Genomic DNA, 72,089 nt, shown 5'->3' on the forward strand with positions numbered 1-72,089 from the left:
ATACGTCGTTAAGTATATACTATCAATTTGAGGTTAGACGTCCATCGCGACATATTTGTAAAAAAGGAAAAATGCAATGCAATGCAAATAGCAGTTGTGTCCTTGTGATCTGACTGGACAATGTAATTTCCGGTCGTGGGATTCACGAATTCAAATAAATAATAAATAACAAATAATAATAATAATTTAAAAAAGGAAAAAAAAAATAGAAAAAAAAAAAAACTTGCGTATGCCATCGGGCGGCAGTTTATGAAATTGCCCGCCACCAATTCCATTCTTCTTTCTCCTTCCTTCCTCCATTCCTTCCTTCCTTCCATGGCTATGGCTTCCTCTTCCAAACACTAGCTCCGGCTACTTCCACTTCACACACACACACACACACACGCATTCCTTCCAATATCACCCATCATTCTGACTTTCTCTATATGTTCTTTCTTTTCCCCTTATCGATCATCGCTATTTGATGTTTCGCCCCACTTTTGAACCGAATGTCCGCAGGTTTTTCTCGCGGACAGCGGAGAGATTCGAGGTGATAGAATGTTGTAGAAATATTTATTGTTTGTTGTTCTGTTTTGGTTGCGTGTTTCTGTGAAGAACAAAAAGAAAATTCCTGCTTCATTCGTCGTTTATCATAAGAGAGAAACGGGCGAGCGACGTTCAATATCCATGGAGAAAGAGATGGAGACGGATGAAGAAATGGAAGAGGTTACTGACAAGCCATTTGTTTGGGAGGAGATTGATTTGGATTACGAGTTTGATGTGGCTATGTATTATGATTTCACTCGTCCCGAGACAGAGAAGGAGATTAGGGAAGCCGAGGATTGGTTTAAATTTGCTGGAACCTATCCACCTTCTCGTAAGTATTTCGTTTTCTTATTCATCATTTGTCTCTTCATGATTTCGATGTTATTTTGATATCTGTTATAAATGTTCATGTTATGGAATGATTCTGTTCTGCGGTATTTGATTTTTGGATTTTTTAGGACGCCGTTTTCTCTTGGAATAGTTTTTAGTGCATTGTGGTGATCGTGGGAATAGAATCAAATGATTTTGCAGATTAGATCAAAATTTAATTGGTCGTTCATGTTAAATCTGATAGTATGTTTTTTGTTTTTTGTTTTTGTTTTTTTTTTTGTTTTTTCTCTATTAGCATTCGTCGTAAAACTGAATGGGGAAGAAGAGGTTGGAGCGGAGTGCACCTCTATGGAACTCAAGGATGTCCAGAATAACTGGGATGACCATGAAAATTCTGAGATTAATGAGAATGATCCAGGTATAATGTGCATGTCTTCTTTTATTATTCGTTCAGTTGGATTCAACCTCGTCAATATGTTGTGCTGGAAGTACTATTTTAATACTTAACGATTAATATGATGGTGGAAAAATGTCGATCTTAAATCTTTTGGTGTGGTTGAGAAAACCCCTGCAAGCCATACCACCATTATGAAAGTTTGGATCCTTTTTCCTTTTTCTGTTAAGACAGTTTGTATGAATCGTATAAGGTGTATAAGGCCCATGTATTTATGTTTTGTATAGTTCACCTGTGGTGGGATTTTGTATATTTTGTCACCTAGGTGGCTAAGGTTTTTTGGTTTGGAGCAAGGAGTGGAGTTGTGAATTTTAAGGAGTTATAAAGTCTGGGAAGTTGTGAACTCTTGGGGCCCACCGTATAAGGATTTACTAATACTAAGGTATAAAATTGATTTTTTTTAGTAGCGGGACCCACAAACTTCTTAGGCCAAACAAGAACTCCACTCCCCTCAACTCCTACTCCCCCAACTCCTCAAGCCAAACACCCTCTAAAGGAGTTGCAGATTATTCTTGTATTGTATTTCATTCAGTTAGAAACTTAGAATTATTCTCCTGTTTGGAAGTTTCTCCAAATATTTTCAAACCTCTAACTCCCATCCTTACTGGCTCACGATATTCTAGGAGTTAATTTGAAGTCTACTGTCAAGGTAAATCTACCAAGGTGTTCAACTTTTATGAAACCAACTGCAAGCTATTTGGCCAAGCAAAATCAACCCCGAGGAGTACATTCCAACACGGTTCTGCGAAGGTGATGGTCATATTTTAAATACTATTTTGATTGGCATTAATGATGTCTGCAGTATCTTCAAGACTTTCTCTTGAGATATGATGGGATCATTTCCCATTCCACTCATGAAGGTAGGTTATATCAGGATAGTTAGTAGTTGTTGCTCATTCATTATTGTGGAACGTGTTCTGGTGAAAGAAGGGCTCTGTGAGCTCTCCAAATGACCTTCTGCATAAGCATTAGTTATTTTTACCGTTCATTTTATGTTCTTTTCAATTTTATACTCACTCATCATTTTTTAATGTTTCCTAGATTTCAGTTCAGCTTGAGCAATAGTATAGAGACCAGTTCTCAGCGCTCTTCATTGAATGTTAGTCATGCTACCAAAAGGCAAAAGTTGGAGGCTGGTTATTTTTCCAATGTGTGTGGAAGTTTCTATTTCTACATTTATTGTTATTATTATTTTGATTTGGTATTCTACAAGTCTCCTACATATATGGTTGTCTTTATAGAGGGAAAGGGAAGGAAACATTAGTTTTTGTTCCAGAGAGAAGAAGCCAGTATTAAAACTTCAAACCAAATATTCTTTCTAATAATGTGGCGATCTTTCCTGTGTTAGCTTGAGAGGTTTTGAGACCCATTCATTTAGATGGTTTAATTACCCCCTTAGTAATTATTGTTATCTGTTTCTCTTGCATTCATATCTATTACTGACAACATTTTAAACAAGATTTGAAGATGTTGGTAAGGATACTAAGACTTAACTGATGGGATTCTAGAGTGCTGTCCAATTTCCAAGACTTGTATTTTCTGATTGGCATATTGTTTCCATCTAATCATTGTTATTCTTTCTTCGTTTCCTCTCCCACTTTGTAACATCATAAATCAAGCATATTTGAGTGGTTTGATTACATTCATCTTGGAATTTCCTTTTTTATTATCAACTTTTTGAGTAATTTTTTCCTAAAATATTAAATGAGGTCTATAGAGATAGATAGATAGAGAGAGAGAGAGAGAGAGAGAGAGAGAGAGAGAGAGAGAGAGAGACAAAAAGGAGAGGGATTCCGTGGAAATTATTTATCTTTAATCTGCTTTTGCAGAACTGGCAGTTATGATGTTCCAGCCTATCAAACCTGCAGAGTGAGTCTATTGATATCACAAGTTTTTAAGTAATTTTTAACCTTTTGCTGCAGATCCCATGTTTGATACGTCAAACAAGTTTACTACGCAAGGTATCTAAAAAGGTACGTGCTGTCTACCTGGAAACTGGAATTGATAGTAATAGTTCATTTAAATTAGTTTTCAATGCATCTTCATTCAATATATCATACTTGTGCTCATGAAAACTTATCATTACGGTAATATGGTGCTGGTAAAGTTAGAATATTATTAAATAATTCCTTACTTTCTTGTTTTACAATAATACAATGGTCAATCTTAAATAGAAGAAAGACCTAGAACTAAAAAGGAAAATATCCTATCCAAATAAATACAATGTACAAATAATTAAGGCATAAAGTCAACAATTGAGGCCTGAATCAACATATAATCTCTGTTCTTAGTTCGTTCATACACTAGAATTTAACCCTTATAGCTACTGCAGGTTGCTTCAGAAGTTAATCTACCTGTTACTAGAATTAGACCTACCATACCTAAAGAGCCCAACCTGGAGACAGCAAGTAGGGCACAAAGATGCAGGTAGTTAGCTTTGAACGGAAATAAAGCATTTTTTTCTTTGTGTTTTCTTAAACACATTCAGCATACAGTAACTTGTGCTTCAAGCTGATGGCATCATCTTGCAAGTTCTGAATTTCAGGTCTAAAATCAACGCAACAGCAATTGAAAATGATAAACTGAATGCTTCTAACTTTAAAGCACGCCCGCTGAACCGAAAAGTTAGTATTGTTGTAGTGTTTGGCACAATTTCTTTTACCTTAAATGCTATTTATTCATATAAGATGTACTTCATTGTTTATATGATATTATAACAACTTTTTTTTTTTTTTTTTTTAACTCAACTTGGTTAAAATCTTCCTCGTGGTGCTAAAGAAGTTTGAAGGGTTTTCAATCCAAGATATCTCTTGCAACTGGGCTGCTTTTATTATACCTTCGTAGATTTGTTTCTTTAAGTTTCTCTTGTTTCTCCTATTTTGTTGTAGCTTGACTTTTGATTATGTTTGTAATGATGTCAGTTGTTTTATTTTTTTTATTTATTTACTTTTATCTTAGAGATTAGTCTCTTTCACTCTCTTACCGACAAGTTTTGTGTACTTTTTTTAAAAAAAAAAAAAAAAAAAAAAAAAATTATTGGACTTTTTTGGTTTTACAGATCCTTGAGGCTCCTACTTTGCTCCCACCAAAGAAGAGCATTCCACAAATGCCTGAATTTCAAGTAATTTGTTTGAGCATGTATTGTTTTCATTTATTGAGCTAATGTTTGTACCAGCACCTTGATGGAAATTTTTATTTTACTCCAATAGGCGAGTATTCTGTACCATAATTTTATTGATTGATTTTATTTGATTGTTTTAGGTGTTTCATCTGAAGACATCAGAGAGGGCCGCCCAGCACACATATGATGTAAGCTATCAGACTGTTTTACTGATGGTATTGGTAACCATTTATGTTTGTACGCATTTCAGCCTATGATGTTTAAGCTGGTATGTTAGTGGTAAATAAGCGGTCTTGGTTGAGTCTGTTGTAAACAATTTGAAAATGTTATGTTTCTCCTTTAAATGTTACTAAAATTTCCTGTAGCACTGACACTCCAACTATTGCAGGTAAGTAATCCTTATGTATCTAATTCACGAAGTGAAAACAACTGCACAAGAAGGTAATTGAGGTAGATCTTTCAGCAATTGTAAATTTATAATGTAAAAGGCCTTTACTCTGAAGATTTAATTAATAATTATAGTTTTAGTAACTATGAAGCATATTTATACTGCTTAGAGTTTGTATAAATTATTGGTGATCGTATTAGTGATCTTGGAATCTAGAGGTTAATCGTATTTGACTATAATGTAAGTTTTCCTTTTTAGACTCTTGTTCGACATTTTAAGGATTATCATATATATTCTAGTTTTTGTTAGCTCAGCTTGACTAACCATCATTTGCATTATCTGAAACTGGCCACCGGGTAGCTTATAATATGGCTCCGATCCATTTCAACCAATTAATAAAGATTTCCTTAATTCTTTCTGCACCACCCCTTTGAGCCTGGGAATGACTTAGGCCTACTTAAGGCCTATAGGATCAACTTGTGGTCGTAGACTATACATTAAAAAATTCTAGGGGTAAGATTGTTGTTAACTCTTCTATATGGAAAACTTAATCGGCATCACTGTCTTAAAAAGTCCTAAAAAGTGTGGGCATGCCTCGCTTAGGCTCGTATGAGGCATATTGCACTTATTCAGCATGCACCACTCTCTTAAAGATTCCATTTCTATTATAAGATAAGGATTGGAAATAATGATTATTAAAACTGAAAACTTAGATCAGAAGTCACTGGTTCATGACGAGAACTTGGTCCTCTGGTCTGTTACATTTATACGAAGACAGTAGGCGGTAAGGGAGACCTATATGTCCATATCTTAATCCCCAACCCTTTTTCCTTTTCATTCACGTGAGGTTAGCATTTAAAATTTTCTGAAAAAAAGCAAACCTTATAATGGCCTATATCTCTTCCCATTCTCCCAAGTCTCCTACTGACTCTTCTCTTCCCATTCTCCCAAGTGTCTCTTCTCATTCACCCATACTCCCTATCTCTCTATTATTTTTTCAAACTTCAGATTTCCAACCTCCCTCTCTTCTTCATCTTCTTTCAAGACTCAAACCTAAGATCCAACCTAGCATCCACCCATGTCACCGTTGTGTCAATTTAAATCCTAAGATCTAACTAACCCACGTTGTCACCACGCCATGCAGCCACCACCAATCCACCAGGTCCACACTTGTCACACGCTAGCGTAGGCATTACCTGACGTTGTTTAAAGCTTTTTCCGCTACACAAGCTTCGCCGACACCTCCACATCTTTTTTCTCCCTCTCATTTTGCTCTCCTGACAAAAAATTAATCAGTTGTTATAGAACTGAACCGATTTAAACTAATCTAGGACGGCTCAGTTTTAGAATTGAAACTGTGGTACCTTAAGACTAGAAAATCAAGTTTTTCAGCTCGGTCTACGGTTTCGCCCAAAACCAGACCATGAACACCCCTAGTAGTAGCATTTATTAGTGAGATTAATTAAGTTTTAACTTTTTCTATTACGCTACATAGTTTGCTCATTTGAGAATGTATTATTTAACAATGGTTTTGTGATTCTCAGTTAGTTGCAAGTGAATGCCTGTAGAGTTGTAAATCTACCAGTATTTTCATTTTTATTTGTTATCTTTTAATTGGCGGGAAGGTGTTACTCATGTCTATCATTTATTCTTTAATATTGTTGTTATCTTACAAAAGCTATTCTCACATGCAACAGACCAAATCCTCTCCATGATATGAAACAAGAGAAATGTGTAAAAGCTGAAAAATTTAAAGCTCGGCCACTTGATAAGGTTGTAAAACTCATAGCATTTGAACCCTTTATTTTCTGAAAAATTTGCATGATTTGAGTTCTAAGTTCCTTCATACAGATACAGATACTCTCAAATAATGAAGAATGTGATGTCTTTGTGGATTGTAAGAATGGAACAACTGACTCCAGGGTGAGCCTCATTTTGTCCCATATAATTGCAATAGCATATTTAAAATATTTCATATTTTGATACTTTTAACTTTCATGTTTATTCTATTTTTGGTCTCTGAACTTTCAAATATTCTGTATTCTATTTCGTTTATCGGAGTATTATAGGAATTCAACAGTCTAGATCAAAAGAGATGTTCAGATGAGCTACCAACTAAGTTCCTTAGCCAGGTACCAAAAATTGTGTATCTCAAATTTTCTTCTTTATCTTATATGATATGTGAATGTATTATAATATGAGATTCAAATCCTAACTTGTTCAATTTGTTTCAACAATTTTACATCATCCTCAGCTCACCCTTTCATCGGATTGTAATCAATGCAGTACAAAATTTCATTGCAAAATGCATTTGCCGAACAACGTACGTTAGCTTCTTTTATCCTCTTCACTTCATTATTACGGAAAAATCTTAGGACATGTTTGGGAGTGATTCGAAAATGGTTAAAATCACTTTTGTTATTTTTAAAATCACTAGGAAATATGATTTCTAGGAAATATGATTTTAATGATTCAGAAACCAAAATTGATTAGATGAAAATTACATTTAGAAGTGTAAAATTAAATATTAAATTAACTCTGAGTGATCAAAGGTGGGTTCGAAGTGATTTTAAACATAACAACAATGGTTTTAACAATTCCAAAATCACTCTCAAACATGCACTAATTCATTTATACTCAAAAGTTGTTTTTATTTCTTTTTTTGTTAGTGCTCAAAAGAGAATGTCTCGAGCTTCCTTGATCAAGAGCAATTAATTTATTACAGTTTAAGGGTCAATTAATTTTGTTCTCAGCATGTCATTGGATTCAAGTTGTAGGTCATTGATATACATTTGCCAAATTCACGGTGGCTTTTTGCAAAGTGAGACCAAAACCTTGAGATCACACTAACAGGTAATCTTACGTCTTCAATCTAAACGTAAGATTTTTTAACAAACTGTCCTGTCTATTCTGTTTTTGGTTTTATATATTTTTTTTTTATAAATTAAGCTTATTAGAGTTGTGTATTTCGACAGTATTTTTACGTTTAAAATAATTTTTTCATAGAAATAAATCTTATTCAAACTTTTGAAGTAGATAGTAGAGATAAAATTTGGCTAGAGTTTCCTTTTGAAAAGTAGATTAAAGAAAAGTATTAATAAATAGATGGCATTGTCTTAAGTTTTGAATGTTCCAAATTTGTTCTTATATGGAATGATTTAAGGAAAAATTTTACAAATAGAAAAAATATTAAACTATTTATAAAAATAACAAAAAAAAAAAAAAACTGATAGACATTGATAGTCGTCTATCAATAATAGACTTCTATAAGTTTTTATCACTGATAAACTTCTATTAGCCTCTATAAAAAAAAGATTAAAATTTTGTTATTTTATGTAAATAGTTTCTCTTATTTTTCTATTTTTAAAAATCTCCCCTGATTTAATAGTAAAGTGTTGTTATTTATTTTATTCATAGTATGATTATAAATTTAATTTTAAAATATAAAGAAGAGTTATTAATTATTAGAAAGTTGCAAAAGTTATTTTGTTCAATGGTATTACCTTCGTCCTTAGATGTCGGAGGTTCAATCCTCCACTCTGTAGTTGTTGTACTAAAAGAATATATTTATAAAGTTTTTGAAATACCAATGTTACGAATGCTTCAACTTATAATACAAACACATTTCTAAAATTTTTCCTTTGCAATTGATGATGCGAATGAAAAATGATTATTATACCGATTGATATAGAAATGTCAATTAAAGAATGTCATAGATGTACTTTAAAGAATCTTTGACACTTAAATGTGTTTCTATTATTTTTTTAATTTAGTTTAACTTTTACACTAGATAGTATGAGGAATAAAAAAGTACAAAAAGGAACTCTAAGAACATTACAATTCCAAGAGCGTATACTTATCTTTTTGCGGAGGGTTCATAGTTTGGGGTTAAAGACACAGAACAAGACATATTAAGCCAAAAATAGTTCCCAGCCTAAGCAAAGCAATTATAAAAATAGATGACAAGGGGAAAAAAGTCTAAAAGCATCACTGACTTAATAGCTTGAAGGATAACGGGGGATGAACCCGGATGTTATGTAACGACCCGACCCCCTAGGACTTAAGTTAGGCCATTACTAAATACATGCATGCATGGAACTCAAAACGACACTCGATTATGGTGAAATAAATGCTAATTAAATAAGGTAAGTTAAAAAATCTTTCATTAAATTTAAATACTAAAACAATAGTAGGGTACCCATAAATCATAAAGAACAATAAATAAGTCTGAAAAACAAATCTTTAAAAGTAAGTTTTAAGCATCAAAACTAAAAGTTAAGAGGAACATGAAAAGAACTTTAAATCTCATGAGCGGAAGCGTAAAAACTAATCCCAGTGGCTCGATCACGAATTCCGCTTGTCCATCGCCGGTGCATCTCTACCCTTACCTGAAACAACATGAGAAAGAATGAGTTAAAAATACTTAGTAAGTAACCCCACTACTGGGGTCAAGCTGGGTGTCACAATCGCTCTTTCGGAAGCTTCTCTTAGCGATTGTGCGGCACTTGTTCCCGCTCACGAACAAGCCAGCCAACTCGATTACGGACTGCCGATGGCACACCGAGTGCCTCTTGCAACCTCCACCCCCGTTTTAGGGAAAACGGTTTTAGAAAACGGGTTTGGAGAAAAGGTTTTCGTAAGAAGATTTGTGAGTGTGAATAAAGAAAGAAAGATTGTAGTAGACTAGAAAGCAATAAGCAACAACAACGGCTTTATAGAGTACTACTCCGGGTATGAGGAAATGATGGTTAGTCTTATCCCCATATAGTGCATTCTGAACAAAAAGCCAACTGGCGCCCTTGCATATGCAAAAGGGCGAGTGGTCACTTACAATGAAAATGTAAAGAAAGCAAGCTAACTAAACTAATACAATACAGGATATGAAAATATGCTAGAAGGGGGTTGGATTGGGCATGCGGCCATGGGCAACAGGCCCTGGACAAGCATGACCGTTACATTCTCCCCCACTTAATTGGTTGACGTCCCCGTCAACCGACCTTGTTCAAAACCTGCGATGGTCGGAGCCGCATTCTTCAAGTCTTCGGCCCGCTCCCAACTGATCTCTTCATCGGGGAGATCCTTCCATTAAAAGCCAACTGGCGCCCTTGCATATGCAAAAGGGCGAGTGGTCACTTACAATGAAAATGTAAAGAAAGCAAGCTAACTAAACTATTACAATACAGGACATGAAAATATGCTAGAAGGGGGTTGGATTGGGCATGCGGCCATGGGCAACAGGCCCTGGACAAGCATGACCGTTACATTCTCCCCCACTTAATTGGTTGACGTCCCCGTCAACCGACCTTGTTCAAAACCTGCGATGGCCGGAGCCGCATTCTTCAAGTCTTCGGCCCGCTCCCAACTGATCTTTTCATCGGGGAGATCCTTCCATTTCACCAAGAACTCTGTCAGTTCTCGTCTGGGTCTTCCACTACGGCGCGTACGTTTACCCAAGATTTGTGCAACTTCTTTCTCAGCAAAACTCTTCATCGTGACTGATGGGCGCCTTAGCATGTTCCGCTGTCCATCCTCGGGTTCGGGATGATAGGGCTTCAGGAGATTCACACCGATGACAGAATGAATCTTCATCCATGAGGGTAACTGAACCCTATATGAGGTTCTCCCGACCTTCTCAATTACCTCCACTGGACCTTCGTATTTTCTTACTAGCCGTTGGTCTCTCTGGCCTCGGAACTGAAACTGTCCCGGTCGTAGCTTGATCAGGACCTTGTCCCCAGCTTGAAACTCAAGGGCCCTCTGCTTCTTACCAGCCCATTTCTTCACTCTCCTTGATGCTCTTTCTAGGTAGGCGGCTTTGCCCCTGGCAACAACTCGACCTCATGGTCAATCCCCCTTCATGGGGGTAGGGACTTGGGCAAGCTTCTCAGCCTGACGTCCCGATACTCTTCCAAGACAAATAGATCGTCTTGGGGGATCTCCTCCTCAGCGGACTCAACCGATTCTACTGGGATGGTCATGAACGTGGGTTCGTCGTGGGCCGGGCCCCTCTTCAATTGGAGGGCTGAGATCATTCTCACTCCATTTGGCCGCTTGATACTTGCTTGGACTACGGTCGGTGTAGATCCGGTAATGACTAAGCATTTGGCGAGGGGCACTGGTATGACTTTATGTTCAAGTAGGAATTTCATCCCCAGTACCACATCAAAATCATCCATCTTGACAATCACGAAGTCGACGAGGCCCTTCCAGTCTCCTAACTTTACCGGAGTTCTCTTCGCTATCCCCGAAATTGGTAGGGCTGTGGAATTCACAGCTTTCATCTTTCCTGCATCTCTTTCCCAATTCAAGTTCAGGCGGCGAGCTTCCGTTTCCGCCATGAAGTTATGGGTAGCCCCAGAGTCAACCATAGTGGTTTTGGCCGATCTTTGGTTGACCCAAGCGTCCACATACATGAGACCTTTCTCTAGTGGCTCCGTCGCCTTTCCCATATTCTTCTGGAGTGCAGACAGAAATTTCAATGCCCCCATCCTGGGATTCTCAATTTTTGCTGTTGGCTCGGTTACCGTCTCCTCTAGTTCGGCCTCGTCTCCGGAGGTAGAGGCTAATGTGGCTTGAAAAGCACTGAACGCGGTTTGATTTGGACATTCACGCGCCCTGTGTGGCCCTCTACATATGAAACAAGACAGGGGGCGATTGTAATTGTTATGCTGTTGTGGCGGCCCCCGCCAGTTGTTTCCTGATCTCGGTTGGGATGATTTACGGTCCCCCCTGTGTTCTTGTCTCCTCCCTCAGACCTGGGAGGGCTGGAACGGCTGTTTCTATTTTCCTCATTTGAGGAAGTTGATTGCTTCCTCACATCTTGTGAGTCAGTGCTAAGGTCGTATAGTCGTTCAGCTGCCGCATAGGCAGAGGGGAGATTCTGTACTCTCTGTTCATATAGTTTTGCTTTTGCCCACGGTTTCAGCCCCTCCACAAAGCAAAAGACCTTGTCTTTTTCGGACATATCTCGTATGTCCAACATGAGTCCTGCAAACTGTTTTACGTAGTCCCTGATGTTACTTGTTTGCTTTAGCTCTCTGAGTTTTCGTCGAGCCAAGATCTCAACATTTTCAGGGAAGAACTGTGAACGAAGTTCTTGTTTCAATCTATCCCAAGTATCAATAGTGCAACGTCCTTCCTGTATGTCTGTAAATCGTGATCTCCACCACAGTTTTGCATCTTCAATTAGATGCATCGTTGCTATTGTGACTTTCGACTCTTCAGTCACTGTGTTCGTCGCCTTGAAGTATTGCTCAAGGTCGAAGATAAAATTTTCCAGGGCTTTCGCTTCTCGCACCCCACAGAAGGGTTTTGGTTCTGGGATTTTTATTCGGCTTACCGCCACTGCGCCCCCAGGTGGGGCTTGGTTCCCTACCGCTCGGATGGTGAGATTCACCCTCGCACTCACATCCGCTATCTCGGCTCTGACGACATCCAGGGCCGATCGAAAGTCTTCAGATAGGTCGGTTATCATCTGAAGTATTGCTTTTTGGGAGCTGTCCAGCTCTTCGACACGCTCCTCTATGTGGGCAACAGAACCCGAGGAGCTATTGCCTCGTTCAAAGTTGCCGGACCGTACTGTTTTGGTCTCGAGGGTCTCTACCCTCATCATTAATTCTCTGACGGGTAATCCGTCTAGGCGGCCTACCACCGCATCAATTCCATCGGCTTTCTCGGCAACTTCTTGTAGCCGAGTCTCAAGGAAACGAACATTATCTGGGACCTCTCTCAGGTAGAGCATTTGTTCTTCTATCTCTACCAATCTGTCCACATGGGACTTGTTCAAGTTCTTCGTCGCCGACATGATCACTGATCTTCCCTCTATAAGCCAACTTGGCTCTGATACCAACTGTCACAATCGCTCTTTCGGAAGCTTCTCTTAGCGATTGTGCGGCACTTGTTCCCGCTCACGAACAAGCCAGCCAACTCGATTACGGACTGCCGATGGCACACCGAGTGCCTCTTGCAACCTCCACCCCCGTTTTAGGGAAAACGGTTTTAGAAAACGGGTTTGGAGAAAAGGTTTTCGTAAGAAGATTTGTGAGTGTGAATAAAGAAAGAAAGATTGTAGTAGACTAGAAAGCAATAAGCAACAACAACGGCTTTATAGAGTACTACTCCGGGTATGAGGAAATGATGGTTAGTCTTATCCCCATATAGTGCATTCTGAACAAAAAGCCAACTGGCGCCCTTGCATATGCAAAAGGGCGAGTGGTCACTTACAATGAAAATGTAAAGAAAGCAAGCTAACTAAACTAATACAATACAGGACATGAAAATATGCTAGAAGGGGGTTGGATTGGGCATGCGGCCATGGGCAACAGGCCCTGGACAAGCATGACCGTTACACTGGGCATCTATGTCCTCTAGATACCTACCTCTGGTGAAACATATAAATTGCTCTAGTCCTCATGAGACACATATATACATGAAACAAGAAGGGGAACTGAGTCCTATCCTAGTATGTCCACTACCTCTAGTAAGTCTCGTAGGACCCACAACCTTTGGTGAATCCCGAAGGAAACACCATCTCTTACATACGCATGGTTATGCATACACCTCTTTCATATATACATAACTCACTTAATGTGTACCTCTTTCGTACACATGGTTACGTATACACCTCTTTCGTATACACATAACCCACTGAATATGTACCTCTTTCGTACATCTAGTTATGTATACACCTCTTTCGTATATACATAACCCACTGAATATATACCTCTTTTGTACATGTAGTTATGTATACACCTCTTTCTTATACACATAACCCACTGAGTATGTACCTCTTTTGTACAGCCCAGTACTCTCTAGGTATGTATCACTTTCATACACACCAGCCCTAGTACGTCTCTTTCATGTACTAGCGCCTTTAGACATGCATCACTTTCTTGCAGTCACATAGTCTGGAAAGAAAAGAGATAGCATCTAACTTCATATTACATATAACATTCACCTAATCATGCATCCTCTAAAATCTCTTGATCAAGGTCAGGCTAGTTAACCTCAACATACATAATTAATCTAGTATTAGTGGATCCACCCTAGTTCATCACTTTCATGCACTAACTCATGTAACAATCAAACATTTGAAATTTCATAATACATCATATAACTTACACACTTTCATAATAAATCACAACAACAAGCACATCAACAAAATGCTCCAACTTTCACCTAACTTTAAGACATTTCCGTAGTAGTGTCGCTTAACTCATAATTTAGAGTCATGCCCAATCGTCCTTTTAATATATTCCATAAAATTCTAAATCATGTTCATACATTAACATGCTTCAGTCATATTATCACATTCTCATATATCTTTTCTAAACAGTCCATTAAATCTCAGAACAGTCAAAATTATCCGTGTAACTAGTCTTACAATCCTCAACATCAACAGATCAAATACAACCATATGGAATCACATACCATCTCATGCTAGCATTCAAGTGTCTATGTGCACAAATAAATCTTTCAGATACCAAAACATACATTGGTCATACTGTACTATTAGACCATCATGCTGTTATTCTGCCATATCATTCATTTATCATGCTAGCATACATCTAATGTCTGGCCCGTAGGCAGTTCCAGTAGTAAGATTACTTACTTCAAATTATGCCTAAGTTTCAAGCAATTTAATCTTTCTCCTCGCTTAGATGAATCTTGAATCAAGCCCCAAAGTATAGCTTGTTCCAAAACTGCCTTCGATCTCTCAAACAAATGCCTCAATCAAAATGTTGCTTGGTCCAAAATTAGTTTTGAACTTAAGTTCGTTTGCGAACCCAACTTAATCCTTCGCAATGCCTGACAACACACTTCTACCTTAAAATTCCACCAGTGCTCAAATCTTTCCTAAGGTCCAAAATTTTGGCGACTGGCCATGGGTTCTAGTTGCTGTGATAGGCTGAAGAAGAGATCGTCGGCCGGACGTGACAAGCCAAGCGAGGACAGCTGGAGTGGCGGCAAGGGTCTCAGCTAGAGGAAGAAGAAATTGAAGGGGGATGCCGGCGGGTGCGTGAGGAAGAAAGGGAAAGAGGGTTTTAAAAAAAAATAATAATAATAATAATAAAACGAAAAAAATAAATATAATTACATTTAATTCCTTTCTGTTTTATACTATTAAATTCCTTTCCGTTTTATACTATTAAATTTCTTTCCGTTTTATACTATTAAATTCATTTCCGTTCAAAAGAAAATTAATTCCTACCATTAATTTTCAAATTGAATTTCAAATTGAATAATTTCACACCAATAACTAAATTCCCACACTTACACTTGAAGTCCAAAATTCTAAAAATGTCCTCTAACTAATAACGATTATTGAAATTTCAAATAATAAAGTTACTGAAATTACATTGTTACTAAAAAATGTGCGGGATGTTACATGTTACATCTCCCACCAGGGATAGATGGCTACACACCAAGTGAACCTTCAAACCCAACAATGCAAACATTTCTCAGGACTGATGTGATATATCCAAACTGGCTCCATATCCCAATAAGATATCTGATGGGTGGACTGGCTCCAAACAAGCACCTCTACCCAAATAAACGTACGAAAAGGGTTCTTGAAGCACAAGTGATCACAAGACTCATCTGCTCATCTGCAAAGAAAACAAGTTGTCAAGACTAAGGTATTCCAACTATGTAGTTGAGCCTGCGTGTAAAGCCTATCTTAAACAGCGAACCACGGGATAGACGAGTGTGAAAGAATGTTACTCTAAACCAAAAAAGTACATACCAAGGCACCTTAGGGCTCATAGGATGCAGTGCACCCAAGAATTGGCCACCAAAAACACTTAATCCTTTTATTAATCAGCCACCTTTGCATGTAAGGTGTTATCAGTATCACAAACTGCTGCAAACTGGGAAATATATTTATTTTATTCCTCAACTTTCTTACTTTACCAAGATACAAAGGTCAATCTTAAATAGAATGAAGACCTGAAAACAGGAAAGGAAAAGATCCTACCAAAATAATCACAATATAATTACAGCATATAATTAAGGCATAAATCAACACTCTCCCTTCCACTGCCAACTTGCTAATTAACTTGTCAAATTTTAATTTTGGGAGTCTTTTTGTCCATATTTTAACAATTTGCTCTAAGATTGGGAGATAAAAGGTACAAATCATTCCAACATCAATCTTCTCCTTTATAAAATATTGATCAATTTTGATATATTTCATCTTATCATGAAGGATTAGATTGTGAGGTATGGAAAAGGCTACCTTATTGTCACAATAGACATGTATAGGCGTCACTTGGTTAAATCTAAATTCTTCCAAAAGTCTTTTTATTCAAATGCCCTGAAGTGTGCTTCAATGCTACTTCTAGCTAACACACTTTGTCTTTTGCTTCATCATGGAACTAAATTTTTTCCAATAAAGGAACAATAACCAAAAGTAGAACTTTTATCGGTGGTGCTACCTGCACAATCAACATCAATGTAAATTTCAACATGTAAATGATCATGTTTCTTAAACATAACGTCTTTTCTTGGAGTTCCTTTCATATATCTTAGGATTCTGCAAACTGCCTAAAAATGAGTTATATCTAGACGAGTGTGAGATAAATTTACATTGATGTTGATTGTGCAGGTAAACCATGCTAATTGGTTTTTTTCTTTAGAAAATTCTAAAAGCTACTTGCACAATTAACATCCTGAATTGGTTTACCATGTTAACTGAAAAGCAATATCTAGATGAGTGAGATAAATAAATGAGTCTTCCCATGAGTCTTTAGTATTTTTCCTTATCTTTTATCTCAATGTTTATTGAAACTTGGAATTTTAAATTTGACTCAATAGGAGTGGTCGGTGTCTTGTGGCCAAGTCAGTCTATCTCTTCCAAAAAATCAACAATGTATTATCTTTGATTTACAAGGATGTCCTGTTTTGACCTGACAAATTCCATCCCTAGGAAACTTTTTCTTCAAATAATTAAGTTCAACTTCATCATTTCCTGTGAGAATGATATCATCAACATACATTGTCAAAACAACCATCCTATCATGACTAGTGTGTTTATAGAAGATGGTGTGATTTGCTTGGCTTTGAAGCTTTCTCAAAACTTTCTAACCACGCTCTAGGTGACTGTTTAAGATCGTAGAGAGATTTCTTTAACTTGCCGCCTTTTAAGTTCCAACATTCACTTCACAACTTGGTGCTAAGTTCATAAATACCTCCTTTTCAAGATCACCCTATAGTGTTGAAAAGCATTTTTTAACATCAAGCTATAAAAGTGGTCAATCTAAACTAACTACAATTGATAACAACACTCTAATTGAATTAATTTTTGCAACAAGGGCAAATGTTTCTTGATAGTCAATGTCATAGGTTTGTGTAAAGCCCTAACTAACCTTGCTTTGTATATTTTAATTCTCCCATCATTTTTGCACTTTATAATAAACACCCATTTGCATCCCACTATTTTTTTTTTAATCTGTTGGTAGGTCCACTATATCTCACGTGTCATTCTCTTTAAGAGCATTCATTTATTCTATAACAGCTAAATTTTAACTCGAATCATTTTGAGCCTCATATTCCTTGGGACGAACAAATGGGTTATCCAAGAAGTGAAAGCTCTATAATCATCAGACAAACTATGGTAAGAAAGGTAGTTTGCTATAGGATATTTAGTACAATTACGAATACTTTTCCTATGAGCAATCATAATGTTAAGATCAAGTATTTCAATAAAGTGTTTTGGATAAATGAAGAAATGGGAAAAGCGTTAAGAAATTGGCACAAAAAGAAGAGAGACAATAATAACTTATAAGGATGGACACTTTTGGAGAGAATATTTTTTCACTCTTAAGATACATTTACTCACCTTTTACTCCAAGTTTCTCTCTGACTTTCTTGCTTTTTTTCTTCCTCTCTTTGCTTGCTTGGCTTACAAATGGAGCTACACCTCCTATTTATAGACATGAGAACCTTGGGACCCAAACAAAATAATCTCTCTAGATTATTCTTGGATTCTAAATATCTAGATATTTCTTGGTTTATTTGTATCTAAAGGATTCTAGAATTCCTTAAACCTAAGGTTGTTCTAGAATTTTCTAGATTTTTTTCTTTGAGATATTTATTCATACTACAACATAGTTCTAGTAAAAAACTAATTTACATATATCATATGGTAGATATTTCAAGAACCTTCTAGACTAGTTAGTGTTGTTATATATTTTAATACTCCCCCTCAATATTAACTATTTTGGGTCGTTCAATCATTCTGAGCTACTATCGAAACTTTGCATGTTTGTTTGTTGGTAGCCCTTTTGTGAATATATCTGCAAGTTGATCTTCTGTCTTTATTAGCTTCATCTCAATTTCCTTTTGAAGTACCTTTTCTCTAGTGAAGTGGTATGTTCCTACACATGTTTGATCCTTGTATGGAATACTGGATTCTCAGCTACAAATTGGTTGTCGCAATATAAAGTCACTGCATGATTAACTGCTTGGTGCAAATTCTTCATTAGTTGCTTTATCCACATATTCTCTTGTGATGTCATGGTCGTTACCCTCTACTTTGCTTCTGTGGTAGATAATGCAACTGTTTCTTGCCTCTTGCCATACCAAGAAACTGCTCCACAACCAAGTTTGAACAAGTAACCAATAGTTAACCATTGTGTATCATGATCTCCTGCATAGTCAGCATCATAGAAGCCTTCTAACTTCCAATCCTCCTCTTTCTTATAAAAAAAGGCCATATTCACTTGTTCCTCTTAGATATCGTAAAATTCTTCGAATTGCTTCAAGATGAGGCAACTACGGATTCTGCATTTAACGACTTACAACTCCGACGGAATATGAGATATCAGGTTTTGTTAATGTAAGGTACATTAAACTACCTACCAACTGACGATACATCGTTGAGTCTGCAAGATCTTTACCTTCATGCATGCAGAACTTTTTATTAACCTCCATTGGTGTAGATATTGGCTTACAGTCAATTACGCCATACATCTGCAAAAGATCCTTTACATACTTTTGATGTCCAAGGAACAACTCCTTTTTTTAGCATTCCACCTCTAGTCCAAGGAAATGCTTTAGTTTTCAAACTCTTACATTTCAAATCGGACTAGTAGATTTTGCTTTATTTGTTGAACTTTTTCTATGTGGTCTCCTGTTATGCTTAGATCATCCACATAGACTAATATGATTATGACCTTTGAGCCTTGAGCTTTGACAAATAAGCTGGAATCTACTGGAGTTACTGCAAAGCTACTTTCAACTAGAAACTCTGCAATTTTTCCGTACCAGCCTCTTGGTGCTTACTTCAAACCATCTAAAGCCTTTCTCAGCTTGCAAACATAGTCATGATGAGTTTCATCCTCAAATCCTTTTGGTTGCTCCATATATATTTCTCAATCTAGCTCTCTATTTAAGAAAGCGTTCTTCACATCCATCTGCCACAACTTCCATTCTTTATTAGCAGCAAGTGCTAATAAGACTTGAGTAGTGGTGAGCTTTGCTAAAGGACTGAAAGTCTCATCATAGTCCAAACCATACTGTTGAGAAAACCCTTAAGCCACCAATCGAGCTTTGTATCTCTCTATCGTCCCATCTGCTCGACTTTTAATTTTGTAAACCCATTTACAAGATATGGGTTTAACATGTTTAGGCTTCGGCACCAAGTCCCACGTTTGATTCTTTCTTAATGCGTCAATTTCTTCTTCCATGACTTTTCTCCATTGGATATTCTTTGACGCTTCTTCGTATGTTGTTAGCTCCTCAAATGTTGTTGTTAAAACGAGGAGGCCATAGAGAAACTCTTTTTTATTCCTTTCTGTTGCATTCATACACCTAGAATTAAGTTTTCTTAGTTTTGTTGATCTTCGTAATTGTGGCTCTTGATTACATACTCCATTTTGCCAAAGACTTTGTGTTCGTAATTGCTCTTCTTCGTCTTCATCGGCTTCTTCTTCTCTTTCTATTGGAGCTTGCTATACTTGACTTATTTCTTCTTCTGGTCCTTCTTCAAAAGACTTCTCATCTTTGGGTGCCTTTTCTAATTTGGATGCCCATAATGATGATGCTTCATCAAATATCACATTCCTTGATGTATAGCATTGTCCTCTGATAGGATCAACACATCTCCACTGTCACATCCCTTCCCAAGCTCACCTCTCGAACCCCAAAGGAGGCTTGAGGACAGCAAATACCACTCTTTTGTGATATCTGCAGCCCATCTCACCTTAACTCGTCTTAACTCAATTTAATCAAAGACAAATAGAATTAACTTATTGTTTCTATTTAACAGGAATTATAGATTTAAGGGTTTTACAACGTTTATCCAATCCCAACTTTACAATTACTATATAAACATTTAACTCGTGGCAGACTTCGTCTTCTCACAACAACCTGGACTCTTATGCTATCTACGAAGGAAAACATAAAAGAAAAGAATGAGTTGGAAGCCCAGTGAGTAGTAAACTACTTACAGGGTCTCTTTCAACCCTTTAGAGACAAATAACTCAATAGCATATCCACATAGCGAGATTGCTACTCAAACCTCAGGCACGAACAAGTCCGCTACCTGCTCTACCTACACACGCGGTAGATAGTTAAACATGTCTCTTTTATTATTACTATGTACACATAGATCCCCCTCTTATAGGCTTAGAAGTTAGACCCGTCGGTCCTGTGACCATCCTATATGAGGTTCCTCTCACGGGCTCAGGAATTGGGCCCTCATGACCCTCTTACTGTCCCGTGAGGTTCTTTCACAAGCTCAGGAACTAGGTCTTCTGACCCCTTGACCATCTCGGGCCTCATATTCTTATCATCGTTCAAGCTAGTTATACATCTAAATATGCATAAAGTTTTATATAGATATGCATAAATTCTTAAAAAAATACCACTCACAATTTGCTCGCAAGGATCTCCTTTTCTTCCCAAGTTCCCTAGTTCCCCCTTCTCCCTTCCTAGGTCTCAAGCCTGTACAATTTCAATAATCAACATAGAGTCTCATGTTTAGGGCTAAAATAACCTTAGAATACCTTCTTGACCCTAAACTTAGCTTACCAACTCTTACTGATATGAAACTAGGCCTCTGTATACTTTTGGACAGCAGTTGCACACGAGGCAGACTTTCCCTAAGCAACTGGACGCATGACAACACCTTTTGGAACCCTGGAATTCCTCTAATCAACGCATGGGCTCAACTGGGTGCATGACAACACTGATCAACCCATAGCCTCCTTTTGATTAATGCATGGCCCTACCCCGAAACCCTAATTTTTCCCTAAAACTTTCCTTTTAAGTCTTCTTTGAAAGGAAATGAGTTGTGAGCTGAAATGAAGTTCTGTTGGGATATTTATAGGTCCTCAAAGGTGTTCTTGTAACCCTTCCTAGGCTACAAATGCATGACACATGTTTTGCATGTAAATCCTAAGTGTCGGTACCATGCAAAGTCCAGCACAAGGGTCCTTGACACCTCCTACTTGCATGCGAGCTTAGGGTGTCTTCACCATGCAAAGTCCAATGTGTAGGCCCTCCTTGAGTTGTCATTTCGGCCTTTTGCATGTCTTATAATGCATCCACCTCACCTTAGGCTCGACCAAGGCTTTATTTGACTAAGCCACGTACCCTATTTGCTATCAATCCGACCTTGCTCTCCAAGTTTCCAAATCAACGTATACTAACCTAGGTTGGGTGCATGGTTGCTTCACTAGCAACCCTACATGCATCTAACAAGCTCCTCTTATGCGCCCATACAGTGTTTCCAACTCATGGTCCTCTAGTTTTGGGCATATGGTTTCTTAGCTATATCAACTTGACTCCTACTTACCCCATAGTTCCCTCTTTGGCTTATAGTAAGGGCATGCACCCACCTTACCTATTCCCCCTTCTAGGCATGCGTCCACTAGGATTCTTGGGCTTCCTTGGTGTAACTTCCTCCCAAAGGTTTGTCTAATGCTTCCATCTTGCACTTCATAGATCCAAAATGAAATCCACAAGATCTTCTATGTGCCAAACCCTAGTCTTATGTGCGCCCAACTCCAACCTCACACACCAACCCTTTTTCCTCTTCCTTCTCTCTTTGTTTCTATCTTCTTCTCAAAGCATAGCTTACTCCTTCAACTCAAGGCATAGTCGTGTGTCCTCTTTGTCTCTCTTTTTCCTCCAAGCATGCGCCCATTGATGCACCCACATGGCCATCTATGCATCCAAGCTTCCATCTATGCATTCAACACCTCATCTATGTGTCCAGTACTCCCCTCTTTAGGGTTTCCTCCATTTGTGGTGTCCTATGTTGTCCAACCCTTAACCAATCTCTTCCAGAATACCCTATGTGCCCATCATTCTTTCCTTATGTGTCCATCATGGCACTCTATGCGTCCATCCCAGTGTTCAACGCATAGTTCCCTTAACTCACCTCATAGCATAGCTTCCCATATCTCCTAAACATCCAAAGTTGTCCAAAACTTCCCCCTGGGATGCATTCAACATGCTTCATCTACTACACCACGTGTTGACCTCATCCAAGATTCTCCATCCTCTCCTATGCTATGAATCCAACTTGATTCTCATAGCACAATTTGGACACTTAGCCAAAATTTTAACTCCAAACTACTATGCCTCCAACACTTAGAAATTTTTCTTCCTCCCAAGCATAGTCTAGGTACTTAGTTAAACTTTTTCCTTCCAAAACTTGAACTTCAAACTCTTCTCTCCCTCTAAGGAAAACCTATGAGGGTTCAGGTGTTACATCCACCCTTTTCTTTGGTTGTCATATCCAACAAAGATGCATCTGATTGCTTTCTTGTCAAACTTCTTTCTCAGTTGATCTAATACAAACACATAAAACACAACCAAAGACTTGAAAGTGTCCAACTGATGGCTTGATATTCTCCAGTTCCACTTGATTGGAATTGAAACGAGGCATTATCATAGTTTTGCCAACGTGGACTATTGGCAACTTCGAGTTGTTTGTAGTTACAACAACTCGGCTTCCTTTGTACTCATGTGTTTTTGCAGCTTCCTCTTATTTCCTGTCATGTGGTTAGAGCAACCTGAATCTCCAATCATTTTCATAATTTACCTCTTCTGCATGGAGACCCAACATTTCATTTTCCACCACATTGGATAGGTTGGTGGGTTGGGATCTGCTATTGCAAAGCATGCCTCTGCATCCCACGCTTTTTCACTGATGCTTTCAGTCTGGGAGGTAACTGTGTTGCTTTTTGTTGCCTTTTTCTTTCGACGACAATCTCTGGTACAGTGGCCTATCTTTCCACAATTATAACATTCATCCTTTTTTTCTATGCTCCTGATTTTGATTAGTTTTACTAGTTCCCCTACTTGAGAGCATTTTGGAGTTTCTTCATCTCTTTTTTATCCTACTTCCTTTTGATATTTTGAATGACCTTTTCTTTGGCCACTAAAGAGCACTTCTTCCTTATTGCTCTTTAGTGTGACCTCTGACATTTGCTTAGCCAATGTTTCTTGATTGGCAAGCATACTTTCTTGGTCAATCAAAGAACAATTGCCGAACCTTGAATAGCAGCAATAAAACTATATTTAGGTTTAAGACCATGGATGATAATTCTCCTCATTCTTGATTCTAAAATAGCAGAAGTAGAATCTAATTCGAAGATTTCACGGCATAAAGTTTTTACTTTGGTGAAGTTCTGTTTGATAGTCATCTCCCTTTGAGCAATTGACACTCTAGAAATTGCAATCTTGCATTATTTTGATTTGAGAAAAGTGAGGCGAATGGGTCTCATGCTTTCTTAGATATATCCATTGCATTGATGTGCTCCAACATTTCTCCATCAACTGTAGTTTTAATTGCAAACATGGCCTTGATAACCTCGTGGCACCACAAGACATGGAGCAAATTAAATGAAGGAAATTTGTGTAAGCTACAATGAAAATAGATGGAAAGTGGGTGAAATGAGTAGATTGTGAGAACGATTAATGGAACTGTGCACATTATATTGCCATCCAATGCGCTAGCTCAACTACCTCAATTATAAACTATCGCGCTAACTAGTAATACCGAAAATATTCTAAGACCGAACCTTTAAGGATGTGCGTTCAAACCAAAACGTTTGAAATCAGAAACAACTTTTTGACATGCATTGTTTGGTAACTAGTTTCATCAATATAGATTTGAGTGTGGTGCTACTGAAAAGAAATGAATGTATCGAAGGAGTTTTACGAAGACTTGAATAATTAAAGGAAGAAATAGCTAATAGGCAAGACTATTATTTAAAAATGTAGAAATAAAAAAGTTATATCAATGAAATTGAGAAAATCTTTCAGATGGTCTATAGGTTCTTGTTTAATTTTCTTTTTTGAAGAATATAAAGTTGTACCTATTGGCATTGCTTACACTAATTTTTTACATATTTTATATGGGTAGTGTTTGTCCTAATATTACACATCATTGCAGTTGCTTCATTCTTTCACTCCACCCAATGTACTCACAGATGTTCCAGTTGTGGCAACATATGACATGAGGATTAGCATTTTTTTTTTTTATAGATTATTTAATCCCCAAATGATAGGCTCTTGTCCATGGTTGAGGTATTTTATATATTGAGTTTTGAAAATAGGTTAGAAAATTTTAAATATATAACTTCATTATTCAAAGTGTATAAATATGTATTATAATACAAGTATTTACAAATATATATAACATTTTAAAAAGTATGTATTATTAATTTAAATAAGGGTAAGTGTTATGTTTTTGTTTTATGTAGTAATGGTTGGTTCGCCTTATCTATTATTGATTTGTCATTAAATTAGCATTATTTTGTGTCCGTTTGTTTTGTGTGATCAACTTAAGCATAGCTTGATGGATGAGATACGAAGGATGAATAATTCAATCCCCAACCAATTTTTTTAACTCATACAAAAAAAGAACATAGGCATGTGAAGTAAAAAAATGATGGCATAAGTCAATGTTTTCCTTGTGTGGCTAGCAACTGTTTTTATATTTAAAAAATATACAAAAATATTTGAAATTCAATTGATTTATTTTCATTGTTCTAATTTACCCACATGTTCAACAGTGATTTCCATTTCAAAGACCAATGAATGCTTGTTAATATATGCTAAGTGAGTTAATTCACTAGTAATTGGCATGCTTTTTTTAATTTGGAGGTTTGATCTTTTGTCCCTACAATTATTGTATTAAAAAAAACATAATATATCATTGTGAAATAAATCTTGATATACATTGGTATAGACATGATTTACAAGTAAAATGCATGTCAAATTGAACCATGATACAATAATGATAAATCTGGTTTACTACAATACATGATATATGAATATTGATACACTGATGACATGCCTAATTTACTATCCATTTACTCCAAAAATGCATGTTAACTGAATGTTGATACACCAATGTCATTTCTCATCATTGGTCTAGACTGAAGTGCTTTCTTGATTCAATTGAATATTCAATATATATCAATTAGGTAGTAAAGTAACGAAATTTGAGAACATAATAAAAACATATATCTTGTATTAAAAAATAATACAGACTACGTTGGCAAAAACGTCAAATTCTTGCGTGGGGAGAAAATATATACCAAAGTGTTGATTTGCGTTGGCAGAAGCAAGCTTATGCCAATGCAAATTGCCTATGTGAGGGAGAATGTTGTTTGCATCGGGATATCTTATGTCGACGTATTAGGGACTTTTCACGATGCAAATATGTTGATTTATGCAAATATTTTCTTTTATTTTATCTTATTTACTGTAATTACTGTGTTAGATTCTTTCTTTTTCTGTCAATATTTTCCTTATTTCATTAAGTTTGTATTTAAATTAGGGACATTGTACTCTTGTAATATGAGAAAAAATAATACATTCTCCACATAGTATCAGAGAATAATTATACTCAAGCCCTAACACCCTAATTTTCTAAAAAAAACCTAAAAAAACAAATCTAGGAGTGTTGCCGCTGCCGCCGACGACTTTTTCCCTTATTCGTTGCTATCGTCGGACATTCAGAGACCGCTGACTGTCGTTTCTCCATTGGTTTCGTCAGGTTTTTTCAGGGTTCGTAGTTGACGTGGGTGTTTTTTCAAGGCTCGTCAGTTTTTTTAGGGTTCGGAGTCCGCCGCTCCCACTACTCATAGCTGTTCGTTTGGTCCGCCGCAGTTGACGTTGCTCGTTCCTCACCCCTTTTGGTCCGCCGCAGTTGACATTGCTCACTCGTTTGGTCCGCCGCAGTTGGGTTCGACAGCTGCCACTGCTCAGGCGAGTCTTGGTATCACTGAATCAATAGTTCGCAGGGAAGAAAATCACAAGAATGTTATGATATGCAAAAAACCTATTGATTCAATTGAATGATCTGCGTTGGTGATCGAAAATACTGCGATGAAGACTTCTGATCAATCCAACAAGCCACATGAAAAGCCTCGAATCTGGCATGACCATTGCAATAAACCTCGTCATACGCGTGAAACTTGTTGGAAACTTCATGGAAAATCTGCGAATTGGAAAAGTTCTAAGCAAGGTGAGCGAAATTTTCATCAGCATACCTCTAATGCTCATGTTGCTGACTCTAGCCCATTTAGCAAAAAGCAAATTGACCAAATTCTGAAGCTGTTAAAGTCCACTTCCTCATCTGGTAATCCTAGTGTTTCCTTGATACAACCAGGTACTTGTCCTCAAGCTCTCTCTTGTATTAATTCATCTCCGTGGATTATTGATTCTGGAGCCTCCGATCATATGACTAATTCCCCTTGCTTATTTGACTCATATTCGCTGTGTATTGCAATGAAAAGATTTGCATTGCTGATGGTAGCTACACCTCTATTGCAGGAAAAGGAACTATTCCTTTGACTACAAGACTCCGTTTTGTCCTTCATGTTCCCAAATTAACCAATAATTTGTTGTCTGTGAGTGAAATCTCTAAGGATGCTAATTGTCGTCTTATCTTTTGTGAAACTCAGTGTATCTTTCAGGATTAGGACTCGGGGGGACGATTGGACGTACTAAGATGATTGATGGTCTCTACTACTTTGACGACATTTCCACTAGTCATAAAAAAGTTCAAAGCTTGAGTAGTGTTTGTTCTCCTTTTGTTAAAGAAACTATAATGCTTTGGCATCATAGATTAGAGCATCCGAATTTCATCTACTTAAAGTATTTGTTTCCCCACCAATTCAAAGGTTTTGATCGTTCTATTTTTCAATGTGAAAGTTGCATTTTTGCCAAACATCACTGATCTACTTATTTGTATAAACCTTATAAGGCATCATCACCTTTTTCCTTAATTCATACTGATATTTGGAGTCCGTCTAAAGTCTTGACTCGGAGTGGTAAACGTTGGTTTGTTACCTTTATAGATGATCACACTCATTTAACTTGGCTTTATTTGTTAACAAAAAAGTCAGAGGTCAAAGAGGTCTTTGTTCAGTTTTATAATATGATTGAGACTCAATTCCAAACTAAAATTCGAATTCTTCACTCTGATAACAACACTAAGTATTTCAATGAATCATTAACCGATTTTTTTACAAGATAAGGGTATTCTTCATCAGGCTACATGTTGTGACACGCCTCAGCAGAATGACATTGCTGAGCGAAAAAATAGACACTTACTTGAAGTTGCTCATGCCTTGATGTTTTCTATGAATGTTCCAACATATTTGTGGGGTGATGCTCTTCTTACGGCTGCATATATGATTAATAGAATGTCGTCTAAGGTTTTGAGTTTTAAAACTCCTATAAATTACTTCAATGAGTCTTTTCCTAATAACCGACTGTCCTCCGATTTACCAATTAAATTATTTGGGTGTACTGCTTATGTCTATACTTCGACTCTCTCTCGAACTAAACTTGACCCTCGAGCTACTAAATATATTTTTGTAGGTTGTCCCTCATAAGAAGGCTTACAAATGTGTTGATCCTTTGACCAATGAGTATTTTGAGAGTATGGATGTGTCTTTTTTGGAAAATCAACCTTTTTTTAGCCCAAATTCTCTTCAGGGGGAGACATCTAACCTTGAAGATAATTTTGGAAAACTTCATCTCTCTCAAACACTAGTGGTCCTGAAATTATGAATTCTAGTCCGTTGATGCCAAGTGTGGACATTTCTTCTTCAGGGGGAGAAACACTAACTCGAAATCCCGAACTTCAGGTTTATACTAGAAGAAACTAACTCAAAGAGATCGAGATCAAATATTGACTTATCACAGGACCAATCAAATACTCCGATGAGTGATCCTGAAGATCCAGGTATTAGACATTCGATTCCTCTTTCTTCTAGTTCTTCTTCTCCTTCTAATTCTTTATCTAATATCTCTTATCTTGACATTCCGATAGCCCATAGAAAAGGTATTCTTCAGTGCACCAAATACCCTATTGCAAACTACTCTCTTACCATAGATTGTCTGATGATTATAGAGCTTTCACATCTAGGATAACAAATCTAAGGAATATACAGGAAACCTTGAATGATCTGAATTGGAACTTAGCAGTTATGGAAGAGATGAGTGCTCTAAAAGAAAATGGCACGTGGGAAGTTGTTGAGCTTCCAAAAAATAAGAGAACAGTAGGATGTACATGAGTATTTACTATAAAGTGCAAAGTTGATGGGAACGTTGAAAGATACAAAGCAAGATTGATTGCTAAAGGCTTTACACAAACCTATGGGATTGATTATCATGAAACATTTACCCCTGTTGCAAAAATCAATTCCATTAGAGTATTGTTATCTATTGCAATTAATTGTGAGTGACATTTTTATCAACTTGACGTAAAAAACGCCTTCCTTAATGGTGAGCTTGAAAAGAAGGTATTTATGAACTTACCACCAGGGTTTGAAGCCACCCTTGGAACCAACAAAGTTTGCAAGTTAAAGAAATCTCTCTATGGTCTTAAGTAATCTCCTAGAGCATGGTTTGGACGTTTTGAGAAAGCAGTGACAGGTTATGGTTTTCTTCAGAGTCAAGCAGATCATACCATTTTCTACAGACATACTAGTCATGATAAAATGGTTGTTTTAATAGTTTATGTGATAATATCATTCTTACAGGTAATTATGAAGCTGAGATAAACAATTTGAAGGGCAAGCTAGTTAATGAATTCCAAATTAAAGACCTAGGAACCTTGAAATACTTCCTAGGGATGAAATTTTCTAGATCAAAACAAGATATTTTTGTTAATCAAAGAAAATATGTCGTTGATTTACTCAAAGAGACGGGTTTACTTGGTTTTCGTACAGCAGAAACTTCTATTGAGCCAAACTTAAAATTGCAAGCCACAAAAGATATGGAGATAAAAGACAAGGAGAAATACCAGAGACTCGTGGGAAGATTTATTTATCTATCCCATACCCTTCCAGACATTGCTTTTGCTGTCAGTATGGTGAGCCAGTTCATGCAAGCCCCAGGGCTAAAGCACTTTGAAGTTGTCTACAAAATTCTAAGATATTTGAAAGGGACTTCAGAAAAAGGGATACTATTTAAGAAGAATGGTCATTTACAAGTGGAAATTTATAATGATGCTGATTGGGTAGGTAGTACCACAGATAGGAGATCAACTTCTAGGTATTGTTCCTTTGTTGGAGGCAATTTTGTTATATGGCGAAACAAAAAACAAAGTGTGGTAGCCAGAAGTAGTGCTGAAGTAGAGTTCAGGGCTTTAGCACATGGCATTTGTGAGGGCATATGGATAAAAAGATTGTTGGAAGAATTGAAACTTATCCAGGTATCACCCATATGAGTCTGCTGTGACAATAAGGATGCTATCTCTATAGCACACAACCAAGTCTTACATGATAGAACAAAACATGTAGAGGTTGACAAACACTTTATAAAGGAAAAGATTGATACTGGAGTGATATGTACTACCTATCTCCCTACAACTGAGCAAATTACTGATGTATTGACGAAGGGGCTTTCTAGATTACAATTTGACAAATTGATTAGCAAGTTGGCAATAGAAGACATCTTTAAACCAGCTTGAGGGGGAGTGTTGATTTATGCAAATATTTTATTTTATTTGATCTTATTTGTTGTAATTATTGTGTTAGATTCTTTCCTTTTCTATCAATATTTTTCTTATTTCATTAAGTTTGTACTCTATTTAAATTAGGGACATTGTACTCTTGTAATATGAGGAAAAATAATAAATTTTCCACAAAATGTGTGTAAAAAAAAGTAAAAAATGTTGTAGTATGTAGTATTGCAAAAACAAGAACCTCTTAGCCCAAGGTCAAGGCACAAGAAAGCACAATGCCTAAAAACACTAGTATTAGATCCCGCAAACAAAAGAAACAAATAAAAAAGACAAGCTCACAGCTCGAGCCAATAAGCAACAAATAAAACCACAACTAAAAATAAAAAAACTAGCCTAAGTCCTTTGAAAGATCAAAGGGGCTTGGAGGTCCATCAAAAGATTACATTCATCAGCCACAAAATGACATGTTATCGTTAGAGAAACGACACATTGAGAGACCAACATCAAAGGAAGAGAAAAGGCTTCTTTGGCTTGAGGAGAACCTGACAAACATCCTAAACCACCAAGATCAAAATCCTGAGACTCCACCCGAGGAGCAACCACAACAATAACATCATTCACCATCTTGACCAGAGGTGATGGAACATAAGGGTAAGCAAATGTATACCCAAACCATCTGGAGTAGAATCCAAAGATCCCACCATCGAATGAACCTCTACAACGTCAACACATGCCCCCTCATCTGGAAGAAGAGGAATAACACATTTGTGACTTAGTCCCCTAGCAAGGGCAAGGACTGTGCAACACCAGAGGGAGTCGAAGGAGCCAAAGAGGCATGTGAAGGGAATGAACACTTCATCCCATAGCAGAAGCATTGGATCACTTTGTTTTTATTCAATACTAAACATACATTAAAATGGTTAAACAAATAAATACCTAAACAGAGAACGTGTTTGTGAGTTTGCGCTCCATTCATCTCCTTAACACAAAGTCTTCCTTACTGTGACTCTGAAGATGAATCAATGCTTGTGGGAGCCTTCTTGAAAGAGAAGGAAATTGGACAGAAAATATGGTGAAGACTAAAGAGTCTTTGAGAAATTTTGGAAGAATCATGGAGCTCAAATTTTTATTAATGATTTAAAATGAGTGATAAGTTCCCTTTAAATAGGCCCAAAGGGAAAGAGCTTGTAATCACCTAATTAACTAACCTATCCTTTAAATAGATGATAACAGGCAGAAATGCACACTATTACAACGTAAAATTATAAAACAATGCAGGATTGTGATGGTAAAAATATACAACATTGCGTCCAAAAGCATTAAGTTCACAACATTACGATCGCATGCGTCCATCACATTAAAACAGCTAACTTATGTATTTTTATGCAGAAAATGCGTTGGCGCAAGGCGAAATTTCGATCCAAAGAAATTAACGTCCGAGCATATTAAGAGATTGCGACCGCAAGGCTATGCGATCATTTGTGCTCACGAAAATCTGCTCAAGAAGGTGGCTGCATAGAGTGGGCACATCAAGGTGGGTGCATCTGGGTGAAAGCTTAATAAATCACGATGGGATAGAAAGCTGATGACGGTCGATTCCGAATTAAGTTGACAAGCCGTTAACGACCTACTGTAGTAAGTACATTCAACTTTTCGGTGATAATTATTCTGCGCATCAGACAGATAATTAATGTCATCCCATCAGTGTAATCATAAGAGAGAAGAAGCTTTTCACCCTGAAGCTCTATAAATAACGAAGGCCATCTTCAGTGAAGGGCTCGTTCAGTTAAGGAATTAGCCTTGTTCTTAGTTCTTATTTTATACTTAGAAGGCGGAAGCAGAGAAGGGAAAAGACGCCAGAAGATCGTCCTGGTCAGCTCGAGAGAGAACCCAGGGGGCGTGGAAAAACAGAGAAAGGGCTGACTCTTGCGAGAGCAAGAATATCTTTTGAGCAGAGTAGAAAAGAACAGTGTAAAAGCCTTGGGAAGCAAGAAATTGCTACCAGGTTCTTTATTCTTATTTCGCATTATCATTCTGTACTTCGATTTTATATATATAAAATGGAACTTGCACTTTTACATCTGTTCACTCTCTATAAAATACGCATGAGTAGCTAAATTTGTCGAGTGGGTTGAGGAATACTTAGCTTACATGACCTAGGATCTTCATTGCATGCGATCATCTTGTCTTATGTTGCACCCAACACCCTTTAGAGCTACTCGAGAGAGAGAGTCTAAAGAAAAAACCTAAGACTTGAAAGAGCTAGGTTAGAATCTAGACTCAAAAGAGCAAGATTAGATCTGCATAAGCAAGAGATAGAGACTTAGAGATAAGCTCTGTTTTCCTACATGCATTGCATGCATCCTAGAGATAGGTTATGGTAGCATATGGTCACCTTGTATGTGTGTGTGTCAATCGTCATCACATAGACAAGAATAGAGGCTTATGTGTAAGTCTTATAGACATCATCGCATATATCGCATGCGTTCTTATACCTAGAAGTCATAACATTTGCATTGAGAGATGATTTGTTGTTGTATGTATGTAGCATGATCGCATAACAATGAACACAATCCTAGGAAGTGTTAGCTAAATCCTTTCTCAACCCGTTCCCCCACATATTCATCGCATCTTCCGTATTATTAACTCTTTTCTCAAATCCGTCGCATAGCTTTTATATTTCAAACAACCAACCAACCAACCACTTATTTTATTTATCACCGCAAAGTGATCTAAAAAATTACCATCGCATACTGTTTTCCCTAGTCCCTGAGTTCGACTCTGGGCTGACCAGGCAACTCAGTAGGATTTATACTTCGATTTTACTGAGAAAACTTGCATGCACAACGCATTTTCACCATCGCATCCTTTATCATTATTTCACTACATAACAACAACACATCAAGTTTTTTGTGATGACATGCAGAAATGCACGTCATCTTAGGCCTTTTATTTCGAATTATGAGGGTTGTTAAGCAGAATATACGGCGATTATGTTAGGAATTCATGAGAAAATGAGTTTGCGTTCATCGACATTAAGAATTTCGTCTAACCCACTATTATGCGTTATTATGCGTTCAATTGTCTATCTTTGTAGCTAACGCAAGAAGCGGACGCATACGCGGAAGCCGGGCTATCGCAAAGACGACCACATGCGGAGAATTTCTCCATCGCAAAGGCGAAAGCATACATTCGATGCATGGATGTTGCGGCCATCAATAGCATGCGTCCATCGCATAGAGGTTGCGGTCGTCAAACGAATACGGTCATTGCTGAGAAGTTGTGGCCATCGAGCGAATGCGGTCATTCCAAGGAGATTATGGCTACATGATGATAACCATAATAGAGGGATGAACGCAAGGTTGGTGAAATGCAACATGAACGCATATCTCAGGAGTATCAAAAGATGATGTTGACATTTCACCTATCACGTCGTTAGCAACAGAGATTCAGAAAAGGACCATCACGCCGCGAATGTCAAAATCAGATCAGGTCCATTAATGTTATCGGTGATCAACCTCTATAAATTGAAGCCGCTGAGCAGAGTTTCAGATCATCCATGTTTTTCGCCTGAGGCTCGTCTTAGGGCAGATTCTTATGATCCAGACAAATGCAAGAGGAGAAAGCTTGAGAGTTCTTCATCCCCTTCATCCATTCCAAGTGACGACCGAAGCCTTTGTCGGAGTTAGAGCTCGAGAGAGTCAGCTCCACCGCCCATCCATAGCACCACCGGCAGTCTTGACACACATCTGCTGGAAGCAAGACATTGCTGCCAGCAGACATTGCTTCCAGCTGGTCCTTTCATTTTCTCTTCTTTTTTTATATTGTATTGTATTACATTTTAGCTTAAGAAATTAATACATTTTTTGATCAATGCATTTCTATAATTTTCTTCGACTCCATCTCCATCTTCATTACTTAGCATCTTTAACCTTCATTGCATCACTTAGTGAGATTGCTAGAGTATCGCATACTTAGTCATGCGGCATAGGACCTCGGTTAATTTCACGTCACCAATAGACCCAAAGGGAAGGGTTTTGTCACACTTATTCTAAAATTAAAACTAAATTTAAAAAGAGAATACAATCTGTCACTTTATAAGAAAACCCAAAATACTCTCTTTACAAGAAATGTTCAAAATACCTTTAATATCCCTACATCAACTCAACCCTCTTAGAATTAAACTTATCCAAGTTTTAAGTTGAAAGCTTGAACTCATCTGGGGCTTGATAAGGGAAGATGTCTGCAACATTTAAAGTATTGTGTATGTTGAATGAAGATGGGGGTCGATCTTGTTAGCATTATCACTACATTTCTCAAGGATAACAAATGGTTTGAATTTTTTTGTCATTAAGTTTGTTGTATGTTTCTTTTGGCAAGGGGTCCTTTCGAAGATATATCATTACAAGGTCTTCTGACTTGAATGAACATGTCTTTTATGAATATTCGCTTGGGCTTTATATGTGGAGGTTGCTTTCTCTAGGTGGTCAATGACTTCAGAGGGAAGCTCTTGAATACGTTCAACAAGTTGTTCAACTTCTTTGCTACTATTTACATTAGAAGGAAGAGTTGTAAGATCAAACGTCAAACGAGGGGGTCTAGTGTATACAATCTCAAATTGACACTTCCCTGTTGATTTACTCTGCATGTTATCTCAAGCAAACTCCATTTATGCAAGGTTAGTGTCCCACTATTTTGGTAGATTTCCACTTAGACATCGAAGCATATTACCCAAAGTTTGGTTTCTAACTTTTTTTTGACTTTTTGTTTGTGGGTCGCTTGGATAGCTAAATTTGAGGTTACTGCCAAAATGTTTCCACAATTTTTTTTTTAAAAAAAAAACTCATAAATTTGACATCTCTATCAGACACAATTGTCTTTGGAATTGTATGAAGCCTGACAATGACTCGAAAGAAAAGATTAGCAATGTTCAAAGCATCATATATTTCTTTACAAGGTACAAAATGAGTCATTTTGCTAAACCTATCCATAACAATAAATATAGAGTCAAACCCCCTTTGTGTCATTAGCAGCCCTTTTTTGGGTTTTATGTCTTAAAACTCGTGGTTTGTAAACGATAAAACTTATGTTTAAAATTCAATAAGTTGTTATTGAATATATGAATTGCTTATTTGGTTTTAGAAATAAATGCAATAAACTTAAAATATCCATGTCTATTACATGAATAATTGAACTTTATGTGGAGACATCAAAGTGGATCAGTTTAAGTAAATTGTCAAAATAATCTATAGTATATGAATAAGGTTGGGTGCCTTATTTTGGTAACACTATCGGATGTGGCTCACTCTGTAGTTGTTTCAAGGAGTTGTAAAGTGCTATAGACAATGTGATTGTAATTCGTACATGTTATGACATGAGGAGTGGGGTCGTCCTATGCAATGAGTTTGTACAAGACCGGACCACGAAATTAGTCATCTTACTTTATAAAGTTGTTTACTGTTTAAGACTGACTATTTCAAAGCGATGATCTAGGTAACTTAACCTTAATCCTGAGCTAACTATAAACTCTTGTTTATTCGTGATTATCCTTATATTTTCATAGCTGAGGGTTGGCTCAACAACGCCGGTTCAATAAACCTCAATTTCAGGCGTAAGACCGGATAGATAGATGGAGACATAGGGTACAAGATGGAATTCACTTCTACCTGCTTCCAGGGATAGTAGAGAGGTTGTTCCCTTAAGTGTTGACTCTAGGTCTTGAACAAGGGGCCCCACCCTCTGATTGGCCCGAGAGGACCTCGGTTTGTTGATCGGGTCACAAACCAATTGTTCATTAGAGGGTTAGTGGGACTTAAGGAACAAAAGGTAATCTCGAGGGTAAAACAGTCATTTGACCCAACTGTTATTATGAATAACCTGTGAAGGGTTAATTTATAATCATGGTTATATCGAGTGGACATAATTTATCTACAGTGAGGGGTGCAACTCTGGGCTTTAGTGGAGTGACTGATAACGGGAAAAAATGCATATTATTACAACGTAAAAATATAAAACAATGTGGGAATGCGACGATAAGAATATGCATAATCATGTCCAAAAGCATTAAGTTAAGAATATTGCGATCGCATGCACCCATCGCATTAAAGCAACTAATTTTCTTATTTTGTGCAGAAAAATACATTGGCGCAAAGCAAATTGCGATCCAAGGAATTCGGAACCCGAGCACATTAGAAGATTGTGACTGTAGAACAATGTGATTGTATGCGCTCGCGAAAATCTGCTCAAGAAGGTGGCCGCATAAGGATGGTGCATCAACGTGAAAGCTTAATAAACCACGATGGGACAGAAAGCTGATGATGGTCGAATCTGAATTTAGTTGACAATCCGTTAACGACACACTTTAGCAAGTACATTCAACTTTTTGGTGACCATTAATCAGCGCATTAGATAGAAATTTAATGACTTTCCATCATTGCAATCATTTGAGAGGAAAGCTCTTCATCCTGAAGCTCTATAAATACCGAAGGCCAGCTTCATTAAAGGAGTTCAGAATTTTGGAGTTCTTCTTCGCCATATACATAGAAGATAGATAGATAGCCGTAGTCTGTAATTCTTACACTTAGAAGGCGGAGGCGAGCGAAGAAAGAAGACGCCAAAGGATCATTCCTGGTTAGCTCAAGAGACCACTGGGAAGCGCTGCAAATGGAGAGAGGGCCGACTCTTGCGAAAGCAAGAACATTCTTTTGGACAGAGTAGAGAAAAACACAGTGTAAAAGCCTCGGGAAGCAAGACATTGCTACCGGGCTTCTTATCCCTATCTTCCATTGTTGTTTTATATTCTAACTTATCTATAAAATGGAATTTGCATCTCTACATCTGTTCAATCTCTTCACATTGCGCATGAGTAACTAAATTTCTGAAAGGGTTGAGAAGCATTTAGCTAGCATGACCTAAGATCTTCACTTTATGCGATCATCTTGTCTTATGTATGCGTCCATCACCCTTTAGAGATACTTGAGAGGGTAGTCTAAAGAAAGAACCTAGACTTGAGAGAGTCAGGTTAGAATCTAGGCTTGAGAGAGTCAGATTAGAAACACATAAGCAAAAGATAGAGACTTAGAAATAAGTTCTGTCTTCTATCATGCATCGCATGCACCCTAGAAATATGATATGATAGTATGTGGTCGCCTTGTATATGTGTGTATCATTCATCATCGCATAGACAAGAATAGAGGCTTAGAAATAAGTCCTATAGACATTATCGTATATGTCGCATGCATCCTAGGAATAGAAACTATGGCATTTGTATTAAGAGATGACATGTTGTTGTATGTGTGTAGCATGATCGCATAACTTGAACGCAATCTTAGGAAGTGTTAGCTAAAACCCTTCTCAGCCTGTTCTTCGCATACTCATTGTAACTTTCACTGTCATTAACTCTTTACTCAACTCCGCCGCATAGGATTTATACTCTAAACAAAAATACCAACCAACTTATTGTTTTTGTCACCGCAAAAAATCAAAACTTACCATTGTATATTGTCTCAATAGTCCCTGTGTTTGACCCTGGACTTACTAGGCAACCTAGTAGGATTTATACTTGGATTTTACTAGGAAAACTTGCATGTGCAATGCATAATTCACCATCGCAATATACACCATTATTTCATCACATTCACAACGCATCAGTGACCTAGTAGTTAACAAATGGGGATTAATTTGGGCTAAAGAGTTTAGCCAATTAATCTCGCATCGTTGGAGCCCATGATCTTCAGGTCCACGAGATCCCCCTAACTAGCTCATAAATGGATTAACCTTAGAGTGTAGGATGATAAGTTAATTTGAAATGTTCAAATTAGAATTAAGGGAATTAGTAGTTATATGTGATAAATTATGCGTTTAATTTTAGAACTAAACAGAATTGGAGAATCAATTAATATTTAAATATGATTTAAATATTAAATTCATGAATAGGTATTCATGATGGAGGAATTTGTATTAAATTAATTTAATATTTGATATTTAATTAAGTATAATTAATTATTTATTATTAATTTTGTTAGAAAATTAGTTAATGAATTAATTTTGTAAAATTAATAAAGTTTTCAATTTTAAAAATAAAATTGATTTTGGAAATCAATTTAATAAACAAAATTGAAAAAGATTGAAAATGAAAAATCCCAAAAGTGGGATATCTCCACTTTCAAAACTAAGTTGCTCACACATTCTCCACTCCTTTCTTGAGTCGATCTTCCAAGCAGGAGGTGCTTTTCATTCAACAATTCTCTTTGCATGATGGTTTTGCAATAAATGGAGAAGTTTTTGCTGAGAATCGAGCATGCATTTGTTGAGTTTTTTTGAAAAACTTGAGGTTGAGGAAGGTCTTCTTCCATGGTGTAGCATTGATCTTCTTCTCCAATTTCCCTTTATTCAAGCTTATTTTAAGTCCTACAACTCAATCTAAGACACCAAGAGAATAGTAGGGAAGGCCTTGAGGTGGTTCACAAGTTCATTTGGAGAAGATTTGCAGTTGAAATCAAGATTCTAGTGGTTCAACTAAGGTATGCCATGAAACTCTCTTGTTAGTTTATGAGCATGCTTAATTTAAAGCCAAAATTAATAAATTAGAATGCTTATTGATTTGTTGTACTTCCGTTGCGCGTTCTCTGACTATAACAACCCTAATATAAATTATATTGATAAGTCCTCCCAAATATTAGTAGGGATTGGAAGAGAAGTATACAAACCGGTGTTTTGAGTGTGACTTTTAGAGATTGGACAAGTAAAGCACCTTTTGACTAAATTGTTGACATCTTTTCGAAGCTGAGGCCAGAAAAAACGTTTGACAAGGGTTCCATAGGTTTATTCACGGCCTAAATGAGCTGCTAGGTCACTCGAATGGGCTCCCATGATGATAAATCTCATGTAGAGATCCTTGTGGGATGCATAACCTATTACCACAAAACTAAAAGAACCATCCAAAAGGTGGTAGTCCTTAGGAAGAGAGTTAGAGAAACATGTTTGCCGAATATCATGGAAATCAGGTCATTCTTATAACAAGTTGGTAGATGGTAAAAGGCGATAATTTTACTCTGAAGCATGGTAAGGAGGGATGACTTTCTCAAGGCATCGGCCACTTTGTTAGTAATTCCGGAGGTATGCTTGATGATAAAATCAATTTTTTTTTTTATAAAAGAAATCCATCTAGCATGCATTCAGCTAATGTTTTTCTGAGAATGAAAGAATTTTAAGGAATAAGGATTGGTTATTAAAACAAATTCCTTGCCTATAAGATAAAGTTTCTATTAATGGAGGATTCTGACAAATGCATAAAGTTTTTGTTCATAGGTGGACCACTTTTGTCTAACCTCGCTTAACTTTTCACTAAAAAACTCTAAAGGATGGGATTCTTGTGAGAGAACAGCCCCTATGCCAATAGAACTTGCATCTACAGCTACTTCAAATACTTTAGTAAAATCCAGGAGGGCTAAAACTAGTGGGTTGGCTAGTTTGTCTTTTAAAGCATTAAAACTATCAAAAGTCTCCTTAGACCATGAAAAATTACCTTTCTTTAGACAATAAGTTAAAGGGGCAACATGGAGCTAAAATTCTTAATAAATTTGTGGTAAAATGATGCTAAACCAAGGAAAGATTGCACCTTTTTTACCGATGTAGATTGACCATTCTTTGATGGCTACAATTTTTTTAGGATCTGCTTGGACACCTTCTTGTCCAATAAGGGAGCCAAGAAATTTGATATTGCTGCATAAGAAGACACATTTCTTTGGATTGATGTATAGAGTATTAGATCCAATGATAGAGAATACTTTCTGGAGGTGTGTAAGGTGGTCATTGACAGTATTGCAATAAATTACAATGTCATTGAAGTAAATGACTACAAATTTATTGACGCAAGGTAAAAATATTTGGTTCATAAATCTCATAAAAGTGCTAGGTGCTTTTTACATCCCGAAGGGCATTACAAATCACTCAAATAGTCCTTGGTTAGTTTTGAATGTGGTTTTCCACTTATCCCTTGGTCTAATTCTTATTTGGTGGTATCCACTATGTAGATCCACCTTGGAAAATACCTTTGCACTAGCTAATTGGTCAAGAAGGTCCGAAATTCTTGGGATTGAAAATCTATATTTGATTGTTATCCTATTGACCACACGACTATATGTGCATAAGCGCCAACTACCTATTTAATTAATTATTCACGTACCCTTGGAGCTTCAAGCTATAGGTTCATAAGGTCCCCTTGGTAGCTCAAAAGGATTTAGTTGATAATCAGTTTTGGGTTAATTTAAATTGTTCAAATTAACAAGAGGGAATTTAATTATATATTGATTCAATTATATATGATATAATTGACATAATGTATTTAATACATTATAGTTTAATTGGAGGAATAAATATTTGAATGTGATTCAAATATATTTTCTATAAATGAGATTCATAGTTGTCAAAATTAATATAAATATGATTTATATTAAATGCATAAAATAGAGAAAAATAACTATAGTTTACATTGTATGTGATGCAATATTAAAACTATAAGTATAAATAAAATATGATAAGTTGGTTATCATATTTATTTATATTATTTATTATTTTGGATAATTAATTTATTTCTCTCTCTAACCACCTTAGTGGGTGGTTAAACAATTTTTTTTTATGGCAAATGGAATAAATAAAATAGGATTTTATTTTTCCATAACTACCTGAGGGGGAGGCTCTTTCAAAGCTTTCCCGTGCCTCTCTGACTTTCTTTGATGCACTATCTCCCTTCAACCCTTTGAGCGAAATGTGGCAAAACGAAGGAAAATTCATGGACCGACCCCATCATCTCCACCCCGTAGGAACTACGAGATCACCTTAAAGACGCCTTGGGAAGGGCAGAGCTCTATGTTCTATTGAAAAACTGTCCAAAAAGAGCGCATTCGCTTCCATCTATAAGAGAGCTTGAACACGCCTTCTTACTAGCCCATAGAGAGTGATTCCAGGAAAGGGCAGAGCTGCTCTAACCTTAGCATCAGCAGAGAAAGCGAGGCAATGTTTTTCTAACCGGAAGACCAGTCCCTTGCTTTGGAAAACTAATGGACAGTATTCTCCTTACCACAATCAAAAAGCACTACGGAAATGGCGCTAAACCTGCACTCTTATTCATCTCCTGTGAACGAAGAGGCTCTTTTCGCTCTCTACACGAAATTTACAGTGACTATACAATAAACACTGTTAACTATACGGTTGAGGCTTCTTTTCTATACGAGTGCTTCTTCCTCAATTGTCTTCCTCCTCCAAAATCACAAACTTCCTCCTAACCAAAATAGTTAGAGTCCACAACTCCTGGGTTCTCACCGCGAGTATACCGAGGAATCCATGTGGTTGTGTCTCATTTTTTGTTCGTGAGATTCTTGAAGAAAGTCTTCAAGGTTGCTGTGTTTGAGTTTTATTGTTGTTCGAAGAGTTCGTGATAGTTCAAGGGTTTACAAAAGAAGTGTTCTTCAAAGGTATAATCACTTGAATCTTTTTTGTTGTTTAAAAAGCATGTTGTAATTTTACTTAGAATGCATAAACTGTATGTTTACTATAAATTTTTATTTTCAATCTAAATGGGATTTGGACGATTCGCTTCCACTCATGGATCTCTTGTAAACGAGTTCCTTCACATGGAAGTTGAGTATGTAACTGCCAGTGAAGCAGCTAAAGAAAAGGTATGGCTCAAAAATTTCTTACCCAATTTGGAAGTTGTTCCAAATATGCATCTGCCTATCACTCTTTATTGTGATAGTAGTGGTGCAGTTGCTAACTCAAGGAACCTAGAAGACATAAGCGTGGAAAAAACATCAAGCGCAAGTACCATCTCATCAGGGAGATCATTACCAAGGAGACGTGATTGTCACGCAATTGCCTCTGAAGACAACCTGGTTGATCCATTTACAAAGGCCTTTCGGCTAAAGTGTTCGAGGGTCACCTAGTGAGACTAGGACTACAAAATATGCAGACTAGGGCAAGTGGGAGACGTATTGGGTATCTGATGCCCTAGTTTATTGTATTTATTTTCTCATTACTCAACATTGTATATATATTTGTATATATATGTAAAATCCATTGGAGTTTTAGTCCAAGTGGGAGTTTGTTGGATTGTATATCCTAAAACTCTCAATTTGTAATGTTAAACATATTTTATTATCAATAAAGATGTTATTGACGTTTATTCAATAAAACTGTTATTGAATATATGAATTGAATTTGTAAAGTCTAAATCCAATAAACTAAAGATCCATGGCTACTATATGAATATATGAATTTTATGTGGAAACATAAGAGTGGATAAAGTTCAATAAATAGCCAAATTGGTTTATAGTATACAAATAAGGTCTCGTACCATAATTCTAATAACACTATCGGATGTGGCCCACTCTGTAGTTGTTACAATTTTTTGTAAAGTGTTACAAACAAAATGATCTTGATTCGTTCATGTATTGACATGAGGAGTGGGGGCGTCCTATGAAATGAGTTTGCATAAGATCAGACCAAGAATTAAGCCACTCTTACTTTATAGCGTTGTTTACTGTTTAAGACTGACTATTTTAAAGCAATGACCTAGGTAACTTGACCTTAATCCTAAGTTAACTATGAACTCATGTTTATTCGATATTATCCTTAGATTTGCATGGGTGAGGGTTGGCTCAACAGCGTCGGCTCAATAAGCCTCCTATTTCAGAGTTAAGATCGGGTAGATAGCTGGGGACATTGGGTGCAAGACGATATTCAATCCTACCCACTTTTAAGGATAGTAGAGAGGTTGTTCCCTTAAGTGCTAACTCTAGGTCTTGAACAAAAGGCCCCACCCTCTCATTTGCCCAAGAGGGACTCGGTTTAGTGATTGGATCACAAACCAATTGTTCATAGAGGATCAATGGGACTTAAGGAGTAATATGTAATCTCGGGGGGTAAAACGGCTTTTAACCCAACCGTTAATATGAAGAACCAATGAAGGGTTGACTTACTTATCATGGTTATATCAAATGGTTGGAATTGGTGTTCTAATTCTCTCGGAGTCTCGTAGTTTGTAAACTTTGTACACATTGTTAATAAGAGTTATTTTATTTGCATTTACTCATATCCAATAAACAAAGATTCATGTTATGTATGTAAACTTAAGCATGTATATGAGATATACAAGTGAATCATGCCTTAAGTAATAACCTAAATGGTCTGTAGCATAAGGATTAAGGAGGGTTACCATATCCTGGTGACACTACCGATACGACCCGCTTTGTAGAGGTTAACAAGTGTTGTGAACTACTGCATATGGTTTGATCCTGGCCATTCATGTGGAGATATGCGAGCAGGGGTATCCTATACAAAGAGTTTGTATAAGATCGGACCACGAGATGATTCGTCTCTTTACATAACGCCGTTAATAATTGAGACTTACATCTCACTAAAACGACCATATGTGACGTGACCTTAATCTTGAGTGTTTTCAGAACTCCTGCCTATGAGGGTGGTCCTTTGATTAGTATGGGTGAGAGCGGCCAGATTGCCAACTAAAAAAGCCTACCTTTTTGGGAATTTGTCTGATTGGGGAGCTGGGAACTCAGTTACACAAGATGAACTTACTCCTTCCCCGAAGCAGGGTAGGTAGATAGATTGCTTCCTTAATGGCTGATTCCGGGTTTTGAACATAGTGGCCAACCTCTCTTTGGAAGAGAGGGCTCAGTCATAGTAGGACTATGACTTATTGTTCATTAGAGGAATCAGTGGTACTTAAGGAGTTAGATTTAACTACAAGGGCAAAATGGTAAATTGGCCCAACTGTACTTACGAGCGATCTGTGAAGGATTGTTGCACTGTTGATTGGTTAATATGGACACATAAATATATCTGTAGTGAGAAGAGTGTAGCTTTCGATCTTTAGTGGGGTGCCCGACAGTTAATGGATGGTGGATCGCGTGACTAAAGAGTTTAGTCAATTATTCAGGTGTCATTGGAGCTTCAAGCTACAGGTCCATAAGGTCCCCTTGGTAGCTCAATGGATTCAAGTTGAGAATCAGATTTTGGTGTTGATTTGAAGTGTTCAAATTAACAAGAGGAAATTCAATTATATGTGATATAATCGGTGTGATGTATGAGATACATCAAGTGGAGGAATTAATGTAAATATGATTTACATTAAGTATGATAAAATAGAAAAAGAACTATGGTTTGTATGTTTCATGAGATGAAATACTAAAACTATAGGTTATAAATATAATATGATAAGTTGGTTATCATATTTATTTATAATATATTAATTATTTGATAATTAATTCTTTTTCTCTAATAACCGATTGAGTGGGAGGTTATTGGTGGTTTTATGGTAACCGTGAGATTAAAGAAAATTTGTTTTCCTAAATTTAGAAGTTGCCTCATTCGAAAAGTTCTCACGGACAAGCTATCAAGTGAAAGAGTTTCACTAAGCGATAGCATTGAGAGACTACACGATCAGCTAAGCAGTCGCTTAGAGTTGACTATACGATAGTCATTCAGCTGATCGTTGCTACACGATCGAGTGGGTAAGTCTATACGATAGGTTGCCATTTACTAAATGATCGAGCACATCGTCTATACAATAGACAGCTTCTTATCTCCCACTTGCTCAATCGTCTACTCGATCGTAGACCTTCAATATCCTCCTCAAGCAAATATCAGACAGAGTCCACGACTCCTGGATTCTCACACCGATAATACCAAGGTAACCATTGTGGTGGTGTCCTCACTCAGTTCGTGGATCGAGTTAGACTCGATTGGTTTCGAGGAGCTGTTGGCCGACCGTTGTGTTCATTGTGTTCGTGCTTTGTTCTGTTCGTTGCGTTCAAGAGTTGTGTTGAACGCATTGTAGATTGATCGAGGGACACTTGAAGAATGGTTCTTCAAAGGTATGCATCCTCTATCCCTTGTATCATCGTTTAGCATGCTGTAATTTTTGTATATGCATGACATGTTAGTTTCGTCTTTAGACTATAATTTTTTTTGTTCAATTTGAATGGAATTTGGAATGATCCCTTCTGCTGCTCAAGAAAATCCTCGTGTTTGATTTCCTTCACAAATGTGTTGGGGTTGATGCCTTAAATCTCGTACGGTCCTATAGTTTGTAAACCATGTATGAACAAACATTTTCAGTGATTAATAATATATGATATTTTATTCACTTCTATCTATGAAATATATAATATTTTAGTTGCATTAACCACAAACCAATAAACTAAGATCCATGGTTATCCTAGTGACACTACGAGTATGACCCACTTGTAGGTGTTACAATTGTTATAAAGTGCTACAAATTATCTGATCCTGATCATTCATGTATTAGACATGCGAGCAGGGATATTCGGAGTTTATATAAGACCGGACCACGAAATGCTTAAATTCGTTATATAACGCCGTTTATAATTGAGACTTTCATTTCACTAGGATGACCATAGGTAACATGACTTTAATTCTGAGTGAGTTGTGAACTCCTTCCTATAAAGGTGGTTCTTTAATTTGCATGGGTGAGAATGGCCAGATTTCCGACTCAACAAACCAACCATTTTATGGATTCGTCTGATTGGGGAGCTGAAAACTCAGCTACATAAGAAAGAATTTACTCCTTCCCCGAAGCAGGGGTAATAGATAAATTACTCCCTTAAGGATTGATTCCGTGTCTTGAACAATATGGCGCCACACCCTCTCTTGGCCCGAGAGGGGTTTAGTCATAGTGAGACTATGATCTATTGTTCATTAAAGAGATCAGTGGTACTTAAGAAGTTAGATGTAACTACAGGGGCAAAACGGTAAAATTGGCCCAGCTGTACTTACGGGTGGTTTGTGAAGGTCATCGTATTGTTGATTGGTTATATCCAATGAACACAGAAATATATCAGTAGTGCGAAGAGTACAATTGTCGGTCTTTAGTTGAGTGCTCGATAGTTAACGGATGGTGGATAAAGTGATTAAAAAGTTTAATTAGTTATTCACGTATCATTGGAGCTTCAAACTACAGGTCCATAAGGTCCCCTTGGTAGCTCAATGGATTTAAGTTAAGAATCATTTTTTGGGTTAATTTCAAATGTTCAAATTAACAAGAAGGAATTTGATTATATATGATATAATTCAATTAATTCAATTATATATATGATATAATTGATATAATGTATTTGATACATTATTGTTTGATTAGATGAACTAATATTTGAATATGATTCAAATATATTTTCTATGAATAAGATTCATGGTTGTCAAGTTTAATATAAATATGATTTATATTAAATGTCATAAAATAGAGAAAATAACTATAGTTTATATATTGTATATGATGCAATATTAAAACTATAGGTTATAAATATAATATGATAAGTTAGTTATTATATTTATTTATGATTTATTAATTATTTAATAATTAAATCTTTTTTCTCCATAACCACCCCTTAATGGGAAATTATTTAGTTTTTTGGGCAAGTTGGGATAAATGAAATTTGATTTCACAATTCTAATGATGAGAATTTTCACTATCGACTAAGCGATCAAGTATCCACACGATTGTTCTTCAAAGCCTATGCGATAGACTCAATTCTCTAAACGATCAAGAGGTCTTTCTATACGATATCCTTATTCCCTTCTCGATCGTCTTCCTCCTCGAACTCTAAACTTCCCTCTAACCAAAATTAGCCAGAACCCACCACTCCTGGATTCTCACACTAAGAATACCAAGGTCACCAAGTGGTAGTTTCCCTGTCGGTTTGAGGATCGAGTTTTTTCTTGCTGCTTGTTCGAGGAGTGTTAAAGTTGTTCGACGTGTTCATGAACGAGTTCGTTCGAGGGATTATCTTGAACTTCAAAGGTATAATGTAAACCCCGAACTCTAAGTTTCCTATATAAGCATATTTAGCCAAAGGAATGTTATATTAATTATTTGATAGATGGAGATCCATGGTTACTTACAAGGGTTATGAAGGAAGGGAAGGAAAAACAAATTAATTGAAGGAGCTCACTAATTAGAATTGGCCGGAAGCACTTAGTACAGATTGCGGTGACGATTTGATCACTGTACATAGGAGGCGACAAGAAGAATAAAAGGAAGCAGAAATTTAGAAGCTCGGTTTTGGAAAATGACATGAGCAAATTAAGTGAGATCGGTGCCATTTGAAAGCTGGGAGAATCTAGTTTTCGAGGTTGTTTTTCCGGAGGAAGATCTCAAAAGGAGAGGAATAAAAAGTGGAAAGTTTGCAGAAGGGGCTGATCCTCGGATTAATCAGGGCCCAGTGTGAAGATTGGAATCTCCAGGCCAAGCTACAAGAAATTTTCGGTTGATATTTTAAGGTAAGAAAGTAACTCAATTTTAAACAAGTTTGTAGTAGGAAGTTTCTTTAAAAGAGACCTGGATTTTGAGTTGTGGAGTTTTGAAGTTGAAATAGGGAATCGGTGCGTAAACAAGCAGCTGATTAGAAAGATTAAGTAGGCAGCTCACCATAGTGAGCGAGAGCGAGAGCGAGAGCAAGATAAGAAAATGAGCGAGAGCGAGATAAGAAAAAAAGCAAGAGCGAGAGCGAGATAAAGAAGAGGTGGATCTCGTTAAGAATGCAAATCTCACTGGTTTTGCATTGAATCTCGTTGGAAAGTGTTGAATCTCGTTGGAAAGTGCTGAATCTTTCTGGAAGCCACAAATCTCATTGGAAAGCGCCAAATCTCACTGGAAAGTGCTGAATCTCGCTGAAAGCTGCGAATCTCGTTGGGAAGCACCAAATCTCATTGGGAAGCGCCAAATCTCGTTAGAGAGTGAAAAATCTCGCTAGATGTGGCCAAGAAGAGCTAGGAGAGGCATATAAACCGTTAAGAGCCCCGATAAGCTGTGGGTGACTAAAATAAACTTAATGCTTTCAATACTTATGCATAAAAGACCATGTAAGTTACAGTGATGTTGATGATGAATTTATACTTCCTCAAGCAACAAGTGTTTAATGAATAGCTTAGCGTATCTCATCCAGTTTGTATATGTTTTAACGCATGCCAAGGTATGTTGTGAATTCATTACAAAAGTTAAGTTCCTTGGTTGAAGCATGCGTTCTGGAGGAAGGCTATGATAGAATAAGTCTTTGTGTAAATGGCATGCATTGAAACTTAATTTGATGCTAGGAAATAACCTGGTACTGAAGGATACGAAGAAGGTATCTGGGTAATAGTACCTAAGTTATTGACGATACTTAGAAAACTCCATGTGCACGTAGGTAGTTCTGAATGAGAGGCCAAAGTATGGGTCTCCTGGGCCATATACTAGCAAAAGGAGGCCGAAGTATGGGTCTCTTGGCCGATAACAGACATTGGGAGCTAGAGCAATGTATGCTCGTTCTCAACTAAGAAATAACGATGTTTAGTGATGTTTACGAATGGTTATCAATGTTTATGTTTAGAAGAAGTTGCTTGAGATGCTCATCGGTATATTTACATGTTTATAGTGATGTAATGCATGATGTAATATGATTCTATAGTCACTCACTGGGCTACTAGCTCACAGATTTTCTATGTTTTGCTCTTCTAGGTAGCGGTCAGATTTCTCAAGGTTGATCCTACTTCTGCTTGCCACTGAAAGGCCCGGCGTGTTAAGAACTTAGGTTGATGGTCTTTTTATGCACACATGTTGTGAGAGGGACTAGGGCTTTGTTAGTAATGTTTGGGCCCAACTGTAAATACTATACCTATAGTTGTTATGTCATGACTGGTTGCATGTGATTATATAAACTTATGTAGAACCTTTTGGAGGCATACTGTATGCGTACATTGTTAATGTTTAACAGGTTGGTATTTAGGTTAGACGGCTAAGGTGGTAAGTGTTGGCAGTGGGCTAGTAACTGCTACTGTCACATCTCTTTCCAGATTATGAGGGTATTCTGGGAAGGGGTGTGACATATAATCTCTAAACTTTGCTTTTAATTCAGAAGCATGCTGTAATTTAGTTTCTGATGCATGATCTGTTCTGTTAACTGTAAATGTATGTGTTCAATCGGAATGGGATTTGGACAATCCGTTTTCGCTCAAAGGTTTTATGTAAATAGAGTTCCTTAAAAATGGACACACAATATACCTAAAATGAGGGGAGTGCAACTACAGGCTATAGTGAACAGTCCTGTTAGTTAACGAATGTTGATTAACTAGATTAAAGAGTTTGATCGGTTAGTCTCAGATCGTTGGAGTCCATGATCTATAGGTCCATCGGGTCTCCTTGCTAGCTTACTATGGACAAAATTGAAGAACTAGGTGAAGTGAGAATGTGAAATGTTCAAATTCGGGCTTAAGGAAAAATTGTATTTTATATGAGATATAATTTACAATTAAATAATTAATTTATTAATTATTTTTTAGAGTATTCTTGAACATTAGCATGAAAGTGTTTTTTAAAATTGATTAATGTGATTAATCAAAGCTAGGTGTCAAAAATAATTTAATATGTGATTTAAAATTTATTTTTAAATATTTTCTAAATTATAAAAAGTTTTTTTCATAAAAGATTGTTTTATTTATATTAAAATTAGGTAGTGAAAAAATTCAATTGTTGGATTTTCCCACGGACTAAGTGGACTTTGAAGTGACACTTTCAAAGCTTGACACTTAAAGATTACATGCTAGTGGATTTTAAGGTGGAAGACATGCAAAATAGGATTTTACATGTAATTTGTCTTTAAATAATTTGGTTTTTGAAATGTGTAAAAAACTAATACTTCTTTGACTTTTCACTTGACTCTTCCACCAAAATATCTTTACTCTCCACTTTTCTATAGTGAAATTCCCTTATTTTCACTAACAAAACGGTCCCACCATCATGTTCTTCAATTGGAAAATAGCGAGGGTTTATTGTTGGTGGTGTCATTAGAGCTCGAAAGAGGAAGATTGTAGTGGATTCTACAAATATTGTAATTTCTAACCCTTTATACATGCTTATTCATGTTTTTTTATGTAATTAGAACGTTATTGATCCTTGCTTCCGCTGTGCATGTTGTTCTTTATGTTCCATCAACAACATGCTCTAATACCAATTATAGGAGAATACAACGTACATGGGGAAGCAATCAAGATTCTGAGCACTCTAATTACATTAATTTTAGGATTAAAGCAAGTTGTTCATTCAAAAAATTAGGGTTTGAGATACAACCTTTGAAGAATCTCAAAATTTTAGCAATCCCTAGCTTGAATATGATCACAAACTCGTCTAGACTACCGCTAGAATCTTCTCCGCTATTCTTCGACCTTATAATGGATTGTGGGATCCAATTTTTTGTGAGATTCAAGGGAATTTTGAGAGTTGGAGTTTTTGTATGAAGAAAATTGGAGAGAACTCCTCTCTTCAAATTAGTAGGCAAAAGAACCCATTGATCTCCATTGAAAATTCTTCTACTTAAAGAGGAATACATGCAAGATCAAGTCCATCTCCATGTGACACCAAATCAAGCATGCATAAGGTGGAACTTGAGGTGTTAGGGTTAGTGGGAAAAGTGAGATTTTTTCACTAACCCTATTTTTCATTTTAATTTAAGAATTTCATAAATTCAAAAAATAAAATGAATTTTAATTTTAAATAGAATTAACTCAAATCATTAATTTTAAATCAAATCAATTTCTTTTAGAATAGTTTTAAATAATTAATTTTATATAAAATTAATTTTAAATAATTAATTAAACAATTTAATTAATTTAATATCAAATATAAAATTAAAACACCAATCCAGAACATGAATCACTATTCATGTGTACTATTTAAATCATATTTAGATATTTTTAAACTTCCATATAGCTTAATTCAATATTAAATTATACCTAATTATGTCAATTATATCAAATATAATTAATTCTAATTCCCTAAAATGAATTTGAACGTCTCTAATTCTCTCATCATATTGTTCTAAGGTTTAGCTGATATGAGCTACCAAGGGGCCTTAATGGACCTACAGATCATGAGCTCCAACAATCCGAGATTAACTCGGCTAAACTCTTTAACCTAATTAACCAACATTCGTTAACTATCGGGACACTCCGCTAAAGCCTAGTAACTGCACTCTCCTCACTATAGACATATTTCTATCCACTTGATATAACTATGATTAGTAAGTTGGTTCTTCATAGGTTATTTGTAATTATAGTTGGGTCAAAATTATCGTTTTACCCCTGTAAATACATCTTGCTCCTTAAGTCTCATTGATCCTCTAATGAATAACTGGTTTGTGGTCCAACCACTAAACCGAGTCCCTCTCAGACCAATGAGAGGATGGGGGTCCTTATTCAAGACCCAGAGTTAGCACTTAAAAGAATAACCTATCTATTATCCCTGAAAACGGGTAGGAGAGAATTTCATCTCGCAGGACTATGTCCCCAGTTTTCTACCCGGTCTTACCCCTAAATGGAAGGCTTATTAAGTCGGCAATGGTGAGCCACTCTCACCCATGCAGATAAAAAGATAATTCTGAAGAAATAGGAGTGTGTAGTTAGATCAGGATTAAAATCGAGTTACATCGAATTGAAATAGTCAGTCTTATCAGTAAACGGTGTTATAAAGTAAAAGTGATTATTTTTTGGTTCGGTCTTATGCAAACTCATTGTAAAAGACGTCCCCACTCGCATGTCTCCACATAAACGATTCAATATCATATTGTTTGTATCAAATACAAAATGGACCGCATCCATAGTGTCCCCAGGTTAAGGTACCCAACTTTATCCCTATACTACAAACCGTTTTGGCTATATACCCGAACTTGATCCATTTTTATTTCTCCACATATAGTTTAAATATTCTTGCTATAGCCAGGGGTTCTTTAGTTTATTGGATTTAGGTTAAAAGGTGCAATTCACATATTCAATAATATCTTTACTGAATAAACCTCAAAAATATCTTTATTGCAAAATAGAATATATTTAATGTTTACAAACCACGAGTTTTAAGACATACAACCTAACATTACAATGCTTAAGAGTGCAACTATGGGCCTATAGTAGTTTATCCGATAATTAATGAATGTGGATTAATTAATTAAAGAGTTCAATTAATTAATTTTGAATCATTTGAGTTTATAATTTGTAGGTTTATGAGATCTTCTTGCTAGCTCATAACAGATTAACAAGGACAAAAGTTTTGAAAGAATAATTTGAAGTGTTCAAATTAATTTAGGAAAATATATATTAAATGTATTTGATATGATTAATACAAAATATAATGTATATACATTATTATATAGTTAATTCTGAATATTATTAAAGGGAATTCTTATAAATAAGAAAAAATAATAATATTTACACTTTATAGCAAAAACAAATTCCAGTTTTCCTTTTTTTAAAATTTCCAAAAATACCCTTCTTCCTCGCTGATTTTCCTTTTTTTGAATCTTCATTTGCCGCGCTCGCTCGCTAAACTCTGCTTCTTCATTGATGTCGTGATTTTCCTCCTCGTCATTCTCAAATTACAAAAATCGTAAGGATTTTCCTTCTCTACTTATTCACACCATGATTTTCCTTCTTGCAGATTTTCCTTTTCTTCAAATTTGATTTGCTGCACTCGTTGAACTCTGTTCTTCTTTCTTCCTGATCGAACGGATTGATCTTCTTCTTCGCTGAACTCTGTTTTTCTTTCTTCCTCGTTGAACGTCGTGATCTTCTTCCTCATCGATCTTCTTCATCGAAATTCTTCCTCGACCACGGTACGATTTTTTTCTTCTATTTTTTGTGTTTATAAGTGTACGTTTCTTCATCGAATTCATTTACAGTATTGGTGAGTTTTTTTTTTTTTAATCTGCATTGCGTTTATGTGATAAATGTTTGTGGATGAATTGTTGATGGATGTTTCGGGATAGAATTCTCATTTTAAGGCTTTCTTTAAATTTTACAAAGTTAAACGATCAGATAGCTTTTGTTATGCGATCATGTAGAGTTTTCTACACAATCGTATAGCATTTGCTAAATGATCGTATAGTTAATGCTACACGATCGTGTGGCGTTGGCTGCATGATCGCGTAGGCGCTCGCTTGCTAGACGATTGTGCGATATTAGATACTCGACGCATCTTTGCGTGCTAAGTGATCATGCTAATCGAATTCGCAGATATATAGTTTTTGCGTGCTAATCGAATTCGCAGATATATAGATAGTTTCTGATAGACAATGATACACAGATATCACTGTCTATAAGTTATACAAAGTGATAGAGTTTTATCACTTTCTATCAGTGATAGACAGTGATATAGTTCCATCATTGTCTATCACAGATAAGAAGTGATAGAACTCTATCATTCTTTATAACAGTGATTGAGCTCTATCACTAGTGATATACCGTGCTTGATATACTGTGATTGAGCTCTATCATTGTCTATCACTGATAGACAGTGATAGAGCTATATACATATTAAGGCTTTCTTTAAATTTTACAAAGTTAAACGATCGGATAGCTTTTGTTATGCGATATGTAGAGTTTACTACACGATCATGTAACATTTACTAACGATCGTATAGCTAATGCTACGCGATCGTGTAAAGTTTTTTACACGATCATATAGCTAATGTTACATGATCGTGTAGAGTTTTTTACACGATCGTGTTGTGTTGGCTACATGATCATGTAGGCGCTCGTTTGCTAGACGATCGCGCGGTATTGGATACTCGATGCATCCTTGCATGCTAAACGATCGTGTAGTATCGTCTATCTATGGCTTCTTCCCCGCAGATAGATAGTTTTTGTTGTGACTATGTATGGATGTGAACATTTCTCTACCATTGATAGATAATGATACACATATATCACTATCTATATGTTATAAAAAGTGATAGAGTTTTATCACTTTCTATCCGTGATAGACAGTGATATAGTTCTATCACTGTCTGTCACTGATTGAAAGTGATCGAACTCTATCATTCTCTATAATATTGATTGAGCTCTATCACTAGTGATATACTATGCTTGATATACAATGATTGATATACCGTGCTTGAACTCTATCTCTATAATGTAGGATTTGAGAAGTGGTCTCGTGCATATTCTCGAAGAAGAAAGTATGAAATGATGACAACAAATCCTTCAGAGTGTGTAAATTCTTTTTTGAAAGAGAATAGGAACTTACCAGTTGCAAGTTTACTTGATGCAATTAGAGGTTTACTGCAAAAATGGTTTCATGATCAAAGGAAAAGTTTGTCAATGACAACAATTTTGACTCCTTGGACAGAGAATATATTACACAACCAACATGAACAATCAAGAAGTTTCATGGTAAGTGTTCTTTATAAAATTGATAGGAGAATGATATTCAGTGTGATAGACAGTGATACTATCTGTCACTAATAGACTGTGATAGAAGTCTATCATCCTAACCGTGATAGATTTCTATAACTTTTTATTTATTTGTATATTTGGTATGTTTGGTATGTTTGTAATATGTTGATTTATTTTCCCATTTTTAATTATTAGGTTCATCCTATTGACAACGTTGAATACTCAGTAATGGATGGTGATAAACAACTCCTAGTAAAGCTTAATTTTAGATCTTGTAGCTGTCGAGTATGGGATTTTGAAGAAATTTCATGCTCTCATGCGCTTGTTGTTCTTCGGCTGCTTAACATGGATATTTATTCCTATGTATCTAATTATTATTATTCAAGCGCGTTGTCATGGAAATGTATGGGTTGTGTTCGACCTGTTGGAGTCCATTCAGATTGGAGGATTTTAGATTATGGTATTAGAGCATTACCTCTTATTTTTAAACGTTCAGCAGGAAGACCTAAAAAAAAAGGATTCCATGTATAGGTGAAGCTAAAAGTAGTTCATTAAGATGTAGTCGTTGTCATTCTAAAGGTCACAATTCTAGGACTTGCAAACTTCGCCTAATTAGTCAATGATGTAATCATTATAGTTCATTTTTTCCCTTGTCTTGCCAAGTAGATTGGTATTAGAACTTATGAAAGTTATTTTTGTCATTTGTTGGTTCTATTATTGAGTTTGTAAGTGAATGGAACACTATCTTTATATGAATAAAATTCTTCAATTTCTTTGTTTATATTCCTTTTCTAGACTGAAACATGTGATATAGCCATTTATACAAATATTGATATATACTGATAGACACTGATAGATTTCTATTAGTGTCTATCATTTATACACACTGATATACCATTGTGTTGATATCCACTGATATCCTTCAATCAGTGTATATCACAACTATTTTGAAAATGAAAATACTTGATGAACTGATCATGGATATTGATACTGAAGACACTATGATCGTTTAGAATTTACTGAAGTATCGTTTACACGATCGTGTAGTTCTTATCCCATCGTGTACATGATTGCACATGAACGCCTCTTTATGAATACTTTAAGCAAGCATTTAGATATTACTAAGCGATCGGATAAATATTACTAAGTGATCGCATAGATACTACTAAGCAATCGTTTAGCTAAATGTTACGTGATCGTTTAAATATCTATTATGCGATCGTTTGGCTAATTGTTACGCGATCATATAAATAATATTAAGTGATCTTTTAGCTATCCACTATACGATCATTGAGATATCTATTATTTGATCGTATAGTTTTTGTTAAACGATTGTTTAAAGAATACTAAGTGATCGTTTAGCTAACTATTACGCGATCGTTTAGATATCCATTATGCGATCATTTGGCTAACTATTATGCGATCGTTTAGTTTTTGTTATACGATCGTTGAGATATCTATTATGCGATCGTATAGTTTTTGTTAAACGTACTAAGCGGTCATTTAGCTAACTGTTACGCGATCATTTAGATATCCATTATGCGATCGTTTGGCTAACTATTACGCGATCGTTTAGTTTTTGTTATACGATCGTAAAGATATCTATTATGCGATCGTATAGTTTTTGTTAAACAACAAAATAATTTCAAGCCTCAACATACTACCTCCCCTGACTCTTGAATTGTTATTGACCGTTAAATCTGAGTGTTTTGTGATTGTGAACGTGAACGTGAAGAATTTCAATTTATAGACTTCTATCATTGTCTATCAATGATAGAATTCATGATAACATGAATTCTATCATTAAGCTTACCATCATTAACAATATTTCTTTGTTTATATTTCTTTTCTAGATTGAAACATGTGATATAACCATTTATACAAACACTAATATATATTGATAGACACTGATAGATTTCTATCAGTGTCTATCATTTATACACACTGATATTCTATTTGTTGATATCCATCGATAGACAATAGCATTGTCCATCTATGGCTTCTTCCCCACAGATAGATAGTTTTTGGTGGAACTATGTATGGATGTGAACATTTCTCTACCTCTGATAGATAATGATACACATATATCACTGTCTATAAGTTATACAAAGTGATAGAGTTTTATTGCTTTCTATCAGTGATAGACAGTGATATAGTTCTATCACTGATAGAAAGTGATAGAACTCTATCATTCTTTATAACAGTGATTGAGCTCTATCACTAGTGATATACCGTGCTTGATATACTATGATTGAGCTCTATCATTGTTTATCACTGATAGACAGTGAAAGACAGTGCTTGATATATCGTTTAGCCCCGTGTCCGATCGTTTATACGATCATTTAGCTCATCAGCTGTCGTCTACACAATCGTCTAACTGCAGTCAATTGTCTTCTACACGATCGTCTAGTGTTTCACCTAATCGTTTACATAATTTAACTAAAGTTTAGTTCTTGGAACTTTGTCTACACGATCGAGCTGTCATTTGGTAAACAACGGAAGAAATTCAAGCCTCAACACAGTACCTCCCCTGACTCTTGAATTGTTATTGACCGTTAAATCTGAGTGTTTTGTGATTGTGAATGTGAAGATCATAGTTCACAATAAAGAATTTGTGAACATGAACGTGAAGAATTTCAATTTATAGACTTCTATCATTGTCTATCAATGATAGAATTCATGATAACATGAATTCTATCATTGAGCTTACCATCACTAACAATATTTCGTTGTTTATATTACTTTTCTAGATTGAAATATGTGATATACCCATTTATACAAACACTGATATATACTGATAAACACTGATAGATTTCTATCAGTATCTATCATTTATACACACTAATATACCATTGTGTTGATATCTACTGATATCTTTCAATCAGTGTATATCACAGCTATTCTGAAAATGATGATACTTGATGAACTGATTATGGATATTGATACTGAACTTGTCTAATGGTCAATTTGAAAGTCAGTGTTTCTTTTTTACCATCTGATACCGTATATCAATTTTGGTTATTAAAATTTATATATTGATTTCATTTTTTATGTAAAAGTTGTTGCAATATTAGGATTATCCATGGTTGATTTATTTTTTGGCATCAAAACTAGAAGCATTATAGCACTATAGTAATTGAGTTGAGAGTTGATAGATACTGATAGAAGTCTATCAATGTCTATCAGTAAACTATGGAACTGATAGACTTCAAAAGTATATAATATATATTTAAACATTGATAGACACTGATAGTAGTTTAAATATATTTATCAGTAAACTATAGGTTTCTTCTTATTTGCATTGCATTTATGTGATAAATATTTGTGGATGAATTGTTGATGGATGTTTTGTGATAGAATTCTCGTTTTAAGGCTTTCTTTAAATTTTACAAAGTTAAACGATCAGATATATTTTGTTATGCGATCATGTAGAGTTTACTACACGATCGTATAGCATTTGCTAAACGATCGTTTAGCTAATGCTACGCGATCGTGTAGAGTTTTTTACACGATCGTATGGCGTTGATTGCATGATCGCATAGGCACTCACTTGCTAGACAGTGATAGGCAGTGCTTGATATATCGTTTAGCTCCGTGTCCAATCGTCTATACGATCGTTTAGCTCATCAGCTATCATCTACACGATCGTCTAGCTAGAGTCAATTTTTGTCTACATGATCATCTAGCTTTTCATCCAATTGTTTACATAATTGAACTATCGTTTAGTTCTTGGAGCTTCGTCTATATGAACAAGCTGCCATTTGGTAAATGACAGAAGAATTTCAAGCCTCAACATACTACCTCTTCTGACTCTTGAATTGTTATTGACCGTTAAATCTAAGTATTTTGTGATTGTGAACTTGAAGGTCATAGTGAGATGGAGCTTACAATCATGTTCTTTTTTAATAGACCATCACTAACAGACTTTTATAGACTTCTATTATTGTCTATCAACGATAGAATTCCTGATGTACCTAATAGAATTACATTGAACATATATTGGTCTAAACTTTGTACGTTTTCCTTTTCCTGCAGCTTCAACAACCTAAAATAATAGTAACATGAAATAGACATAAATAGAAAAATGTTGAGGAAGATGAATCAACTTCGATCGAAGAAGCATCGTAAAGCAAAGTGATGGAAAATAACCAAGTCGATGTGAAGCAGCGTGATGGAAGAAGAAGAAGAAGAGTGAACGAAGTCGATCTAAAGAAGGAGATGAAATGTTGGAGGGAAAAATCGGTTGAAGAGGAAAAATCAGGGGGGACTTTTTTGATATTCCACACCATTTTTGGGCTTTGGTTGGGCTGCAACTTTCCATAGGTTTTTTTGCTACATATTGTAATTATTTTGGTCCAGTTTTTTGTATTTAAAAATCGCCTAATTAATATATATTATTAATTAATAATTAATTTTAATTAAATATACTCCCCTTTTACACTGGTAGTTTATTATCTCCTCCTCGTTAAAATCACATAAAGGTGTACAATGTTGGTTAGTAGAATTCAGAATTTGAGAAACTCTCTCTCAAGAAATTCACAGAGAAAATTCTCTGCCAAAAATCAATACCTCCCAATTCCCTTTCTTCTCTTTCAAAAGATGATTCCCACAAATCAGTCCTTGCCAAGAGACATAGTCAGGAAGACATTTTGGAGACGTCCCTAACGAAGATGAGGAATTGTGAGATTGAGGAGCTTCATTGAAGAAGAGTCTTCAAAGGCAAATCCTCTAAATTCGAATTTATGCTTAACCTAAATTAATCAAACATGTATTGTCCGTATTTTTTTCTTATGATTCTATATTTTTATCTTACCAAAATTAAAACAAAAGTGTTCATACGCTTTTACTGCAAGATTTGATCTCATCCATTGATATCAGAGTCGAGCGTTAATTTTTTTTATTTTGTTTATACTGAAATCAGAAAAGTTTGGTGGGTTTAATTTTACCGTACATGTGTGATGTATGGTTTATAAATTGAGGTTTGGCATAATATAAATTTTCGATTTTTGATATTTAGATTTACAGTTTTTCGTAAACCCGATGAACGTAAAGTGTCTATTGTTTTGGACATAATAATTTGTAAATTGAGTCCGTAAGTTCCTGTCGATTCGAGGCAAGAAGTTGCTGTAAAAAAAAAGAGCCGAAACAGAGCAGGAAAAACGACATTCAAGAGTTGTCTGTGCCGCAGTGTCGCCGGCACCTTACTGCAGTGCTCCAAGGCAGAAAACACTTTTGGCCAGTGGCGCCACAGCACTCCGATCGCGCAGCGGAGACCAGCCACTCCAGGTGGATTTTGGGCAGTGGCGCCACAGCACTCCGATCGCGCGGCGGAGACCAGCCACTCCAGGTGGATTTTGGGCAGTGGCGCCACAGCACTCCGATCGCGCGGCGCCACTCCAGGTGGAGACCAGCCACTCCAGGTGGATTTTGGGCAGTGGCGCCACAGCACTCCGATCGCGCGGCGGAGACCAGCCACTCCAGGTGGATTTTGGCCAGCGCCTTGGCGCTCCAATGATTATGCGCAAGCTCCCTATTTTGTCACCAAGTGGAGGATGATTGTGGCTCTTCATTTTTCTTTTATTAAATTAATGTAATTCGATTTCTTTTTGTTATTTTAGGATGCCAAAAATCAATCTATTATTGCTATTTAGTTTATTAATACATTTGATGTATATTTAAATTAAATTGAATTATATGTTGTTGATTAAGGTTAAAAAGTGCTTATTTTTACTATATCTTTTGGTATTTTTACAGTAAAAAGATACTTTATGTGATATTTTGACCTCTAGATGCCTTAAATTAGATACAATGAGTAATCACATGTCTTTGAATTATCTAAAGTATGTTTCTAGTTATTTGGACTGATTATATGAGCTTTTAGACTTATTTTTTTTACTATTTTGCAGATTTTGACTTCACTACAACCGCGTCACCAGATTTATTGTGACCGCATTAGAAAACTCTAATTTTTCAAGTTCGCACTCAATCAATTATGGTTACTATTTTCTCAATTAAAGTTGTTATTCAACACCTAAAATGGTGGATAAACGTTCAGAGCATGATTTAGGTCATTCCTCAACCACCTTGACCTATAGGGGAGAAGCCTCCCACTTCAAGCAACAACTCTCCAACACCGAGTTCTTCACCTTCTTTCATCATTTCTATCATTCAATCGGCCTCTCAGGCGTGTTCTTAGCTTCTTTATTCAATAGCCTCAAGAACAAAAGTTCATCTGAGGTGTAGCGGCTTAAGTCATCTCATCTCATGAAAGCGTGTGGTGAAGAGCGATTCTTTCTTGAAAAAGGGGATCAACATAGGGAAATACTAGGAAATTGAGGATTTGTCCCAAGACCCCTTGAGTTGTATTTTTTCAGCATTTATATTCATTTATTTCTTGTAGTTCTTTTTTTTTTTTTTTCACTCGTTGAATATCACCTTGTAGCTATGATTTATGATTTAATGAAGGTTATTTTTTTATCATTAGTCATAAACTAGATTCTCTAAGGGATTTAGTTATGTGGATACCCTAGGATTTTATGGCTTGAGTAATGCTTATGTTTCATACATCTTCGACTTATGCATTTGCTTTGTTGAGTTTATGGCAAAATATTGTTAAGTTAAATTGATCACTTAATTTAGCAATCTAGTGGAGTCCTAATGCTAAGAAGGTTAATATATAAACTGATGTCACAAAAGAATACTGGACTAGGAGTCTAGAAATAGGAGGGTTAGTCACCTTAAAAATAAGGGACTCCGTAGAATAAAGAATCTAAACTTGAACTAATCTAAGATCCAGCTAACCATGAAAACATTAGGCATTAGCTGTTTAAATCTCCTAAAGGAACTTAACATAAGACTGAATAGGAATAGTTTTCTGTTCATACATATTTCACTGTCTTAGTATGATACGGCCGCATCACCCGAAAGGTTGGAACATAATTGTATCCATGTTTAACACTCTTGTTTACTGTTCTTTCTTAGAAAAATTGAATCGCATAAATAGTCTCATGGAATTCGACTCTTGGAATACTCCAAGATTTATTACTTCATCGACAATGTATGCTTACATTTAAATCACATTTATTATCATTTTCACAACTCATACACATTTGGTCGATCAGTTGTATATAATATGTCATTTAGTTTAAAATTTCACCATAGGTTAAAGATGTCTTGCATTATATTTAAATATAAATTGAATTATTTTCTTCTTGATTGGATCATCTAAATTTAGGGTTTAAAAGCCCTAAAATTTAATTGATTTTCAGCCACCACTTGTTTTGGAACTGGCATACTTGCTCTATTGAGCCCACTCAGCAGAAAAAAATTGTTCAACTTAGCTGATAATCTATTTTCACCGTCGCGGTTTAATGATGGAACAAAAAATTGCTATTCTCAATTTGAAATTGCAGTAGCTTTAATACGCACAATCAATGACACAAAGCAGGATCTCTATATTTTCAAATTTAAAAATAAAAATAAAAAAATAAAAATAAAAAAAAAAGCTAATCTTCATGGATTGTACAATTGATCTAATCAAAACATTAAATCTAATGCCCATAGATATGCTTAAACAATCAATTTACAAACCTCCACATATCTCATACATGAACAATTAAAATACCCACCATGTAAAATTTTAATTTTAAATAAAAAAAAAATAAAAGAGGCTCTGATACCAATGAAGGAGAATGAGCACTTCATCCCACAGCGAAAGCATTGCATCACTTTATTTTTATTTAAAATTAAACATCAAATAAAAATGTTAAACAAATACATATCTCAAAAGAGAATGTGTGGGTAGGTTTACGCTCCATCCATCTCCTTACCACGCAGATTTGTAAAGACAGAGTATATATTTCGTAGTCTAGTCTTATACAAACTCTTTGTATAGCATACTCTGACTCACATGTCTTCATATGAATGGTTTAGATCAAATCGCTTATAATGATTATAAAGTGAACCATATTCATAATGTCACCGGGATAAACCACCCAATCTTATCCATATATTATAGACCATTTAGGTTATTTGTTGAAGATAATCCACATGTTTGTCAACCACATATAGTTCAAAATTACATTTAATAACCTTAAAAATTGTAATGGATAATTTCATATTGTATATAAAATAATTAAATTAAATAACTAATCATTAATTACGAGACTTTATAGCGAAAAACCTAACAAAATGCCCTTTAGGCCTCCTTACCCCACAATTCACAACAAAATGACCAAATGAACCACATTGAACAAGCTACATAGCTCCAACATCCTCCACTCCCAACTCAACAAAAAGTAGTGCAAAGGACAATCCTTGACGCTCTTTAATAGCCTTATCCATACACATCAAGCGACCAACGACACTTAGCCATAACACTCAACCCGCCAGGTATCTACAAATCCATAGGAAGTCTTAGTCTTAGCGATTTCACCCAAAAAGTCACTTAATCAAACACAAAGGTCTTATAAATAATATCTGACACCCATTTCCTTAGTAAAATTTGTCTACCCCCAATGTGCCAAATGTAGGATTGTATCAACAGCAACGGAAGTACAAGGATCATCTAAGAACTCAAATTCACTAATTTTGGCAAAATATAAAGCATGCTTTTGCAGAAAAAATGGGTTTCAAGACATACTTCTTGTAGAACTTCTTCAAAGCTCCTTCACCAGCTGCTATCTTCTCCAAATCTTGGCTAAGACTACCTCAAGATCTTCCCCACTATTTTCTTGGTGCTCTAGATTGAGTTGTGGGACTCAAAACAAGCTTGAATCAAGGGTAGAAGGAGAAAAGCTCACTGCAGCAACCTTGTTGAAGAACCTTTCTTCAAACCAGTTTTTCTCTCAAAAACTCTATAGATTGCACGCCCGATTTTCACTTCAATCTCTTCATTATATTGCAGATCAACATGCACAAAAAAAGAGTTGCATGAGTTGCAGCTTTTGCCTGGAGAAGACAAGGCCAAGATGTTGCTTCATGTGTGAGCTACTTAGGTGATGGATAATGGAAAAATCTTTTTTTCCATTTTGTGTGTTTTGATTTTCCAATTTTCTAATTTTATCTAAAAATCAAATTTTGATTTTATAAAGCTTATTTTGATTTTAAAAATGAAAATTTAATTAATTTCATAAATTAATTATTAAATAAAACTTAATTAATTTAATATCAAATATTAAATTAATTTTAACACATATCCGTATTTAAATCATATTTAAATATATAAATTCTCCTATTCTGTTTAATTCTAAAATTAAACATATAATTATATCTCATATAATTACTAATTCCCTTAATTCTAATTTGAACGTTTCAAATGAACTTATCACGTTATTCTAGAGCTAGTCCGTTACAAGCTAATAGGGGGACCTCGCAGACCTACAGATCATGGGCTCCAACGATCTGAGATTAATTGGCTAAACTTATTAGACCAAATTAATCTCCATTCGTTAACCAATGAGTCACTCCATTAAAGCCCATAGTTGCATATATTATATCCACATGATTTAACCATAATCGGCAAGTCGACTCTTCACAGGTTGTTCGTAATAACGGTTGGGTAAAATATCTGTTTTACCCCCGAGATTACGTCTTATTCTTCAAGTCCCTACTGATCTTCTAATGAACAACTGGTTTGTGATCCAATCACTAAACCAAACTATGGCCACTTGTTCAAGACCTGGATTCAGTACTTGAGAGAAACACCTTTCTCCTATCCCTAAATCGGGTAGGCGTGAACTCCATCTTGCAAGGCTATGCCCCCAGCTATTCATCTGGTCTTATCCCCAAAATGGTAAGCTTATTGAGCAGTGCTATTAGACTACTCTCACCATTTGCAAATCAAAGGATAATCTCGAACAAACAGGAGTTCATAGCTAGCTCAGGATTAAGATCGAGTTAACCTAGGTTATATAGGTGAAATAGTCAGTCGTAAACAATAAATAGCGTTATAAAGTAAGAGTGACTTATTTATTGGTCCTGATCTTCTGCAAACTCATTGCATAGAATGCCCCCACTCCTTATGTCATAACATGTACGAATTATGATCACATCATATGTAGCACTTTACAACTCTTTGTAACAACTACAAAGTAGGCCGCATCAATGGTGTTACCAGAATAAGATACCCAATCTCATTCATGTATCACAAATCATTTTGACTATTTACTCGAACCCGATCCACTCTTATGTCTCCACATAAAGTTCAAGTACTCATACAATAGTCATGGGTCTTAGTTTATTAGATTTAGACTTTCATACAATTTAAGAGATCAATAACAAGTATATTGATTATAGAAAATGTTAATCTTTTTACAAACTGCGAGTTTTTAGGACAACACCCAACAATACTCCCACTTGGACTAAAACTTCAATGGATCAATATATACAAATATATAAAATGTTGAGTTTACATAGAGAGAATAAAATGTACAAATACAATAAACTAGGGAATCACAATATCCATCAATTCTCCTACATGCCCTAGTGATACAAAACTCGTAGACCTAGTCCTACTAGGTGACCCTCGAACACTTTAGCCGAGAGGGCCTTCGTAAATGGATCAGCTATATTTCTTTTGTTGATTTACTGATTCGCTTGCAGCTACATACTCAGCTTTCATTGTGGAGTCCACAATACAACTCTGCTTGATGCTTCTCCACACAACTGTTCCTCCGTTAAGAGTGAATACTGACCCCGAAGTTGATTTCCTCGAATCAATATCGGTGCGAAAGTCAAAATTGGTGTATCCAGTAAAGATCAGATCCTTAGGTCCATACACGAGCATATAATCTCTCGTTCTCCGAAGATACTTGAGAATGTTTTTAACAACAGTCCAATGGTCATGACCAGGATTGGACTAAAAATTTGCTGAAAATTCCTACGGTATAGAATATATTGAGATGAATACACAACATTGCATACATCAAACTCCCAATTGCAGATGCATATGGAATTCGACATTGAGGATTTGTTGTCTTATAAGAAGGCAATGGAGGATGTTGACTGGAACGGCCACGTTGATGCACCTTGTGTTTACAAGAAGATCATCAACGCTTTAGTAGTCTTTTTAGTGTGGTATGTAAACGATATCCTACTCATTTAAGAACTGGCTAGCAACCCAATTTCAAATGAAAGATTTGGGAGAGGCTCAGTTTGTTCTAGGTATACAGATCTTTCGAGATCGTAAAAACAAAGTGCTAGCACTGTCTCAGGCATTGTACATTGATAAAATGTTGCTCAAGTACTCGATGAAGGACTCCAGGAAGGGCCTACTGTTGTTCAGGCATGGAGTTACTCTATCTAAGGAAGTATGTCCTAAGATGCCTCAAGAGGTTGAGAAGATGAGACGGATCAGTCTAACCCAGGCCATTTTAATGTTGCTGGCTCGTTTACGAAGGCTCTCACGACTACAGTGTTTGAGGGTCACCTATAGAGCATGGGTCTACAGGATCGCCTGCGGCTGGACTAAGGCAAGTGGGAGATTTTCTTGTATGGGGCTTTCATGCTCTAGTTTATTGTTTTGTACTAGTTTTTTGTACACCCCACTTTGCTTTAGAATAAGTGGGAGATTTTTGGGGTTGATGCCCTAAAGTCTCATGTCCTGTAGTTTGTAAACAGTTTGTACAAACGCTTGTGTTGTTAATATATGATATTTACTTCACATCTTACTTTTTTTCTCAGTTGCTTGTTTTATTTGTTTACCACAAACCAATAAACATAAAATCCTTGGTTATCTGCATGTGACTCAAGCATGTATGTGGTGACATACAAGTGGATCATGTCTTGAATGATAACTAAAATAGTCCGTAGTATATGGATATATGAGGGAAACCTTATCCTGGTAACCCTACGGATACAGCCCGCTTTGTGGAATGGTCACAAGTTTTGTGACTTGTCACAGATGGTCTGATCCTGATCATTTGTGTTGGAGACATGCGAGCGGGGGCATCCTATACAAAAAGTTTGTATAAGACCTGACCACGAAGTGTTAACGTCTCGTTATATAACACAGTTCATAACAGAGATTTCACTTCACTAGGATGACCATAGATAACATGACTTCAATCCTGAGTGAGTTGGGAACTTCTGCCATTGAGGGAGGTCCTTTGATTTGTATGGGTACGAGTGGCAAAGTTGCCGATTCAAACCTACCATTTTGAGGATTCGTCTGATTTGGGAGTTGGAAACTCAGCTACACAAGATGAAATTTACTCCTTCCCCGAGGTAGAGGTAAGTAGATAGATAGCTCCCTTAAAGGCTGATTCTGGGGCTTGAACGATGTGGTGCTGATGACTGAAAATTAATTCTTTGTCGTGTTATCATCAAAAAACTTGTTGGGTTGCTAACAAGTATGTGTATGATATGTATGCGCTTTTCAATAATGATAATTACGATACTACGTTTTAAATGATGTATGTGGTGATGCGTAGATGCTTTCATAGTATGTGTTCGTGTAGTGCGCATGTCACAAGTTTTCTTACGCTGGAACCAAGTATAATTCGAACGCAAGTTTCTCAGAGTGATCTGAGGTCGAACACGGGGATTGTTATGATTAATGTGATACTGATGTGGTATATGCGACCGGTAAACAAAAAGAATAATGAATTGATTTGAGAAAAGTAAAATGCGTTAATAAAGGTAAAATGTGATAATAAAGTAAAGCAATGATAAATAAATTGCAGTAGAGTAAATTGCGATGATAAGTAAAGTGCAGTAAAATAAATTGCAGTGATAAAATAAATAAATAAATATACAGAGTGAGGACTAGTTGTGAAGATGTGCAAACGTATCTGATGAATGCGGTGGCAAGTCTGTGAGAGTCAGAATAAGAATGGGTTAAGGGAAAGGACATCACAAGTTCGTCAATCCTGTTGAGGACGCACTAAGGTTCCGCTTTCCCTTGGCTTATACCTTTCAGTGATCGGCCGCGTTCCCATATGTCTATAGTGAAAAAGGGATGAACGTGGTGAACGCAAGGTAGTTTCCATCTCTACAAATACTTCTCGCTTTAGTTAACGCATTCTTCCAACCTTCTTTCGAGAGGCGAAATAACATCTTCACTTCTGCTCTCACAGATGAAGATATCGTCGTGCATGCTTTAGCTAAACTCCGCCGATTTCTTCAACAAAGACTGACTCACTCGTTTAATCCTTCCCCTTTACCCTGGGGGATTAGTTTTACATGGTGAAAGAAATGGATGACAAATGTATGATGAAGAACAGAGATATGATGATGAATACGATAATGACATTGAAATCTAAAGATAAGCGTTTGTTACAGATAGTGAATGAAATATTAGAGATGAACACATTGGATGAATAGAAAATGAGAACAAAATACAGAAAGCGTGTCAATGTCTTGACACGGATCCCGATCAGAGACGATTTGCTTGCCGACGTGTGGTAGAAATGGCGTGGAGAACTTCCGTCTCAGGCTTGTTTTCCAGGTAGAAGTGATCTTTGCACAAAGCTTCTTCTTCGGGAATGGAAATAATTCCTTGCTTCAGAGACTTACCTCTCGGTCTTGTTTCGTCTTTCTCCCCAGATTTCTATAAATTGTCTCTTAGACCAGCCTCCTTTCTTTGAATTTGATGAAGCTATTTATAGACCTTGGCTTCTTTTGCATCAGTGGTCCCGCTCTGAAAAGCTGGTTTTTTCTGCTATGGCTTGGTGGAAACATCCGTTCTGCTCCACGTTCAATTTGTCGGAATCGTACAATAAAAAAGCTATAGCCAGAAGTCCTTGCGAATGCATCGCTCTTTACATCAACGATCGATCACCGCATGCGGTGTAATTGTTTTGATCTTTTATCGATTGTCGCATGTGGTGGAAATGTGTTGATCATTTGCGTCTATGATTGATCATCGCATGCGCTGCAATTGCATTGTTCTTTCTTTGTTATTGAATGATTGTTGCATGCTGTGATAATGCGTTGTTCTTTTTGTCCTCGAGCGATTGTCGCATTCGTTGACCTATTTCCTACAAAACAAAGACTTGGACATTCCATTTTGCCATCGCAATGGGGTTAGCGGGTGTGTTTACGACACTTTACAATTTTCACGTTTCTAAGCCAATTTATATATGGTCAACACAACTTTTCCTTCTTTTTACTGCATAATCTAAATAAAACGGTATAAATAACTTGTATTTCTACAAGTTATTAGGCACTCGCACCTTCTCTTGGCCCGAGAGGTGTTCACACATAGTTGGACTATGTTGTATTATTCATTAGAGGAATCAGTGGTACTTAAGAAGTGAGATGTAACTACAGGGGCAAAACGATTATTTGGCCCAGCTGTACTTACGAGTATCTATGAAGGGTCATCGTACTCATGATTGGTTATATCCGATGGACATAGAAATATATCTGTGATAAGAAGAGTTCAGTTTCTGCTTTTTAGTGAAATGCCTAACAATTAACGGATGGTGGATCTCCTGGCTAAAGAGTTTAGTCAGCTATTCATAGACTGTTGGAGCTTCGAGCCGCAGGTCCATTAGGTTCCCTAGGTAGCTTGGATAAATTCGAGAACCAGTATTTGGGTTAATTTGAAATGTTCAAATTGACAAGAGGAAGTTCAATTATATATGATATAATTGGACTAGTTAATTATATACGATATAATTGGCTAAATGTATATGATACATTATTTTGGAGGAAATTAGATATAAATATGATTTATATCAAGTAGAGGAGAAAATACTATAGTAGATATGTGATATCAAACTATAGGATAAAAATATAATATGATTATATTTATTAATTAATTAATTGGTTAATTATACGATAATTAAGCCAAAATTCACGTTCGGACGTGGGTTAGTGAGGCAATGTCGGTTATTGTAACCGATGAGTTAAAAATGAAAAATGTTTTCATTTTCCACCGCCTGAAGTTCAATCATCCAAAGAATTCGTGAAGTGCGCGTTGGAGAATTCTAAACGATCACTTAAGAAAATCGAGAGACTATGCGATAACTCTTCTTCGCCTAAACGATCGTCCACCTCGTGCTAAACAATCGCACATTGTCGCCTACACGATCGTATAGTATGCCGATTTTACTAAACGATTGTTCAGTAAATACTACACGATCGTGTAGCTTCTTCTAAATGATAAGCAGTCTACTATGCGATAGCGTTTTTTTTCCTCCCACTTGCTTATCGCCTACACGATTCGTGTTTCCTCTTTCCTCTACCAAATTCACCAAAGCCCACCGTTTGGGTTTTCACTCCGAGAATACCCAGGGCTCTTTTGTGGTGGTGTCGTCCCCATGGCATTCATGTTTGCGGTTGTTCGTACTGCAATTGTTGATGCTGCTGTTGGTCTTGGTAGATAGCATGGAGGTTTCCGCTACAGTGAGTTATGGAGCTTCGAAGAAGGTCTTCAACTGGTATGGAACTCTCATCTTGTTATATCTTTGTTTTAGCATTCCGTTAATTAAGATTTGTTTGCATAATTGTATGTGTTGAATGTATATATTTGTATTTCAGTCACTGTGAGATCGGAGCGATCTGAACATGCTCATGGAACTCTTAGATATGAGATCCTTCAATTGGTATCAGAGCCACATTCTGATACTCCAATTTCATCTGTTGCAACGAAATGAGATTTACATTCATGGTGGGTGCATTTCTATGTTGTTTAACTGTTAAATCTGCTGTGGATATGTGGGATTAATGGATGTATTTAAGTTGACGGAAACGTAACACCCCTACCTGGGAACTTACCTGGAAAGGTGAATTAGATAGATTTGATGCATGCATGCAAATTAAGGGCAGTCCATTAAAGTGTTTAAATGTGACTACTTGAACTTGTTCATATTTCATAGACAAATGTTGTTTATGAGCAGAGTTTAAAAAGATGACTTAGACTAAAATCAGTAGCTGGATTGTCTAGGTTAATGAATCCCTAGGTAGAACATTCAGTGGGAGGTACTTGGGCCATAAGATGCTTCACTTAAACCTTTCACGTTTCTCTTAAATAGTCCACACCGTGAGATCTATCCTCGACCTCACGGCACCTTTGGCGTGTCCCCCCAACAGATAGTGTTTGGGTAGGTCAATATCATGGTGGATGAAGAGAGTGTTCATAGTAAGTGGGAGTGGGAACTGCGACAGCATATCCCTCGGTCTCCCTCTTAGGTTGAATAACGTTACTGCGCATCTCGAGGAACCCTGGGAGTGTCCCCCTAAAGGATGGCAGTTTTGCGTGTTTCTTTATTTGATCTCCTGTAAGAGGATAAGGTAACTTAGTCTCTTGAACTAATCAGCTTCTTCCCTACGCTAGGCTCATTAGGGCGGGACTCTGGCACCGAAAGCGAGGGGTTACACTTACGCGAAATAGTTAAAAGTTAACGATTGTGGACCGAAAAATGGTGGTTGTTAAGTTTAGTTCCAAGAGTTGGTTCTGCCTAATGGTTGAGAATGTCTCATCCCAATGAAGCGGCAACTGATCACCCCACCGGTGGCGTTTGTCCTGCCTCACTGGGCATCATTGCAAAATAGAAATCTACAACTTAGGGTACTTGAAACTGTTTTGCAAAACTGATTGGTTTAAAAGTGGTTTAGCAAATTTTAATAAAGTTTTGTTCGTATTTTCAGCAACTTTTTCAAAATGGCAACAGCCACGTTAGACTTGCTAAGCACCGAGAAACTTACTGGTGATAATTTCACAACATGGAAACACATGATCACGACTATCCTAATCATCGAGGATCTCATGTTTGCTCTCATGGAGGCTTGTCCTCCTATTCTAGCTTCTAATGTCGCTCGAATTGTTCAGGAGGCATACGAGCGATGGACAAGGGTGAATGAGAAGGCCCGAGCCTACATCTTAGCAAGTCTTTCTAAAGTCTTGGCCAAGAAACATGAGCCTATGGCCTCAGCGCGTGAGATCATGGAGTCCCTGCGGGGGATGTTTGGACAACCGTCTGAATAGGTTATGAATGAGGCTCTAAAATACATATTCAACTCCAAAATGGAAGAAGGCACCTCTGTTCGTGAACATGTGCTAAACATGATGGTCCACTTTAATGTGGCGACGTTGAATGGGTCTTCGATCGATGAGGGCAGCCAAGTTAGCATAATCCTGCATTCTTTGTCGGAAAGCTTCCTGTACTTTGTTAGCAATGTGATTCTTAACAAAGTGAAATACAACCTTACAACTCTCCTCAACGAGTTGCAGACATACCAATCTTTACTGAAAAGTAAGGAAAGGCAGAAGGGTGAGGTAAATGTTACTTCATCCTCTAGGACGTTCCATAGAGGTTCGACCTCAGGAACGAAATCTGCACCTTCTACTTCTAACTCTACAAAGAGGAAGAAGAAGAAGAGTGGTAAGGGAAAAGGGAAGGCACCTGCTAACCACCGTCTGTCACTCCAAAGAGGCGTCCACAGGTTGCTAAGGGAAAATGTTTCCACTGCAACGAAGATGGACACTGGAAGAGGAACTGTCCTTGGTATCTGAAAGAGAATAAAACAGCCAAGGCTAAGGCCAAGGGCGATAAAGGTAAATATGCTTTACTTGTGCTTGAAACTTATTTGGTGGAGAATGATGATTCTGCCTGGATAAGTTATTCAGACGCCATTAACCATGTTTGTTCTTCTTTTCAAGGGATTAGATCTTGGCGACAGCTGGAGGCTAGTGAGATGACGATGCAAGTAGGCACCAGGCACGTCATTTCAGTTGTGGTAGTGGGAGAACTCCAGTTAGCTTTACAGAATAGGTTTCTTGTTTTAAATAATGTATATATTGTTTATGAACTAAAGAGGAACCTAATTTCTGTAAAGTGTTTATTGTAATATAAATATACTATCTCGTTTAATATGGATAAAGCATTTATTCATAAATATGGTGTTTTTATTTGCACAGCAAATCTGGAATCGAATTTATATGTGCTAAGGCCGTTAGCCAATAATTCCCTCCATAATACTGAATTGTTTAGAACTATCATAACTCAATCAAAACATCGACGAATTTCTCCAAAAGAAAATGCCCAACTTTGACATCTACATTTAAGGCACATCAATCTCAATAGAATCGAGAGATTGGTGAAGAATGGACTTCTAAATGAGTTAGAAGAAAATTCTTTACCAATGTGCG

The 72,089-nt window shown here is 36.4% G+C and overlaps 1 protein-coding gene, 1 long non-coding RNA gene and 1 pseudogene across 10 annotated transcripts; 2 read left to right on the top strand and 1 right to left on the bottom strand.

Moving 5' to 3' along the window:
* Window positions 1-248: 248 nt before the first annotated feature.
* Window positions 249-24,503, top strand: LOC120077612 (protein TPX2-like). 9 transcript variants are annotated; one of them, XR_016529548.1, is made up of 17 exons: window positions 249-856; window positions 1,151-1,273; window positions 1,933-2,059; window positions 2,351-2,459; window positions 3,232-3,282; window positions 3,642-3,736; window positions 3,855-3,933; window positions 4,368-4,430; window positions 4,571-4,618; window positions 4,819-4,871; window positions 6,516-6,591; window positions 6,670-6,741; window positions 6,880-6,950; window positions 7,073-7,141; window positions 7,596-7,671; window positions 17,333-17,431; window positions 24,227-24,503. XR_016529548.1 is itself a non-coding variant. In XM_039031551.2 (16 exons), exons 1-15 carry the CDS (start codon window positions 667-669, stop codon window positions 7,641-7,643), a joined length of 1,266 nt encoding a protein of 421 aa, XP_038887479.1. In that variant the 5' UTR covers window positions 249-666; the 3' UTR covers window positions 7,644-7,671; window positions 24,227-24,503. The 9 variants fall into 9 exon arrangements, 1 of the variants encoding a protein (XP_038887479.1); XR_016529547.1 differs by having other exon boundaries at window positions 6,888-6,950; window positions 7,590-7,671; XR_016529545.1 differs by having other exon boundaries at window positions 6,888-6,950.
* On the bottom strand, window positions 22,172-23,764 carry LOC150035977 (uncharacterized; annotated as a pseudogene).
* A 34,493-nt stretch (window positions 24,504-58,996) lies between the features above and the next one.
* LOC150035978 (uncharacterized) lies at window positions 58,997-59,727 on the top strand. The gene is made up of 2 exons (XR_016529816.1): window positions 58,997-59,339; window positions 59,413-59,727. It is a non-coding gene; the product is annotated as an uncharacterized LOC150035978 (long non-coding RNA).
* Window positions 59,728-72,089: the final 12,362 nt, after the last annotated feature.

This window comes from Benincasa hispida, chromosome 5, assembly GCF_027475165.1.
Source record: "Benincasa hispida cultivar pf3 chromosome 5, pf3_genome.v1.1, whole genome shotgun sequence".
NCBI lineage: Eukaryota > Viridiplantae > Streptophyta > Magnoliopsida > Cucurbitales > Cucurbitaceae > Benincasa > Benincasa hispida.

What these genes read in the sequence shown, in the direction of transcription:
- LOC120077612 (XM_039031551.2), top strand. Translation starts at nt 667, where the DNA reads ATGGAGAAAGAGATGGAGACGGATGAAGAAATGGAAGAGGTTACTGAC. An exon ending in CACAAATGCCTGAATTTCAA is followed by an intron (nt 4,431 to 4,570) that starts GTAATTTGTTTG and finishes TGATTGTTTTAG; the next exon opens with GTGTTTCATCTGAAGACATC. An exon ending in AAGCTCGGCCACTTGATAAG is followed by an intron (nt 6,592 to 6,669) that starts GTTGTAAAACTC and finishes TCCTTCATACAG; the next exon opens with ATACAGATACTCTCAAATAA.